Source organism: Crinia signifera, chromosome 6 (assembly GCF_055691185.1).
Source record: "Crinia signifera chromosome 6, ASM5569118v1, whole genome shotgun sequence".
NCBI classification, from domain to species: domain Eukaryota; kingdom Metazoa; phylum Chordata; class Amphibia; order Anura; family Myobatrachidae; genus Crinia; species Crinia signifera.
Window position 1 is genome coordinate 273,811,225 of NC_139222.1, and position 72,089 is coordinate 273,883,313.

A 72,089-nucleotide genomic window follows, 5' to 3' on the forward strand; every position below is an offset into this window, starting at 1 on the left:
GTCTCCCAGCACTATATTACCCCCAGGGGCAGCAGACAGGCCCATCCTGTGTATGTGTCTCCCAGCACTGATTTTACCCCCAGGGGCAGCAGACAGGCCCATCCTGTGTATGTGTCTCCCAGCACTATAATACCCCCAGGGGCAGCAGACAGGCCCATCCTGTGTATGAGTCTCCCAACACTATAATACCCCGAGGGGCATCAGACAGGCCCATCCTGTGTATGTGTCTCCCAGCACTATATTACTCCCAGGGGCAGCAGACAGGCCCATCCTGTGTATGTGTCTCCCAGCACTGATGTTACCCCCAGGGGCAGCAGACAGGCCCATCCTGTGTATGAGTCTCCCAGCACTATAATGCCCCCAGGGGCAGCAGACAGGCCCATCCTGTGTATGTGTCTACCAGCACTGATGTTACCCCCAGGGGCAGCAGACAGGCCCATCCTGTGTATGTGTCTCCCAGCACTATATTACCCCCAGGGGCAGCAGACAGGCCCATCCTGTGTATGTGTCTCCCAGCACTGATTTTACCCCCAGGGGCAGCAGACAGGCCCATCCTGTGTATGTGTCTCCCAGCACTATAATACCCCCAGGGGCAGCAGACAGGCCCATCCTGTGTATGAGTCTCCCAACACTATAATACCCCGAGGGGCATCAGACAGGCCCATCCTGTGTATGTGTCTCCCAGCACTATATTACCCCCAGGGGCAGCAGACAGGCCCATCCTGTGTATGTGTCTCCCAGCACATTGTTACCCCCAGAGGCAGCAGACAGGCCCATCCTGTGTATGTGTCTCCCAGCACATTGTTACCCCCAGAGGCAGCAGACAGACCCATCCTGTGTATGCGTCTCCCAGCACTATATTACCCCGAGGGGCATCAGACAGGCCCATCCTGTGTATGTGTCTCCCAGCACTATATTACCCCCAGGGGCAGCAGACAGGCCCATCCTGTGTATGCGTCTCCCAGCACATTGTTACCCCCAGGGGCAGCAGACAGGCGCATCCTGTGTATGTGTCTCCCAGCACTATATTACCCCCAGGGGCAGCAGACAGGCCCATCCTGTGTATGCGTCTCCCAGCACATTGTTACCCCCAGGGGCAGCAGACAGGCCCATCCTGTGTATGTGTCTCCCAGCACTATATTACCCCCAGGGGCAGCAGACAGGCCCATCCTGTGTATGTGTCTCCCAGCAGTTACCCTCAGCACCAGCAGATAGGCCCATCCTGTGTATGTGTCTCCCAGCACATTGTTACCCCCAGGGGCAGCAGACAGGCCCATCCTGTGTATGTGTCTCCCAGCACATTGTTACCCCCAGAGGCAGCAGACAGGCCCATCCTGTGTATGCGTCTCGCAGCACTATATTACCCCCAGGGGCAGCAGACAGGCCCATCCTGTGTACGTGTCTCCCAGCAGTTACCCTCAGCACCAGCAGATAGGCCCATGGTGCCTCCCAAACCCTGTGTGCAGTAGGAATGACGGGATCTCGCTCCCCCAGGGGTATCCATGCCGTTGCCAGGTAACCTGTGTGTGACTGTGACCACAGCAGAAGCCGAAACCAGAGACCTATTCTAGACGCCCGGCGGCATTGGGGTTAACAGTAAGGTCCCGCCCCGTCACGTGACTCGCGTCCTGCCAGTAGCCGCAGCCCTCGACAGTCCCCGCCCCCTGACGTCACGCCGCAGGCCCGGGCGCAGGCGCAGTCCGTGGTAAACAGACTCCTAAGGGAAGAGAGCCGCTGCCGCCGCCGCCGCTCTGTCTGCCGCCCGGAGCTCCCCTCGCCGCCGCCGGACAGCACCCAGCCGGGAGACGCCAGCCGGGAGAGAGGCCTCCCTCCGGTGCACCTTAGCCGCGCCCCCCGCCCTCATCTCGCGGTCCCGTTGTTCTCCTCGCTGAGGCGACTGGTTCCATCCGGTTCCCCGCGCCTGCGCACTGAGCTGTGGGCAGGAGGCTGACAAGATGGTGCAGAAGGATGGGCAGGCGGCAGCCGTCACCCCGGAGCCTGACACCGAGGTCGGGTCTAAGCTCCTGGGCCCCGAGCTGGTGGCCCCCCTGCCTACCGGAGAGGACACGGACAATGAGACCGAGACTGCCACCCGCCGGAGGTTCCTGTGCGGCGTGGTGGAGGGTAGGTGCCCCTGAGTGTGTGTGTCAGTCTCTGGAGCCGGCCACAGGTTCCCCGTCATATATAGCAGCGCACGAAAGTAGTTCGTGACGTCACGTCTGGTGGATGCTTGACAGCTGCGTCACTGCAAAACGGCAACATATATATGTTTATAGCAGGGATGTGCAACTTCAGGCTGCTGTGGAACTACTAATCCCAGCATGCCTTGCCACAGACATAGCATGCCGGCTTAGACGAAGGCAGGGCATGCTGGTATCTGTAGTTCTACTTCAGTGCCACAAATTGATTACCCCTGTATTATAGAGTCACCCCTGCATGGCTAGTACCCTGCATGTATATGGTTAGAGGAGGAAAGTCGTAATTTCAGGGTTAAGGCCCCCATACACTGATTGGGCCCAATTCCGGTGGATTGGGATGAGTAATAGGGTGAATTTGGCCCAAATAGCATGTGTGTGACACCCAATCCGATGCACGGTTCTGTTGGCATTGGAACGGAGCCGAAGATCATACATGCTGCATATAAATTCTCTGGGTCGGACCCCCTCCTGGCAGCAGGGAATGGGGATCTCATGCGATACATCTGGTGTGTTATAGGGTTCCGACAGTCGGGATCCCGAAGTTATTAGCCAGACGTCGGGATCCCGACTGGCCGGACTCAGACAGCTTGACGAGCGCAACAAAGCCCCATGTGGGCATGGTGGCTCGCTACGCTCGCCACCTATTCTATTCTCCCTCTATGGGGGTCGTGGACCCCAACGAGGGAGAATAGCCGGTGGCCATCGGGAACCCGTCTCTCAGTATTTTAACAGTCCGGATCCCGACGTCGGGTAAATGACTGCCGGGATCCCGTCTGGCACCCGATACATCATGTGCAGTAGTACTGCATGCGATCCTTCTACCTGGGAAGGTCCCGGGTGGTTCTAAGGGGATTGGATACAAATTCTCTTACAAGTCACATGGTGTATGGGGGGGGGGGGGGGGCCTTAACTGTGTGCCCCTCAACCTCTCTATAACCCCCCACTGACAACCAACCCAGCCTGCAGTGCCACTACCCTGCATGTATATGGTTATAGCAGGTATGTAATAAGGGCCGGTTAGTTGTGCCCATTATTATTACATTTTATGTATAATTAGCTACAAAAGGTTGACTGCGCCGAACATATGACACAAATTAGAACAATATAGGATGCACAGAACTCAACATAACAGTAACCGAAAAACTAAAGGCGAGCATAGGTTACAATCAGCAGCACAATTCTCATACCCAATACAGCTTAGATGTAGGGAAGCAAATGAGTTGTCTGTACTACCAGGGACGGGTTGTCTTTGGTAGAGATGAACGATATTAAGGGGTAGATGTTTGAAGCAGTGATAAAGTGGTACTTTATCACCGGCCAATCAGCTCCTGACTGTTAAGTTACAAGCTGGGTTTAAAAAGGAACAGTCAGGAGCTGATTGGCCGGTGATAAAGTACCAGGCACTTCATCACTTCTCCCTTATCACTGCTTCATACATCAACCCCTGAGTGAGAAGAGATGCGTACAGGTTGAGTATCCCTTATCCGAAATGCTCGGGACCGCGAGCATTTCGGATAGGGGAATTTTCCGGTTTTTGGAATATTTTTTCCCAGCCATACTTACCTGTCCCCGGGCGTCCCTCGACGTCACCGGCGCGCGCGCACACTCGCGCAATGCATTCCTGGGACCGCTGGAGACCCTGGAGAAGATGCCGGAGGCCTGCTGTGGACGCCCGGGGACTTGGTAAGTATGAAAAGAGGGTTAGGGGTTAAAAAAAAAAAAAAAAAAAAAAAATTTGAATGATTCCAAAAACCACGGTTTTTGGAATAATTCGGATAAGGGATGTCCGGATACTCAACCTGTATATGGTTATTATCCGTTCTAGCAGGCAGGTACTATGGATTTTATAAGTGGTGCACTGCTCCATCACCCCGTCCATGCCAATAAGCTGCATTTGTGGCTAAAGTAGGTGCGTAATCTTGCCCATATAAGTAACTGTTAAACCCTCACTCTCTCTATAGCGAAATCCATATAAGTCATTTCTGCCCCTCACTATTGTGTCCTTTACTGACCCTTACATGCACATTTATTCCTAGAGCAAGGATGATAGTGCAGACATGTTATACGGCCTGATAAGTATCAGACCTCTGTTAGTGGTATATAATGTCCTGGAAGGCTTGTTCTCTAACCCTCCGTCCTGCTGCAGCAAGCTATGTATATATTATATAGTATGTATTTATCTACCAGCTTTGTGTAATTGTTATGGGAGCGGCGACGGCTGCTGCTACAGTACGATGCATCCAGCTGCTCTCTCGGTATATTCTGAATTGGGCAGACACCGCTCCCTCCCGCTGCTAGAGGAGGCGCAGGGCTCGCTGAGAACTGAAATAACCTCTGTCGTATAAATTGTGCCTCGTACAAAAGGGGCCGGTGTTCTGCATGTGCTAGATAGTCCTCTCGCAGCAGCAAACAGAGCACAAACAATGTAACATGATTCACTGGCGAGAGCAGTGAGAGAACACAGGATGCATCCACATTGGGCTTTCCGCTTATTGCACCGCTTACAGCTCTGGTCGTAGGGTTCGTACGGCTACTAGTTGCAAATGATATAAATGAAGAAAACTGCGGGTGACCAATCACACCTTGCAGAGCAATAAATCACCAATAAATCCGCTTCTTGCTGCAATTTTATAGGCTGTTTAAAAATGACTTTCTCTCCCCTCCCTCCAAAGTTTTATACATACCTCACTGTGTATGACCATGCTGAGCAGACTGAATGGTTTATACCCATCTCGGCTTTTTTGTGTGCACCAGACCTCATTCACACATGGGGCCGGAAGTAATATGGTGCAAATCCGGAGGCTGTGTGGGATGCCGGACGAACTTGAAGCTGCTGTGTGTGTTGTTTTTTTGTAATTAATGGGGCAGTCCTTTACGGATCATAGTTTTTGCCATGTAATTGACTGCCCCTTTGAAAAAATAAATAAAGTAAGCCTCTTATGGTGACATGTCAACATCCCATCCGATATCATCTTTTGGTGGCCAAAGTGCTTTATTTTTTTCCCCAGCACCCGATGTCACCTGACCTCTGCTATTCCACATCGGTGTAGTGCAGCGCTGTGCAGGATCGCTGGCGGACAGTGGGGGGTCAGCAGTGGCAGAACACTGGGCGCCCCACCAGCGCTGCTGCCGCCAATCACATTGCGAGTGATTGCATGTATTTAAAAACCACATGTGATCGCTCATGCAATTCGATAGATATTATGTACAGCACATAATATCTATCGGTGCGACATACAACCGCCTGGCCCGTGCTTTGCGTCAGGTGACCGATTTGACGTGCATACAATTTTACGATTTATCGCACAGATGAAAGGATTGTATGCAATATCGCTCTAGTGTATGGGCACTATAAGTTTGATCACTTAGAAATGAAGCACAAATCGCTCCGTGTGTACACCCCATAGTGGTGGTCCGCGCATCGCCTGCTCAGATCTTTAGCACATGCAGGAAAAAATCTAGATAGGTCGCCTAACATGTGCATAAATAATACTGGTTAGCACAGATCGCTCAGCACACATTGCTGTGTGTATGGGCGATCTAGCCACGGGAAGCTCAAGGGGAATCGCCTACACTAGATCCCTTAGCTCACATTGCTAAGCTGAAATCACCCCATGTGTATGGGGATTAAGGGGCCCAGTGTTCCCGCTAGGCTGTTTTAGCCCCGACTCCTTGCATGGGGAAGCCCAGTGCCGCCTTAGATGGCGCTTCCCCGGCATCACGGAAACTTTGGCAGGGCTGTGCCCGCCCCCTTTAGTGACGGCAGCGGCCGGGCCCGCCCCTTCTCATGATGCAGTGGCCCGGGCACGCCCCTTTTGTGACGTCGGCGGCCCGGGACCGCCCACAATGTGCCGTCGGCAGGCCCGGTACGCCCCCCTTGTGCTGCCACCGTGCAGCGGTGCCCTGCCCGGGAAAATTTCTACAAGGAACACTAGGGCCCCTGAATGATTGTCGGTGAGAGATATATTTTCCTTTGTGCATCTGGCTTCCTGTCCTTAAATCAGGGCTTGACAAATTTCTTTAAAATCTAGGAGCAGGATGAAAAAGTAGGAGCCAGACAAACTAAAAATAGGGACAGTGCGTGCCAAAGCCGCGCACCAAAAATTTACACTGGAATGCCTTTTACAAATGTCACATAACCCATTACATGTTATACCACATGCCATAATGCCCATTATACATTATGCCACACACCGTAATACCTATGACATATTACACCACATTTCTTCTACCATCATATTTTGGAACTTCATAACCTGTGCACCGGTCTAATTTCGCTATCCCCCTTTTCCCAAAAAACATATTACACCATACGCCATAATGCCCATTACATATACCAAACACTGTAATGCCCATCACATATAATACCAAATGTCGTAATGACTATTACATATTATGCGACATATGGGTTCTTCCTTAGTTTGGTGCTGTACGCGGATGCGTTCTTTAGGCAGCCCAAGCAGCCTGTACTGTGAGAGGGGTTGATATGGCAGCCTGCAGAGCCTCTTCTCTCTGACACATATTGTGCTGCAGCCTGCAGAGCCTCTCCTCCCTAACACATATTGTGCTGCAGCCTGCAGAGCCTCTCCTGACACATATTGTGCTGCAGCCTGCAGAGCCCATTCTCTGACGCATATTGTGCTGCAGCCCGCAGAGCTTCTCCTCCTGACCCTGACACACACTGTGCTTAGTACCTGGTCCCCTCAGCAGAAGCTCCCCCTCTCAGGAGTCTCAGCCTCTGGTCATGTGTTGGAGCAAGGCCTCCCTGCCAGTGCCGCGGCTGGGAATGGAGGAGTGTCTGAGATCTCCCCCTGCGCTTAGCACAGAGCAGAGGTGGACAAGGACCTGCAGTGCAGTCTGTGCCGCCGGGTGCACTCTCTCCAGCGGGTAGTGACGGAAAGAGCAGCACAAACAGGCAGGCTTTGGGTGTCTGACAGTGCAGCCGGGTGAGAGTTGCGCCGGAGGAAGGGGCTTCTGGCTGCCTAAGGGGCGGCTATCGGGAGTGGGCAGCTCTGTTGTGCGGCAGTGGGATCGCCTCTGGTGCTCGGCAGTGAGGCGGCTCAGTTCTCCGCAGAGCTTCCAGGGTAGGCACGAGCAGCTAGAGGGCTGGACATCGAAACTAGCTCTCATACCGCCAGATAGATTGAAAGCCCCTCTGTCTGGCTGTTACCACAAGTGCACCCCTCCATGACCAGATTCTGCTTCCTCCCCAAGAAAATCTGGTCGCCAGGAAGCAGAATCTGGTCGCCGTGGCGACCTGGCCCCCGGGGTTTGTCGAGCCCTGCCTTAAATCCAGTTTAAGCGCATAGCCCAAGATGGCTGATAAGGTGGAAATATGCAGCTTTGTCACCTGTTGGAAAACTTTCCTGAATGTTGTGATCACTCCGTAATGTAAGACAACTTGTGTTTGTAGCATTTTTTTTAAAGGGAAATCCTTTATTAAAAGTGTAGAAAATGAATATAGTGTTGGGTAATGGTTTATATTTATAATATTGGCGCAGGAAGCACTTAAATGCCCACAGTGGCCCTTATTCTGGTTCACTCGCAAAGGCAAATTCCTTCTCAAATGGAAAGACTGCACATCGGGGGCAGCGCAACGAAGCCCCTTGCGGGTTTACTGCACTCATCACGCTGCGGGCACAGTGGCTCGCTGCGCTCGCAACCTATTTTATTCTCCCTCTATGGGAGTCATGGACCCCCCACGAGGGAGCATTCAGCATTCCGACATCGGGGTAATGACTGTCGGGGTGCCGTCCGTCACCCGTGTAGGCAGATGCCTCGCTGGTTGCAGAACGTGTCCCCTATACATATGAAACCATTTTCCCAGTGTCCTATTTGAATCATGCACTATAAAACCAATGAACAATTCAGGGAAAAAAGCTAATTACATATCACAGGCAAAACCTTTTCATATCGTCCGGAACTAAAGGTCGTTAGGGTGGATTAAAGGTTTTCGGTGGAAACGGTAATTGGACGTATAATAGATTTTCGCTGAGTATTGCAGGTTTTCACTTTCCTGCTAGCTGAATAGTGTCAAAGCTCATTAATGGCAAATTGCACTTTGGATCTGAAAGCTGCCAGCTATAATGTATTATGTATCGTGCGGAGTAAGGACGTTGTATTTGTCCTAACTGGTAGGTGTGAAGTAAATGACGTGATTTATAGTAGTGTGGCTGGGCAGCTGAAACGTTCTTCGTATCATTGCCAGCTGAAGACCAGTGTTTGGTAATGCCTCATTATTACCTGGCAGACTGGAGTCCTTTAATACCCCGTTCTCACTGCAGGCAAATTCCCGGGTCTAGCATGTCGACCCGGAAATTTGCCTTTTAACACAGGTTTTTTTGCAGTGTGAACGGGTCGCATACCCGGATCTCATACACGGGTAAAACCCTTCTTTTTACCCGTGTTTGAGATCTGGGTATGCAGACACTGGTTGACCCGTTCTCACTGCATTAAAAACCAGTGTTAAAAGGCAAATTACCGGATAGAACTTCTTCACCCGGAAATTTGCCTTGCGGTGAAAACGGGGGTCCGTCCCTGCAGTCCCCGGCATTTTAATGCCGGGCAAAAGCTGTGTATTTCTCACTCGCAGTGACAACACAGTATTACTTGCAGATAAACAGAGTCTCAATAATAGGTCCCTTATTTGTAGTTTAGTGTTATTTTGTGTAACCGGTAGCATCAGTGCCTCACCGCACTCAGGTCTTGTGTTCAATCCCCGCCAGGGCCCTAACTATTGTGTTTGTATGTTCTCCCTTTGCTTATGTGGGTTTATTCCAGTTACAAAGACTTCATCCTAATGGCTCCTGACAAACTTAACCCTAGTGTATGTGGCATTGTATATAGGGGGGTGATTCAGGTTGGTTTTCAAAACCAACTCCTTCTTTAATGGACAAAACCATGCTGCACTGCAGGTGGGGCTGTAACATGTGCAGAGATAATTAGATTTGGGTTAGTTATTTTGTTTCCATGCAGGGTAAATACTGGCTGCTTTATTTTTACACTGCAATATGAATTTCAGTTGGAACACACCCCACCAAAATCCAACTCTCTCTGCACATGTTACATCTGCCCCACCTGCAGTGCACATGGTATTGTCCATTAAAAAAGGAGCTTGCTTTTGCAAATCAAATAAAACCATAAAACAATGGTTGGCTTGATTAGCACTAATTTAAATATACGGTTATCTACGAGTGACCAATACAGTAAGAACGCAAACTTTTTTTTTTTTTTTTCCTCTTCGTGTGACCTGTGTGCTGTACAAGTCTTATTACAGATTTAAAGTAAATGAAGCCAACAAGAACATTTATTTGGGAATTAATTGTTGATGATTGCTGCATATAACACATTCATGGCACATTCAGACTTTTCAGCAGCATAATCAGTACCCAGACCCCACTCAGGATACACGATCACACAGTGCTGCCCGACATTACTAGCCAATGATTAAAGGTTTTTTTTTTTTTAACTACTATGATCAAACCCACTTTTTTGGTTGGTATTCCCGTACAGCTCTATCAGCATCTGTGTCAGACTCCCTATATATAAACAGATGCTCATACATCTTACTTCTGTCTGCACAGGATTCTATGGACGTCCATGGACTATGGAGCAAAGGAAAGAACTCTTTAGAAGGTTAGTAATGTTTCAGGCAAACTGCCTAATGTGTCATTTAGCTGTCTACTATGAGGGTTTATATTAAAGTACACTTGAAAATGACGTCTTGCTAACAATCCGGAGCATATGAAGTCCTTTTCCTTCTTAAGTGGACATTTGGAGTTGTCAAAGCCCCTCCCAGATTAACGTCTAATTTCTGGAACGGGAACTCATGCCATGGACCTTGGAAAACACCAGTGTTCTTGTGAAAGCCCGTCTGAGCATGGCTGTGATTGGTCGAGCATTTGTATTGATATTTCACTTATCGGTACTTATGTGTTATCTGGGCGCCCAATTTTTTCATTGCATGCCACTACTTAAGGCATGCGATGCGATTTATCATTGTAAAGACCCGATTTTTAATTGTATAGTCACCCATGGGTGATTTCATACCCCCACTATCCAACTACGCATGGAGTTGATTTTATATAGTGTGGCGAGCGCGAAGCATGGCGAGGGGACGCAGAATACTTTACATGTATTCTGCATCCCCTCGCGGGGCTCGCCGCGCTTCGGACTCGGTGGCTCGCTGCGCTCGCCACACTATATAAAATCAGCTCCATGCGTAGTTGGATAGTGGGGGTATGAAATCACCCATGGGTGACTGTACAATTAAAAATCGGGTCTTTACAATGAAAAATCGCATCGCATGAATTGTATGCCACTATATTGCATGCGATGAAAAAATCGGGCACCCAGATATTACATAAGTACCCACTTATCCCATACCAAAGCTTCAGTTGGTGTAATGCACAGCATGGTTGGTGTAATGGAAAGCATTACTGCTCACGGCACTGGGGTTTTCTGTGGCTCCTGTTTAAGCATTATGTGTTTTGCAAGTGGAGATACTGCTTAATGCTTTTATGCTTGTCATTGTGCTGTCTTCCATAGGCTTCAGAAGTGGGGTCTGAACACATACCTGTATGCACCAAAAGATGACTACAAGCATAGAATGTTTTGGAGAGAGATGTACTCCGTGGAAGAAGCCGGTAATGACTCCTCTATATCCATTGTGCTCCTTTAGGCTTTCCATGTGTTAGCACCAGTGGGGTCTAAACATGGCAATAGAATACGGTCTCCCTGCTCTATGGGCACGGGTGTGGTATGATTCTCCGACAGTCGGGATCCCGACTGCCTGGTCTCAGACAGCGTGGCCAGCGCAACAAAGCCCCTTGCTATTCTATTCTCCCTCTAAGGGGGTCGTGGACCCCCACGAGGGAAAATAGCCGACGGTCGTCGGGAACTCGGCTGTCGGTGTTTTAACAGTCGGGTTAATGACTGTCAAGACCCCGTCCGGCACCCATGGGCACTGCCTACTGTGGAAGATGCAGTTGTCTGCAATTTAGATTGCACTGAGCCATACTGTCTGACAACAAGCTCATTAAAATGATGGAGGAAAGCATCCATGAGAGATTGTAATATTACCAATATAAAGATGCTAATAACCAAATTATTATTATTATTTTTTTTCCAGATCAGCTCATGACCTTGATCTCTGCTGCTAAAGAGTTTGGAATTGAGTTTGTCTATGCCATATCTCCAGGGCTTGACATAACCTTCTCCAACCAGAAGGAAGTGTCCACACTGAAACGCAAGTTAGACCAGGTATGTGTGTAGCGTCATCGCCTCCAGAAGCACCGTCGCTGCTCTACTTTATCATGTAATATTTACTGTATAGGTTTGTGTGCCTTTAAGGGAAGCTTGTCCAAACTGTGGCCCTCCAGCTGTTGTGAAACTACACATCCCAGCATGCCTTGTCATCGTTTTAGCATTCCCTAATAGCTAAACTGTGGCAAGGCATGATGGGACTTGTAGTTTCACAACAGCTGGAGGGCCATAGTTTCGACATCCCTGCTTTAAGGTATATGGTATGATTTGTTATCACTTGTGATCATTCAGACCTTTGGAAACCATTGCACTGTAACGATATAGCAGTCTAATTAGCTATTAATATTAACATGGAGCAAATACCAATCAAATCAGAAATGTACTTTTCACATTATTAGACTAATCTGGTATTTTTAGTGACTATGGCTTACAGCAGATGTTGCCTGTTTATATCATGCTGTTATAGGATACCTGTTAATTTTAGAATTAGTTGTCCGATCGCCATGGTTGTGGGCTAGTTATAATCTAAGCGGGGAGGCATTGGGTAATTCAGAACTTGAAAAGGATCTAGGAGTCCAAATAGATAACAAATTGGGGTGCAGTGCTCAATATCATTCAGCAACTAACAAGGCAAATAGAAAACTGGCATGTATAAAAATGGAAACTAGGAACTCGAAGGTAGTTATGTCACTGTACAAAGCATTGGTTAGAACACATATAGAATATGGAGTACAATTCTGGGTCCCGCACTATATAAAGGACATCATAGAACTGGAAAATATCCAAAGAAGAGCAACACAGCTAATAAAGGGAATGGAGAATTTAAGCTATGAGGACAGATTGAACAAATTGGGATTGTTTACACTAGAGAAGAGATGATTTAGGGGGGACATGCCTAACATGTACAAATATATCAGGGGACAATATAAGGAAGTGTCCAGTGCACTTTTTAATACAAGGAAGGACTCTAGGACACGTGGGCATGAGTTTAGATTAGAAGAGAAAAGATTTTGTTCCCTTAGAAAGAAAAAATATTTCACGGTCAGGGCAGCTAAGCTATGGAACTCTCTTCCTGGTGAGGTGGTGTCGGCAGACACAATAAATACGTTTAAAATATGGTTAGACAAACATTTATTGAGTAAAAACATCCAGGGGTACAATTAAGAAAAACAATCTGTCTTCAAAAATAAAATATCAGTATTCACTACTTAAGGGTTAAGCTAATAAACCAAGGTTGAACTAGATGGACGCAAGTCCTTTTTTTTTTTCCAGCCTAAACCACTATGTAATTGTTCTCCCAAATCCAAAGACTAACCTTTTCTCATGAGTCCCTATAGGGGACACACATACTTTGCAGACAGAACGTTCTACACCCCCATAGTCCTGATTTATTTTAAATGTGCCTTGTATGTAAATGCTCTATATAGTGAACTCATCATCATTTGTCTCCTAAGGCAGGGGTTCTCAAACTCTGTCCTCAGGACCCCACACATTTCACATTTTCCAGGTCACCCGACAGGTGCACGCATTACTGTCTCACACATTTTAAAGGATCCACAGATGGAGCTAATTATGTCACTTGTGATTCTGTGAGACCTGCAAAACATGCACTGTGGGGGGTCCAGAGACCGAGTTTGAGAACCTGTGTTCTAGGTGCTTATGGCTCCTGGGTATGCGTAGCAGCCAGGCCTGTGGGGAGATGTATGAAGCAGGAAAAAAGGGTGGAGAAGATGCCCATGCTACTTAGAATTTTGTAGGATGTGCTTGATAAATGTCACTAGAGTGCTGTTTGGTTGCCGTAGGCCTCTTCTCCTCTTGCTCACTTCTCCACTCTTCTTGCTGCTTCATACATCTTACCCCCCCCCCCCCCCCCATTTGTATTCCTATTCTGCAACATCTATGATTTGTTTCCCTCATTTTCAGGTCACACAGTTTGGGTGCAAGTCGTTTGCCCTCCTCTTTGACGACATTGACCACAATATGTGCCCAGCAGACAAGGAGGCTTTTAGCTCTTTCGCTCACGCACAAGTGTCAATAACTAATGAGATTTATCAGTACTTAAGTGAACCGGAAACCTTTCTCTTCTGTCCTACAGGTAACTTCCCACAACCAATGTCTCTCCTTCAGTTTGTAGCAATGATAACAGGGTTAGCCTGGTTCATTAGGTTTCACTTGCAGGCACATAGGCATGCCAGGGCTAGCCAGGTCACAGGATACACATAGTCAGGCCAAAGAGACCAGATTTCTGCTTGATCAGCAGCGAGACTTTCCATTTGTAGGATACCCAATAGGCCAGGTCTGACTTGCTTGTAAGCTCTACACCTATTTGACACACAGGTAAAGGGTTATTAGTTTGATTTTCACCACTGACAGTCACTATACAGAGTAACACACAGTCCGGATAGTTACACCCCTGGTGAATTTGTAGTGCAGGAGCCGGAACTACCATGTAAGTAGCATACTACTGTAAGGTGAGCAGTATACTTGCAGCATTGTCCTTCAATGACTCCATATGGGGCTTGCTGAAATATTCGCCACTGGCTGCAGTAGGAGCCTGTGGTTCCGTGCTCTTTGCAGAGAATAAGGGCTGGTAAGTGTGTATTGTGGAGGTTACCATCTGAAACCATATTCATTTCCATGCAGCCAATTGCCTATTCCTAGAACCATGTGACCGAAGCTGATTGGTTGATATTGTCACGGTCTCCTTGGTGTGATATAGCTCCTCCCGTTTGTGTAGTACTAATGGATAATGACCATGATCTTCTGTTTTTTTGTTTTTTTAGAATATTGTGGAACATTTTGTTACCCAAATGTCGCTCAATCCCCCTACCTCCGAACAGTTGGCGAGAAGCTGCTTCCTAACATAGATGTTCTCTGGACAGGTAAGAGGGGGGGTTTGTACCATCCATCGGACATTCCATGGGCCCAGCATGATCGGTCCTTTTTATCACTGCAGCATAGTGTAAGCTTTGGTTAATGATAACAACAATGCTTGGTGACTATTGTCCAGCGTGTACACACATAGCCAGAAGTGGGCAGCAGAAGGTGTCCGTGGTGGGAACCTGGGAGAAGCGGTTCCCAGTGCTGTCGTAGGGGCCTGGCGGTGGGAGTGAGTTACTTGTCCACTGTGCATTGGGGAGTAATCGGTAACCAGCTGAGTGGGAATCCAGAGAGGCTGGAAGGGAATCCCGAACAGTGGTAACTTCGCTTACTCCGGGACTAGTAACCACCCTAGTAGAATACGGTCAGTGTCAAAAATCTGTGATCAACTGATGTAACAAGGTCATGTGATCACAGGCGGGAACTGCAGAATCCTTCATCATAAGAAACCATTAGCTTTTGCTCCTCAAATATAAAGTAGCCATAGGACCAGTCCTAGAATTCCCAGAATACCTCAAAGGGGCAGTTTAAGAAGCATTCCAACTTTTCTTTTAAAATGATGGATATCTGGCTAGGACCAATTAGGTGCTTACGTTCCCCCCACTCTGCTGTCTGTATGCTGTGTCCAAGCATTAGCTGCTGCTACCAAAAACTTAGATCACCAGAAGAGATTCTTATTGAAATTATATGGACTGGGTTCTTATTTTAATCTATTCCTGCTTTCTGGTGTCCACATGTATTTTTGTGACTCGCTTTGCCAATGTTGCCTTCCTGGCTGAGTCTATGAACCAGTACAATCTGATAGCAGACACTTCTTCTTGGTTCTAAAGTGGTAGGTAGACCCTAGAGACACCAGTTTCCTGCATTAGGGCTTGTTGCCCATCACTCTGCCCATGGTGGTCTGCTCAGAGGTCCATCTTACTGATAAATATTCTGACACACAGACTAAGTAAGTACTTTTATTGCTTTTAACGAACTAGCTGTCATTGTCCTGATGGGCAGTGCCTCACCAGTGCCTTATTTGAGCCATCAGGAAAGTTAATGCCTCCTTGTATAAGGTGAACCTCTACACTCCTTAGTTTGTCATCACCTGGTCTAGACAAAGCAGTCAGTTCAACCCAGCGTTCTTCAGGACTTACCTGAGATTCAAATCTCAAATAAAGCTACTACAGGGTTGAAGACCGATATTGTGTTTCTATAAGCTACCGGTTCTTCCACGGTTCTAGAAAATTTGTTCTTGATAGATCAAGAAAGATTTTCCGGTACTTGTTTCCTAGCACGGCCACACCGATTTACATCGGGGTGGTCGTGTCGGAAAAATCGGGTCGATCGCATCGCATGCGATTTGGTCGCATGCGATGCGATCGACGCGACCGACCGATTTTCAACCCGATTTTTTTCATTGAATGAAATGTAAATCTGGTCCCTGGGACCCGATTTTACATTGGATTCAATGTAAAATATTCCCAACCCCCCCCCCCCCCCCCCCCCCAAATTTAACGGCGTAAACCACCACCCCACGATGGACGCCAACCCGAAGCGTGGCGAGCGGCGGCGGTGCGCGTCCTCCGACCTTTTCATTCCCCTACTATCCACATCGGCGTGGAGTTGAGAATAGAATAGTGTGGCGAGCCACCGAGCCCGAAGCGTGGCGAGCGCACGCGTATACCTGTGAAGTTATACGCGTCCCCTCGCGGGGCTCGCCACGCTTCGGGCTCGGTGGCTCGCTGCGCTCGCCGCACTATTCTATTCTCAACTCCACGCCGACGTGGATAGTAGGGGAATGAAAAGGTCGTAGGACGCGCACCACCGCCCCTCGCGGGCACGCTGCGCTCGCCACGCTTCGGGTTGGCGTCTATCGTGGGGTGACGACGGGGACATCTATAATGTGAAATGGGTCATATTGGCCCATTTCACATTTTTCACATTTTCTCACGATTTCAATGTTAAAAAATATTTTAACATTGAAGCCTATGGAAAAATCGGGGGCATCGCGTCGGGACCAATGTTAATGGTCCCGACCGACGCGATGCCCCCGATATTTTACCTTTCCCGACACGATTTCAATGTTAAAATATTTTTTAACATTGAAGCCTATGTAAAAATCGGGGGCATCGCGTCGGTCGCGTCGGGACCAATGTTAATGGTCCCGACCGACGCGATGCCCCCGATATTGTGTCCTAGCCGGCAAAATGGACCTGATTTCAAAGGAAATCGGGTCCATCGTATGGATCGTGTACCTTAACTTAAAGGTACATGATCCATAAGATTGTGGCCGTGCTAGGAAACAAGTACCGATTTTCCTTTCTTGGATGTGGTGTTGTCCTATTTTACTGTCCATCACACACGTTTGATGTGATCACCACTTCAATGGCCATTGGCAGGCCGTGACCAGTATTTGTTGATCCAACCAGATGGTACAGTTTCTAATCTCAGAACTGGCTACCCGAGCTGCCGTTTCAGGAAAGGATCTTAGGAGAGTACAGTAATGTGATTGTTGGAGTCCTATTTAATGGTATGAGATAAGGGGATCTCCATATTGGCAGTTTATAAATGGTCCAACATCCAGGAGGGGTAACAGATGTTTCCATTTCTTTTGTGTCCGCGCTGAGAAGATTCTGCTCTCACTAATGTAATCCAATTTTTTTTTTTTCTTTTTAAACCTCGGCCCAGAAAATCCCCCGCTTAGTAAATCCACACCTTGGTGTACTGAGCATGTATGAAAGCAGCTGCTGGTCCCATACTAAGTATATAATAGAATGTTTTTGATTTTCCGGTTCTGAACCTAGCGCTGTTATGTCAGAGTAAATCTGTCTCTCTTGAAATTTCTCAGGTCCAAAGGTGGTTTCTAAAGACATTCCCGTAGAATCTATTGAAGAGGTCTCCAAACTCCTGAAGAGGTCCCCCGTGATCTGGGACAATATACATGCGAATGATTATGATCAGAAGAGGCTTTTTCTTGGACCCTACAAAGGACGTTCTACAGAGCTCATTCCGCGGCTCCAAGGGGTTTTAACCAATCCCAACTGTGAATTTGAGTCCAATTACGTTGCTATTCACACTCTGGCGACCTGGTATAAATCCAATATGAACGGCGTGAGAAAAGACGTAGTAATGAGTAAGTGTATCCTGCGATTCCATGAATTACTGCTAGCGATCTAGAGAAATATTCGGGGAAACAAGATGGTGCTGGCTTGTCTATGGGAGAGGTGGCTGTTAGGGGTTTGCATTGAGAGGCAGCTTTCTGTATTTTCTGTCTGATAATTTATATGTATCGGAACATTTAAGCGGAAATTCAGTTGCCGGAGAAGCGCGAGAGTTGGTGTTTAAACTGTGACAATGGCAATCCTCGCCCTTATATGTTCACGTGTTCACTACTCTAAGGGGGGTATTCAATATCCCGCAGCCATCTCCCAATGGGGGAGATGGCTGCAGGGCCCTATTCAATGCTGTCTTCCCAGACCGCATTGAACAGGGGGATCTCGGCAGAACAAGCCCGACTTCACAAGCAGACGGGCTCGTTCTGCCGGGAACTGATGAGCTCCTGGCTGCAGCTCGCCTCTTCCCGGTCGCTGCTCGTGGCCCCGCCCCACTTCTCGTCCTGCTGCAGGCAGGATATTGAATTCCGCCTGCAAATTCTCGGCTGAGCAGACCAAGAATGGGATCCAAGATTGAATACCCCCCTATGGGTGGCACACACTTTAGAGCGAGGGCCTGCTGATGCCACTCAGAATCCTTTGGGTAAAGGCCTTGTCAGGCAATTGAATTTCCCTTTTAGGATCCATGAACTAAAATATAATTTTACTAGTATTATTTACCCATCGTTCGCTCTCTCGTTCGCTCTCTCGTTCGCTCTCTCGTTCGCTCTCTCGTTCGCTCTCTCGTTCGCTCTCTCGTTTTCTTTCTCTCTCTCTCTCTCTCTCCCCCCCCCCCCTCCCCTTGTAGATCCGATGCAATATATCGGCCTGCGTGTTACTAGCATAAGCCTATTCTAGTTTGATGTTGAGCAGTGAATTGTAATAAATAAGGAAAGCCTGATCTTCACCAGGTCTGCTTGTCAAATGTTCCCCTTTTTGTTCTCCTCCTTTGCAGCTGACAGCGAGGACAGCACTGTATCTATACAGATTAAATTGGAGAATGAAGGCAGCGATGAAGATATTGAAACCGATGTTCTTTATAGTCCCCAAATGGCTCTCAAATTGGCATTGATGGACTGGCTGCAAGAGTTTGGCATGCCTCTTCAATACAGCAGTAAGTTCATCCTGTATATTGTAATATGGGGGCCATAATGGCTGCATTCTGCACAAAACGTCAGTGTGTGCTGGGAGAAATACTGTACATTCTACATTGTTACACGCTGTTCTGACTGATTGCACTGCACTTGCACTGCATTGCACTGCACTGGAGCCCCAACGCCCCCTCTATAATGTTGGTATGGGGCATAGTACACCAATATGTAATGTCATGCCCTTATTGGCCACTTCTGGGGGGGGGGTTTCTGGCCATGAGGTACCATATTAGAGGCCATAAGGAGTGATGCGGTACCTCCTCTGTCGGTCACCTTCAGGGTCAGGAGAACAATCTGGCAGGTAGATAATGGCACAAAGGTCCATTGTATTAAACAGGTTTATGTAGTTGCCATTCCAGGCTTTTGGAAGGAGGGATCAGGGTTTTTGGGTTTAGGCAGCGGGGTACAAGAGTTAGGCATTAGCGGGGGAGGTTTAGGGTCAGGCAGTGGGGGCAGGATGGGGGGTTAGGCTGCAAGCAGGGAGGGTTAGGTTACTTATGGAGAGCCTGTCACAATTCACCGTATCGGGATGCCAGGTTCGCCACAGGGAAATCGTATGTGTTCTTTTTGAGGAACTTTTTGGATGCATTCATTCTCTATGGGTCAGTTTTGTTGGCAGTTAAGAGGCTTCCCGGTATGGTGTTGATGCAAACCAATGTGTTTTGTTTTTCTTCTCGGTTTTCCAGACCGACAGGTACCGCACAGTGGTGCAAAAACGGGTGTTGTCGGAATGGCATCCTTAATCTCCGCTCCGTCCCTCAGTGCAGCAACCACCGTTACAACCGTTTATCAGCAACCCATCATGAGCCAAGGGGCGCCGTTAAGCCCTGAACCGCCCATGCTGGCAAAAGAGGAGGACAAAAAGCAGCTGGACGAAGAGCCCATGGACATGGTCGTGGAGAAGGTCGAGGATGTCAATAAGAATGTGAACCAAAGCTTAAATGACATTGCCGAAGCCAAAATGTCGGAGGAGCTAAAGCCGATGGACACTGATAAAGAGATTGTAGGCGAAGGCAAGTCCCTGGAGTCCTGTATGCAGGAGGATGCTTGTAACGACATTGCCCCGATGCAGACCGACGAACAGATCAACAAGGACGTGTTCATCCCCGGGCCTAACGAGAAGCCCCTCTACATGGCCGAAGCCGTCACCTTGGAGGATTTACAGTTACTTGTAGATTTGTTTTACTTGCCTTATGAGCACGGACCAAAAGGTGCTCAGATGCTGAAGGAGTTTCAGTGGCTTCGTGCTAACAGCAGTGTCGTGAGCGTCAACTGTGTCGGCAAAGATTCGGAGAAAGTGAGTTCTGACGTTTCCCTGTATGATTGCCTTGTGGATTTTCAAAGGGAATTGTAACTTACAGTATTATACAGGGTCGCTATATAAGAAATATACACTAAACCAAAGCATTGATATACTCCAAATGTGTTTGGCGGGGCGCCGTTTACTTGTGCGCTAGGCAGCAAATATATGCTGGCTAGCGGACAGGACTGAATCGGACCCTTTAATGCTAGAAATTTACAGACCTAAATGACATACCCATGTAAGTGTTTTGACTAACGATAATAGTTTGGTTTACTTTATTTGTTATTAGAACAATTAGTGGTATTATGCACCACTGTATAACCCATCCTGATTGTTTGTTATTGATAACCAGAATACTGTTGGGCCTTGAATATGGGGCAGTTATTATAAATCTTCCAGTTGCCTGCCAAATGCAGAGAAAAGGGACTTTTGTAGTTCTGTTTTTAATCCTTTTCTCAAAGTCAATTAGAGCCACTGGAACCATTGGGGTATATAAGGGGCTAAGGACTTGAAGGATGTAAGAGAGTGCAAGCATCCCCAGGGAATGTTCTGAAGTTGTTTTATCCAAAATTTCACTCTCAAGACCCAGCAATGTGGCGGTATGTGCTCCCAGGTTTACCTGCTCCAGTACAAGCCTGCTGTATGACAGCGGTGATCTGACTAGGAATCACCTGCTTTGTGACAGGCAGACCTCCTTTTACATAGCAGAATCCCGACAGGCTGCATCCTGAACAGAAGTGTACTGGGGCAGGTTAGGGTCAATCTGAAGAAGGTGGGGGGAGGGCAGATTTAGGCGCTATGCGAGGTTAGGCTGCAGTGGTGGGTATGGGGGTTGGTTTAAGCTGCGGGTGGGGGGGGTCTAGGTTTAGTCAGCGTGGTATTCGTTAGGCTGCAAGCAGGGAGGGGTAAGGGGAGAGAGGTAACTTTCTTACGGAGCTCCTGACTGGATTCTCCGTGTGCAGCAATTGGTGGTTTGGCTCATTTCCAATGGACAGGCTTCATTCTCTGCTTAAGAGTAAGCCATTCACGGTGAATATTTCATGCTTAAGTGTGGATTTATTCCAGCTTGGAGAGTGTAGTTCCGACCAATCGGCTCCTGTCAAATTTGCAAACACTGTAACAGTTAGGAGCTGATTGGTTGGAACTTTATCCCCATGCTTTGATAAATTTCAAAGTGCAATGGAATCTGCTGCGCTATATTATAAACTGTAAATAAATAAATCTCCCCTTAATGTGTTAAGGTGCATAATTAGTTCTGTCTCCATGGACTACTGTAGGTTTAGAATAAATCTTATTGTGTTTCTACAGTTTTAGATTGAGTTATTTTTATTCAGGCCGAGGTTACTTTCAATGTGCCTGGAGTTAAAGGTCAAGACGTGCATGTTCAGGATACAGTAGTTTGTTCCTGGTCTTAACTCACAAAGATCTAAAGTCATTTTGGGAAAGATTTCCCACTTGTCCTTCCAGGAAAGTTGTGGCAGGTGTAGGGGTATAATCAGTTTAGTCGAATCCATGATTTGAGCGGTTTTTTTTTTTGTTATTTTTTCTCGACAGGTCAGAATGCTCCAACCTGTCGGAAACCACGTGGATTGGCAAAATAGCCGCCAATCCGCGCGCTTTTATCGGAAACGGGGCAAAATTTGACAGGCTTTGGCCCGTTTCTGATAATCTCAATCCGACTTTAAAAAAGTCGGATTGAGAAGATGAGGCGGGAGGACGGCGCTGGTGAGCAGCAGTGGTGCTGCTGTTGCTCACCCAGCACCATCTTCCTGCTACTGCTCGCCCGGTTCTGATGCTGGGGATGCCCTCCTGCCGGTAGGCGGTAAGTGTGGCTCCCTCCAGCAGTTCCCTGGGATTTCACACACAGGGAGCTGCTGGCAGTGACAGAACAGAGGAACGGCCAAATCAGACAGATGGATTTGGCCACTCGTTGAATAGGGCTTGTCGGAATGGATTGGATAAACAGATGGTGTAATGGTTAGCATTACTGCCTCACAGCGCTGTGGTCATGGGTTCTATTCCCACCATGGCCCTGACTGTGCAGAGTTTGTATATTCTCCCCATGTTTGCGTGGGTTTCCTCCGGGTGCTCCTGTTTCCTCCCACAAGCCAAATATATACTGGTAGGCTATTTGGCTCCCGACAAAATTAACCCTAGAATGTCTGTGTGTGCGTGTACATGTGGTAGGGAATATAGATTGTAAGCTCCACTGGGGCAGGGACTGATGTGAATGTTCAAATATTCTCTGTACAGCGCTGCGGAATATGTGTGCGCTATATAAGAAACTTAATATTTAATAAATAAATGAAACCCCTTTGCCTGGTTTAGTGTAAATACAGATTCCATTTCTATATTTTATATTTAGATTAGATCTCTCCTCCTGTCATTGTAACTATTGTAATCATTTCCCTGAATGACCGCAATGCCTCTCTGTATATTGCAGATAAGCGAGTGGAGGGAGAAAGCAGTTAAGTTTGAAGAAATGTGTGGCATTGTGATGACCATGTTTACCCGACTCTCCAACTGCCCAAACAGGACTATCCTCTATGACCTGTACCCCTACGTCTGGGATATCAAGAGCATCATCTCTATGGTGAAGTCCTTTGTGCAGTGGCTAGGTACGTGACCTCTGACATCCGGCAGATACTCGGCTGCTCCTAAACCCACAGTCGCTTGCTCCGGGGTGAACAAAACTTCCCCAGTACTGGGCCGATAATTGATCATCTTTTATCACTTGGGGTTCGGTGGTGTTCCGAGTCCTAAATATCACAGCAAGATAAAACGTTTTGTTCCCCCTTTGGGCTTGTTCCGCCATGATATGAAATGTGACCTTTAATACTTGTGTTACTGTGGACTGGCGTGAAGGCACCTGGGCTCTGTACGGTGGCAATATTTAGCCGTGGCATTGTCTTGATACACAATGAACCCAGCAGCCTGCTGCTTGCTGTGTGGCCATAACATCATTGCTATTTTAACAGAAAATTTCGAGAACTACAATTGACCTCCAGGAAAACAGAAGGGGGTGTGTGACCCCTCTAGCGCGCGCGCGAGCGAGCTTTGCGCAAGGCTATTCTGGTGCTAAAGGTCCTGTTCAGCAGCCAAATTAGGGGGGCGGGGGTGGGCATTTAGCAGTGTCTCCAATTTCCTATTCCGGAAGTTGAGCAAACTCAATGTCGTGCATTGGTGACGTCTGATGCATCGGTGGTTGTTTGTTTGCAGGTGAATTCCTTGTGCTAGACGACCGGGGGAGTCTGCCGTAGCACCAGCATGGCCTCGGCTATATGCGTAGCCTCCTTTTATTTTCAGGTTCCAAAGTCGTTTAAAGGAGCAGCGTGGAGATAATTTGCTTTCCTAGAAACACAGCAGGCAGTGATGCTGGCGTTCGCTCGAGAACAATTTGAGTCATTCACTTGTAATTCTACTTTTTCTTTTTCGTCCACTAGGGGGCACAGGAGTTCACGCTGGGTATGAGAGGTGAGGTAGCAGAGCGTGCACCAAAGGGTTACAAAAATGTACCCAGCATGCTCCCTGCCTCCCTTCTCCCTCATAACCCGCCCCCTGACCCTGGGTCACCAGTTTTTTCTTTGGTGCCAAGGAGAGAGCAGCACCATTATCGCGGCTGTTAGAACAGCCATGGGTTAGAGCTGCTGCGGCAGGTGCTCTTTTAGTGAATCACCGGCAGCGCAGCTCCATCACTCGGCGGCGGCGACGGCAGCGCTGGCGACTGGGCTGGGGACTTCCGTCGCGGGACCCTCTCTCGGAGGCTCCCGCATGCTGCACTCCGTCCCCGGGCAGGTAAGCGGCGGTTCCCTGCTTGCAGGGAGCCGCGTCTAGCAGCGATCCCCCCCCGTTTGTATGGGAGTCAGCGGGGGGGCAGGCAGTGAGGGTCTGGACTGCTCCACCTTTCCACTAGATCACCAGGGACAATTAGTCAGGCTATGTCCCGGGGGTTGATGCCTGCGGTGGAGGTTAGACAGCCTGGGAACCTACAGCCATACACATTGGAAATGTTGTATATTGGGCCTGGTTAGTACTTGAGTGGGAGACCACATAGGAACACCAGGTGCTGTAGGTTAGTCCCTCCCCCACCCCTGGGGAAGTGCTGAGGCTTGCTCTCTGATTGCCCCAGGTGTCCCAGCTCCTCGTTAAGGTCCTAATCAGCAGCCATTCTGGCACTTGCTGGGTTTAGAGACGGAGGCTGCTGGGATTCTCCCCCACACCCTGCTCCTGGAAGCCTGGTGTGTGTGTAGTATTTCTCCTCTCCTGCTGCGGGCTGGATTGTTGAGCTCTGCTGATGTCTTCTTTCCAATATCATTGGAAGCTGGAAGACAGCCTGGGATCTACAGCTAATGCTGTATATTGGGCCTGGTTAGTACTTGAGTGGGTGACCACATAGGAACACCAGGTGATGGATTGCCCCAGGTGTCCCAGCTCCTCATTAAGGTCCTAATCAGCAGCCATTCTGGCACTTGCTGGGTTTAGAGACAGAGGCTGCTGGGATTCTCCCCCACACCCTGCTCCTGGAGCCTGGTGTGTGTGTGTGTGTGGTATTTCTCCTCTCCTGCTGCTGGCTGGATTGTTGAGTTTTGCGGATGTCTTATTTCCAATATCATTGGAAGCTTGAAGACAGCCTGGGATATACAGCTAATGCTGTATATTGGGCCTGGTAAGTACTTGAGTGGGTGACCACATAGGAACACCAGGTGCTGTAGGAGTACGGAGGGTGTAATGGTTAGCATTACTGCCTCACAGCACTGAGGTCCTGGGTTCGATTCCCACCATGGTCCTAACTGTGCGGAGTTTGTATATTCTCCCCGTACTTGAGTGGGTTTCCTCCGGGTACTCCGATTTCCTCCTACAATCCCCCCCCCCCCCCCCCCCCCCCCAAAAAAAAAAAAAAAAAAAATATATATATATATATATATATATATATATATATATATATATATATATATATATATATATATATATATATATTTTTTTTTGCCCCAGGTGTCCCAGCTCCTCATTAAGGTCCTAATCAGCAGCCATTCTGGGGCACTTGCTGGGTTTAGTGATGGAGGCTGCTGGGATTCTCCCCCACACCCTGCTTCTGGAGCCTGGTGTTTGTGGTATTTATCCTCTCCTGCGGCTGGTACTCTGATGCTGTCTTCCTTCCAATATCATTGGAAGAGATGAAAGTTTGAAACACTGTCACCATTCATAGTATTGGCTTTGCATATACGGTGTCTCCCTTTCAGCTTGCTGAATTGTTGAGTTTATCTGCCCATACCAAATGGCTTTGCTAAAGCTTTGTGGGTAAGGCTGCAAGTGTGTTGCTTGGGTGTCAGTGTTGTAACTGCTGGTGTTTTTTGTCTTTTATCATGGACAGTATGCCTAAGGCGAAACCTGGCAAGGAGACTCCATCTCCGATGCAGCGTACCTGTAGGGTATGTGTGGACATACTCTCTCGGCAGGAGGAGGATATCTGTTCCAGGTGTTTGGCCCTGGAAGCAGATCTTCTGCTGCCTTCACAGCAGGAACCGGCCTGGGCTTCGACCTTGACTCAGGTATTGACATATTGACCGCTTGTCAACTCCTTACCTCCTGCGCCCCTGCCCCCTGTGCCCATGCCCCCTGTGGCAGTGGCCAGCACCAGTGTTGGGGCAGCTCCTGCTTATGTAGCGCCCCCTTGGTGGCAATCCTTTGCACAATCTGTGCAGGGGTTGACGGCTACTCGGACGGGCAGGGATTCCAGGAGGCAGTGTAGGCAGCAGAGTCCCGATGCGGGTTCTCCGCGTTCCGATTCGGATTCCAGCTCAGTGGTGGAATCCGCAGGGGCCGATGACACTTTGTCCTCAGTGGAGGTAGAGTCTCTGATGCAGGAGGTTAAGGCAGTCCTCCAGAGGGAGGATGAGGCTCCTGCCCCTAAAAGTAAAGACCTGCTTTTTAAGCGTCTTAAGAAAGTATCGGCCCAGCTCCCGCCTTCGGCCCTCATGGAGGATTTATTGGAGACTGCGTGGTCTCAACCGTTTAGAAAGTTCCAGCTTTCCAAGCGACTTACTACTTTTTAACCTGTTCCTCCCACAGAGAGGGCTAAGTGGGAAAATCCTCCCCTGGCGGATGATCATGTTGCGCGATTAGCTCGCGCTTCAGTACTGCCCATTTCGGATTCTTCAGCTTTGAAGGACCCCTCTGAGAATTTCCTCAGGACTGCTTTTCACAGGCAGGGGCCATTGGGTGTACCACGCTTGCCGCGTCATGGGTGGCCAAGGCAGTGTCTGAGTGGGCGGGCAGGGTGGAGAGAGGTTTGTCCGACGGCACTAGTCCTTCCTCTAGATTTTCCTCATCCACTAAGGGAGCCAAGCCCTGCACCAAGCAGCCCTGGGCTACCAGACGTCCAGTGGCTAAACAGGTCAGGGAGGTGGTATCCAGGGGCTATGCCCTGACATTCCGGTTCCCCCTCCTCAGTGTTATTTTTGCACGGGTCTTCCAAAGGACCCAGCGAAACAACAAGTGCTACAGATTTCCATCTGCTCTCTTTTGGACTCGAACGTCATTGTTCCAGTTCCTCAGGAGCAGAGGGGTCAGGGGTTCTTCTCCACCCTATTCTTGATTCACAAACTGGATGGTTCTCACCGTCCTATCCTGAATCTGAAGTCGCTCACTATTGTTCTGCGAGTGCCGAAGTTTCGCATGGAGTCCCTGCGTTCGATCATTCTCTCACTGGAGCCAGGGGACTTCATGGCCTCGCTAGATGTACTTCACATCCCCATCCGACAGGAACATGAGCACTTTGAGGTTCGCCCTTCGGGTCGAACACTTCCAGTTCAGGGCGCTACCTTTTGGTCTATCTACGGCTCCCAGGGTGTTCACCAAGGTGATGGCGGTCAGGGCTGCACACCTGCACCGGCTGGGGGTTCGGATGATTCCATACCTGGACGGCCCACTGATTTTGGAAAGTCCCCAGACCTACTACGGAGTCATTTGCAGGTCGTGATTACACTTCTGTTATCTCACGGTTGGAGGATAACCTGGAAGAAATCGTTTCTTACTCCTTCCCAAAGGACACTTCACTTGGGAGCTCGGCTGGGCACTCGGTTGTAGAGAGTATATCTTCCAGAGGATAAGATCCACTCCCTTCAGAGGAAGATTCATTCCCTTATAGGTCACAGAAGGGTCTCAGTACACAAGTGTATGGTGGTGTCTTCGACATGGTAGAGTATACACAGTTTCACTCACGCCCACTTCGGCTTTACACTCTCAGCCAGTGGACAGGAGATCATACTCGTCTAAGGAGTCAATTGATCACACTGCCCCCGAAGGTTCGCCTGTCTCTCACATGGTGGTTAAAGACAGACAACTTGTCTCAGGGCCGCCCGTTTTGGATTCCAACCTGAGTCTTGCTTACCACGGATGCCAGCCTACGGGGCTGGGGAGCGGTTTGCAATTCTCAATCTTTTCAGGGTCGCTGGACGGCTCAGGAGAGTCGCCTTCCGATCAATCTCCTGGAATTGAGAGCAATCCTTCTGGCTCTTCAGAGGTTGGGGTCCCTCATCCGAGGGTACCCTGTAAAGATCCGGTCCGACAGCACCACGCCTGTGGCCTTTATCAACAGGCAGGGCGGGTCATGCAGCAAAGGATCGATAAAAGAAGTCTCCAAGATATTCAGGTGGGCGGAGAAGCAGATTTCTGCAATCTCTGCAGTCTTCATCCCAGGGGTTCTCAATTTTGAGGCAGACTTTTTAAGTCGGCAAGATAGTGTACGCATTCCCCCTGTTTCAACTCCTACTTCGCCTTCTGTGGAAGTTCAGGAAGGAGGGAGGAATGATGATCCTAGTGGCCCCAGATTGGCCCCGTCGAGGTTGGTACGCGGATCTATGGAACCTGTTGGTAGCCTCTCCTCTGAGTCTACCTTTGCGTCCAGACCTAATTTCACAGGGGCCATTCCGACACCCGGATTTGAGTCGCCTGGCTTTGACGGGCTGGCTGTTGAGGTGTCCCTCTTTAGAGGTTTTCCGGGCACTTCAATCGTCTCCTGTCGAGCCTCAGGAGGAGGTGGATCTGAAATCCTGGAAGGTGGCTTCTTGTTGGCTATTTCCTCAGCACGAAGGGGGTCTGACATGAGTGCATTATAATGGAAACCGTCTTTTCTGGTATTTCACCCGGACAGGGCGGTTCTTTGTACCAAACTGGATTTTCATCCAAAGGTGGTGTCTGAGTTTCACCTTAACCAGGAAATAGTGGTGCCTTCTTTTCCAGGTTCTTCTGAAGCTGAAGCTTCTCTTGATGTAGTCCGTGCGTTGCAGATTTATCTTCGCAGGACTAAGTCAACTTGTAAGTCGGGTTCACTGTTTGTGTTTTATGGGGCCAATAAGAGGGGCTGGCCCGCTTCCAAACAGTCCTTGGCGAGATGGCTCAGATCAGTGGTTCGCCAAGCGTATCTTTCCGCACTGATTACTCCCCCGGAGGGGATTACTGCACATTCTACCAGGTCTGTGGGTACATCCTGGGCCGCTAATCGAGGCGCCTCGGCTGAACAGCTCTGTAAGGCAGCTACTTGGTCCTCTTCCCAGACCTTTATCAAGTTTTTATGCATTTGATACTTTTGCATCGGCTAATGCACCGTTTGGTAGACATGTGCTTTCCGCAGTCCAGGAGCGTCCCCCACCCGTGAGGGGACAGCTTTAGGACGTCCCAGCGTGAACTCCTGTGCCCCCTAGTGGACGAAAAAGAAAATAGGATTTATGGTCTTACCTTGATAAATCCCTTTCTTTGAGTCCATAGGGGGCACAGGACGCCCTCCCAGACGCACCTGGTAGCGGGGCTTCCTATGTAGGAAAGTTCCATGGCTTTAGGGCCTGTATGCTATGTGGGTGTGCGTTTGCTCTTCCTTCTTCTCTGGCTCTGCTCCTACCTTGGGCTTGCTAACGAAACTGGTGACCCAGGGTCAGGGGGCGGGTTATGAGGGAGAAGGGAGGCAGGGAGCATGCTGGGTACATTTTTGTAACCCTTTGGTGCACGCTCTGCTACCTCACCTCTCATACCCAGCGTGAACTCCTGTGCCCCCTATGGACTCAAAGAAAGGGATTTATCAAGGTAAGACCATAAATCCTATTTTTTTCAAATTTGTTACAAAATCCTAAATTTAATGCTGATTGCAAGGTCTCTGTTTTAGGCCTCTCGGAACCTTTGCTTCAATTTAAAGTACACGAGCACAAAGCGCAGTCTGATCACTTGGTTGATTGGACGAACGGAGCATTACACCGATGTGAATGTGCGCCGTGAGGTGTACGTAATAAGATATATTGAAGCACCTCTACCTCTTAGTCCTTCACGATTTACCAGGAACAGTTGCTTAAGAGCCCTAGTTGCTTTCAGGCCTTACGACAGGAAGTGTGTCCTATTCTTCTGCTTACTAATGATTGTATTGTGTCTTCCTCATTGTGCACAGATGGGAGAAACCTGAGCACAACTGTCTGCCACTATTGGACGGAGAGAGCAAGATGCATACTGCGCTCTGCAGCGATATAATGACCGCCTTAGATAGGCAGTGTAGAGCACTCTGTGCTATTTTATTCAATCTGAAGTCACATTTTTCAGCCCTCGCCCTTCTCTTACCGCACAGAGCTTTAGACTCGCCTCGCGGTTTATTTGGCGTGTACCAATGGATTTATTATTCCGGCACGCTGGAACCATTAAATTCCCGTGGCTGCCTTTGCTCAGTTCTAGCACCGGTTCCCAGTGAGTTAATAGGCTGCATTCTCTTAGGTCGGTTTAATTTTTGCATTATTTTCATGGAGTATGATGCTTGGCCACCCAAAAGTAGAAGAAGCGATTGCATAACTGTATCCTTCGTAGAGTTCTGGGTAGCCGTATTCTACATGGCTGCTACTTAAAGACACACCTCACATATGGGTAGATGTATGAAGCAGTGATAAGGGAGGAGAAGTGAGCCAGAGGAGAAGTGGCCCATGTCAACCAATCAGCTGCTCTGTTTAATGTTATATTATGCAAATTATAGATATTACTTCAGTTCTGATTGGTTGCCATGGGACACTTCTCCTCTGGCTCACTTCTCCCTGATCACTGCTTCATACATCTACCCCTAGTGTTATTTTACATTTTCTGACACTGTGCAGAATAGAGAGGGGGTGTTAGGATGCAGTAGAACAGGCCTAGCCAACCTGTGGCTCTCCAGATGTTGTCAAACTACAAATCCCATCATGCCTTGCCAGAGTTTTGTTATAAGGGAGTGTTAAAACTGTGGAAAGGCATGCTGGGACTTGTAGTTTTACAACATCTGGAGATCCACAGGTTGGCCTGTCCTGCAGTAGAACGTCAAACTTGAAGTGTAAAGATAAACGTATCACAGCAGTTTGTCCATGTTCTGTAAGGAAATAAAGACCCGATTAGTTATGGTAATATTCTGTATGGGCGGTGGCAATAACATTTTATTAACAAATCCATTTAGAAATGGCATTTGCTGGGGTTTAATGTGTTCATCACTTAGTAAATCTTTGGGCATACGGTAGTAGTTTTACTGCTCAGAGGAACTCCGATAATAGACTAACTCAGTGGTTCCCAAACTGTGTGCCATAGCTCCCTGTGGTGCCTCGGGACACTTGCAGGGGTGCCTCGGGTTGGCGGTCCAGGACCAATTCAAATTATGGTAAATTTTAATAGATAAAACCAGTAATTGAGGCTGTAAATTATAATATGTGGATAAACAGAAGTGAAACGTGTCCATGACCACAGAACAGCCTAACTCAATTTACTTCATTTAATATTTTTTTATGTAATTTTTAAACAAGCGACTATTGCCCATGGGGCGCCATGAAAAAAAAAAATCCTGATTCGAAAAAAGTTTGGGAACCACTGGACTAACCTTACATTAAACTAATATTAAATAAGTAAAGATGGGGCCTACTTCTGTGCCAGTAGTGTATATCATCGACCAGGAGCAGGCGGTCATTGACTGTATAACAGTCTTCCAGCATGTAAGGAGCACCATCCTGATCATGTTGGCAACGCTGACACTATCACCAGTCCGTTCTTTCCACATTATCCTTGCCCTCTGCACACCACCGATTGGGGCACAACTATAAACTGGTGCAATTGCAGCATAGCATGTACTGCCCCACTAGGCAATGCGAATAGCCCATTCCAGCCATGGGAACATCCTATTGATACAAACAATATTTTTATTTTTTCTATTTCCCAGATTCATGGGCTTTTTTTTTTTTTTTTTTTTTCGGGCAATACAGAAGCCTGGAAATGTGACTTCAGAGTAATAATCTTAGGGCTGTAATAATGCTGTCTTACTAAAAATAAAATCCAGCAGCTAGACGCGCGCCAGGCCCTAGGCAATGACCTCTTCTGACCCGATGTTTTGTTGAAATGAGCTGCGTTACTTTTCGCTTTTGCAAGGGGTGGCATAACCTTATCAGTTCTTACAGGCACAGAATTATTACAGCCTTGAAGCCAGTGTTAAACCCAGCAAAGTTAGAGAGCCTTTTCCTAAGTATTCTGCTGGAAATGTAGACTCTCGCCAAAACCCCCTTCGTGTAACGATCTCCGCTTGGATCTGATTTCAACAGGGTGTCGTAGTCAATCTTCAGCACAGTTCTTAAGTGGAGACCAAGAGCCCTGGGCCTTTAGAGGAGGTCTAGCAGGAGAGTTCCAGGTATCAATATCAATTCAAAACTGAATGACTTTTTATTTTTTTTTTGCACTTTATTTTCAACCAATCGTTTCTGTGCATCTGAGGAAATGAAAGGCTTGGTCTGCTGAAGGCTGTAACTGATGTTTCTTCCATTTCTTTTAGATACTCAACAATTCCTGTTTTTCAGGTGGAGGAGACGCTGCGCATCCAAGCGCCGGCGTTGCGCAGAGTTGCGACTCACATTGGTTTTCTTTTGCAGGTCGCGCAGCGTCTGCCCTGCGCGCCGCCGTCGCACGCGCAGGCTTGGCTATAACCCGAAATTCCATGACCAAAGGGGGAAGTGGCAGAGGCCAAAGAACTATGCACGTGATATAGTGAATAGTTGAGTCCATTACAAGAGACTGTTGGGGGGGGGGGGGAGATAAAGACCAAATTTGCTCATGGACTTTCATGCGCTACCTTTTTTCCTCCCTCACAGGTGCTCCGTTGCGCGCCGCGTCATGCCACGTTGCTCTGTCGGGTGACACGCGCCTCCTCTTATCACAGTTAGTCCCTCTCCAGACCAAACCTCTCCGCGTGTCATTGGCAGTACCGCTTTTCCTCCGCCTGTAAAGGTTAAATTGGTAGAACCGCTTTGATAATGTTGAATGCTAATTGAAATTGTTTCATTCTTAAATGTAGCGTTCTATGTGCCCTTTTTTTATTTTATTTTGCTGACCAATGCCGCCGGTGGCATGTGTGTTTTATTTAGTTTTTGCGTCATTCATCCAGTTCCTGCTTTGTTTCCTCTTCTGATTTCTATCCCTTTTATTTTTCACAGCGTTTGCTCCCAATTGAGGGGGCAAATGACCTGTTTTTTCAGCCTCCTCCTCTGACGCCTTCGTCAAAAGCCTACGCGATCCGACCGTATTTTCCAAAGGATGAGGTGAGTCTAAATGAGTCGGTAGGACTATATAACATAAATGGGATAGGGTGCTGGTACAATAAATGGATGCAAGGGGTCGCCATATGGAAAGAGCACAATGAAAAATTAGCTAGGATCTGCAATCTAGGAATGGTCCAGTGGTTCCCAAACTGTTAGCAAGGGGTGGCATGAACCACTAGCATGGGGTGGCATGAACCACTAGCAAGGGTGCCATGAACAATTCAAAATGATGGTCTATGTAACTGCCAACCAAACATTTCTGAATAAGGAACCGTTGGACTAAAAAAAAAGTTCTGATTCTCTATTGGGCTGTCATCAAAAAAGTTTGGGAACCACTTGGAAAGTCTCACAACTGTCCCTTTATGTGTCCAATGACAACGGGCTTGACTTTGGCAGACAATAACTCTCCAGCCTTGTTTGGGGAGGTGCTCCTAGTTGAAGGAGGTAGTGGTCCGTCCCCCCCCCCCCCCCCCCCCCCCAAAAAAAAAAAATCTTCTGATTGCATTTATAATGCATCAGGAAATTGCTTGTGGGCTCAACAAAAATAGAGTTTTAATTGTATGAAATTGTATTAGAGATTTTATTATACACGGGACTGTGTACGGATCGCAATGTATTACAGCAGTGGTTTCCAAACTCAGGGGTAGATGTCTGAAGCAGTGATCAGGGAGACGTGAGCCTGAGGAAAAGTGGCCCATGGCAGCCAATCGGCATTGTAGTAACCTCTATCATTTGCATAATATAACATTAGACAGAGCAGCTGATTGGTTGCCATGGGCCACTCCTCCTCTGACTCACTCCTCCCTTATCACTGCTTCTAACATTCCAGTATCATCGCTCAGCAGTTATGGTTAAATCCCAATGACTGAGATATTAATTCACTTGTGGCTGATATACTGTACTTCAAACCTGGACTGCTAGTTAGTGCTCCTTAGGACAGAGTTTGGGGGTATTACAGCATCCTAAATGACATCGCTAAATATTTATTATACAAGTCAGGTGATAATTATGGATTATTGCACATCGACCAGGCAGATTCAGGAATACCTAAAGTGTCCATAATGTCAGACCCTGCAGCGTTGCTTCTTGCATGCGATGAAATATTTAATGCAGGGATGATCAATTCGTATTGTGTTTTTGATTTAATGAAATGCTGACATGACGCAGTGCTGTATATTGAGGTGGGATCCCGTACAATGACGTGAAGGGGTAGGTAAGGCTGTTCCCGCTCACTAACACATCTGTTGTGTTTTATAGGCATCAGTCTACAAGATATGTAGAGAAATGTATGATGATGAAATGGACGATTTGCCCTTTGAAAGTCAGCCAGACTTAATAGGAGACAAGTAAGTACAGAACGTGCACAGTGTCCATCCTCGGGGTCCAGTTCTAAGCTAAATCTTTCCTCCTCGCACGTTAAGGGGATGCAGACTGTGGGTCATGACTGCAGGGCGCTGCTTAATATTTGGGCTTCTCAGGAGTCCAGCAGTCAGACAGGCAATGGGCCTTATGTCCGAGGCGTAGGCAGGGCTGTGATTCCAGTGGATGCGGCAATCATTTTGAATCAGAACCAACCTGGTTTTTTGACTTTTTTTTTTTTTTATTTTTATATTATTGCTGCTTTAAAAACTCTCCAGAATTATACTCGTGCCTGCAGCTTGCCTGTTATGATATTTGTCCCATTGTTATCTTGCCCCTGGACACCTGAGAAAAGGATCTATCGGCATTGACGTTTGATCAAATTCATCTCCCTCCCCCCTCCATTACTCCACTGATTACTTGGACCATGGCCCGGGCATTGTTAATTTCCCATGTTTAACTACATAGGTACAGCTGTGTCACGGTTACAGCTGGGAGCAGTGCGCCTGCAAGCTCCTGCAATGCCATTCATTTTAATGGGAGCCACGCGCACCTGCTTCCTAATGCAATGCGGGCCACACTACAGCAAGCGGCTATACACACATATGACCGGCTTAGTGCCGTGCCTCTCATAGCCATAACTATGGAACATAGAGGCCTTACTGACCTGGTACTCTGGATGATGCGGTATTCATGTTTGCTTGGATGTACAGAATAACAGTGTCAGGAACAGTGTCGGGAAAATCCGGTGCAAGAAACCGAGGTTTCTACTGAAGCCGCACCATGGCCCTGGTCTATATTTTTCACTGGAAGAACAAGTCTAAAGGCCCTGGCTCTGACCTTACGGTGCCTGCCAGCTCTCCCGCCTAACTGAGGGGGAACGGTTTGTCACCATTACCATTTATTGGAGCAGATACAGAACTCATCCGGGAACGCCTTGTCTACATTTCACTCTGCTCCTTTTCTTGTCTTCACGGGCGTATAAGGAGGACAAGGTTCTGCTTCCAAGGGTGTAACTCACTGCATCGCCCTCCAGCTTTCTGAAGACAGATTTTAATGAGATGGGTGGTTTGTATTTCCCACCATGCAGGAACTATGCAGCCTGTTGGTCGCACTGTCTGACCTAACGAGCTGCTGAAAATGCGAGTCTAAAAGACCATGGGCTTGGAGAAGATTACAGTTCGTCATTCCATGGGGGTCACGCGCTGTAATCACTGGGTATCGGGTGTGAGCAGAATCGGGCACCAAATCAGTTTCATTGGTGGTAATGCATACATGGTAATGGGATGGGCCTGCAAGGAGGCGCAAACAGAAATCTACCTGAACTGCGGATCACGGGTGATAGTTCCAGGAACCTATCCCAGATTCTATTGTTTATTGTCTGATAGTAGGTTATTTTACTGTGCGAGGAAAAGGGGTCGTGTTCAAATATTCCCTGGAATTCAAGCCCAAGGTTACCACCCTTTTCCCGGCGTGGAAAGTTACCGCTGCCAATTGAATTCGGCCCTTGATGATCTGTTCCCAAACTGTTGTTTTATTTAGCTCAAACGTCTCCTTATTTCCCCATCCAGACTCGTTGGCGGGCTTCTGTCCCACAGCCTCGACTACTGCTTCGTATTGGAAGACGAGGATGGGATTTGTGGCTACGCCGTGGGCACTGTAGATGTGACACCGTACCTCACCAAATGCAAACATTCCTGGATTCCCTTCATGCAGGAGAAATACACCAAGCCCAAAGCCGATAAAGAGCTTTCTGCAGCTGAGGTACTAATCCCATTGTCCTGCTCATGCTGATTACGTCCTATCCAGCACAAGACTGTAGAGCAGGCATGGCCAAACTGTGGCCCTCCAGCTCTTGTGAAACTACACATCCCAGCATGCCTTGCTATAGTTTTAGCATTCCCTAATAGCAAAACTGTGGCAAGACGTGTAGTTTCACAACAGCTGGAGGGCCATAGTTTCGCCATGCCTGCTGTAGAGAAAGCCATTGTTTCTATGCTGTCAAAGCAATATGCGCACAACTGGAAATTTGTTTCTGTAATATTTGAGCCCTTTCACCCAGGAAATACATTAAATACACGGGTCCTTTTTCTGTGTGAAAGGTCACACCCGTGTCCTAAATCCCGTGTCTCCGACCCTGGAATTGACCAGGGTCGAGGACACTGGATTTATGACCCGTGTTGACCCTTTCACACAGAAGAAATACCCGTGTTATTCGACAAATTACCGGGTAGAAATTTTCAACCCAGTAATTTGTTCTTCTGTGTGAAGGGGGGGTCCGGCTGCTCCCAGCAAAATGACACGGCATTTGAAATGCCGTGTATTTGACGGAATTTTCAGACTTTTCTGTCTGAAAGGGGTATTATTCAGTTCCGTAGGATTCAGTTCCAGGTTATTATTTTTTAGTAACCTGAATCTTCCAGACCTAGTGGCCCTGCTTTCCCTTGAGTAATGCGTTATACCTGTGGTACTGTTCAGTTTCTGACTTGTGGTGGTATTTTTCTTTTTCTCCCTTAGAAAATAATGCTCAGTTTTCACGAGGAGCAGGAGATCTTACCGGATACATTCCTAGCTAATTTTCCTTCTTTAATAAAAGTGGACATTCACAAGAAAGTCACGGACCCAAGTGTAGCCAAAGGGATGATGGCGTGTCTCCTGTCTTCTCTTAAAGCCAATGGTAAGTATTTCAGAGGCCATTTTTAGGTCATCGGCCAATCGGAATTCTCTTGCACAGTGCAATTAAATCTGTGCTCCACCCACATCCGGATATATATGATATCGCAGGGTCAGAGACCAATGCCAACATCCCGATAAGGAGAATCCGGGCAGGGGCACCATAAATGTTCTACCCCCTCCCCGCTGGTGGCTAATCGTAACTCCATTAGCCTGTCACTTAAACCTAACGCCCCACCGCGCAGCCTAACCATAACATCCCCCACTAGTGCCCTAAATTTAACCTTAACCCACCCCTCAGGCTCTCTGATCCAGATGCTGGCTGTCTGTATTCTGGGGTTCGTATCATGATCTTTTCATGGTGCAGGCGCTGGTCTTCTGGCCGCAGTCAGGGTGCCCGCGTTGGTATCTTGACCGCATCCCCCACATTAACTTGTATACTTCTATAGCTCCTTCACTGCTTTTAAGGTAGGCGTTCTCCGCTTCAGTCTTCAAGTACCACCAACACGTCAGGATTTCTGGACTTTTTTTTTTTAATTCTTGCACGGGCAACTGTTTTGTTGCTTCTACAAGTAGAAATTCAGAAAACTTGTTGGGGGGTACTTGAGGGACTGGAATCGGGAATCATCGCTTTAAGGCAAGGGTGGCCCAACCAGTCCTCAAGATCTACCAACGGTCACCGTTTTCCAGGTTACCTAGCTGGTGCACAGGTGTAGTCATTACTAACTGTCACATTTTAAAACCTGCTGCATTCATTCCTACTATAGATCCACAGGTTGCCTGGAAAACATGCACCATTGGTAGATCTTTAGGACAGGTTTGCTCACCCCTGCTTTAAGGTTACAGGTGTACCTCCCATTTTTTTTTTTCAATATCCAAAAATATTTTAATGGGTGGGGTGTGTGTCTAATTTTACTACTACAGGTGTAGGGCTTTATTCAGTTTCCCAACATTCCTTGGGGGACCCCTGACAGTGCATGTTTTATGGATCTCCTCGTTATCACAATTGAAATAATTGGCTCCGCCTTTCAATCCTTTACAATGGATCAGCCAGTAATGCATACACATGTGCACCAGCTGGGATATCTGAAAAAACAGCACTGTGTGGGTTGCCTGAGGACTGGAGTTAGGTAAACAGTGGCTTAATCATTAGCAGAGCATAGCACATAGTTCAGTCTGCCTCTGTCTCCCGCTATATATATGTGTGTGTGTGTGTGTGTGTGTGTGTGTGTGTGTGTGTGTAGATAGATATGTACATTATCGCTTTCTCTCTGCTTCTGTCCCAGGCTCGCGTGGCGCCTTCTGCGAAGTGAGACCAGACGACAAGAGAATCCTGGATTTTTACAGCAAGCTAGGCTGCTTTGAAATTGCCAAAATGGAAGGATTTCCTAAGGATATTGTTATACTCGGAAGAACCCTATGAAGACATTTTCTACGAGACAAAAAAGCCGCCAGAAACGGTTTCCGATATTTCCTATGGCGTAAGGCCGCAGGTGTACCGGCAGGTTGCCGGACACTTGCTATGCATATTGTACTACAACATTTAAGATCAGACAAAATACTGAAACAAACAAACCCAAAAGTTTTTTTTTTTTTTTTTTTTTTTTTTTTAAGGCTCCTTTCCGATGCTATTGGTCGTTTGCATGGGCTCTTATGGCGGAGAAGCGTGCTCCACGTTATATAGAACGATACGCGCTTGATTTTTTTTTTAATGATGTAGATTTGGTTTAAGTAACTGGTGTCCCATCGCCTTCTCATGCACTAAGCATTCAGTAATGTTTTCAGATCTGTTAACGCTCATTCATGAGTTTTTGTTTCCCATGAGGGGGGAGGGGGTGGCCCGGGGGAATCTCCACATGGCCAATTTAGAAGCCAGAGAAGGAGAATACGCATAGCACTTCCTAGGGGTCGTTAAGGCTCATTCATGTACTAAGGTGCCCAGGAGGGCTGCCACGCGACAAGAGGAGTCAGTCTTTCTGTAAATGTTTCTATATGTACAGTTCATGTTTATCATGTTTTTGTATACTCTGTTTAGTTCAGCAAGCATGCATGCTTCAAATAATGGCTTTCAAAAATATTCAAGTGAGGAGAAAAACAAAATCCAATGCTTTTTTATACCGCTCATCATGTTACGGTAACAGCTGACGGTCTTCATATTTCATTTTGGTTACCTGATTCCTACCCCCCTCGTCCTCACGTGCAGCCTGGTAATTTCCCCGCTAACATTTTTTATTTCTTTTTTCCTTTTGCATGTGCCAAAGACTTTTGGTTGTAACTGTGAATTTCTGATGCCAGCAAGAAAACCATTTTTGTTTGCTTTGTACTTTTTTACGTATGCACTACAATACACAGTGGAAGTTTGCCTTCTGCGGCTGTCCAGATGACGGAACCACACTGACCACAATGCCCAGCTGGGAAGCCCTACCCCCCCATAAGCCTGATCTAGAGTACTTGGTAATCCCTCCTACCTAGTATATGTGCTGGTTATTTGGTATTGTTTTTCTAAAGCTATCCCTCGAACAATGGAATAAAAAAAAAAAAATAGACCAAAGCACAATACAGTATATTACGGCCAACCGCATGTTCGTCGAGTTTATTTTTGGCCTCCCTATGTTTTGCAGTCCGTAGGAGAAAATCCGTTCTGGGCTGCATAATCGGTGCTCTATATTTTGAGTTCCTATTTCGTTTTGGCAGGTGACCTAGAATGAATGTTTTGTACTGTTCATGCTGCCGCTACACTGGGTTTCTCTGTACATTTTGCATGATGCTGGCTGGCAAATCGTGCATCGTTTGGTATGGTGTATATACATACCCCTGGACATCTTTGGACTTTGTATCCAAAGGCCATTTATGTCATCGTACGTTTAGGAATGCCGTGTTGTCCATATCCTTCAACATGAAACCAATCTCGCACAAATCCGAAGCAAAAAAAGATCTGCAGTTTGTTACACCGTATATAACCTGGCTGTACGGTTAAGTATGACGGTTTATTTTAGTTTTGTGGTTTTCTCCCTGCTCTCTCCTCCTAAGAGACGTAGCCCAGCTCCCTTTAAAAGGACCATTACACTTGAATTCCGAATCCTTACAGTCACATAAAACGTGTATAACATTTCCCGCGACACAACTTGTCGCCAGACAGAAGAGCCTGTAGCGCTGGTCTCTCGTTACGATGTACACACCAGTCTCCGCGCAACCGCAGCCTAAACCTCATCCGTTCTAGAGAGGAATATTGTTTTTGTGACTATTATTAATTCTAATGCCTGATCCTAGTCCAGCTTTGTTGAATAGATCTTTTATTTTTAGAAATCTTGGGGCAGGATGTAATCCATTTCGAGTTTGGCAGACGTGCCGGATTCAGGACCAACTCTGACCGTTTTTAAATTGTAATGATTTACAAGGCGAAACCAGACCATTTTGTAAAATGATTGTTCCTTTAAAAAAAAAAAAAAAGTCAGTTCGGCCCTCCTCCCGTATTTCTGCCAAAACTCAGACTTGGTTAGATCCCGGCCCGGGTTTATCGTCCAGGTGGTTTCATGTTGAGGTTTCAGCAGATAAAATACAATTCCTCTGGGGCAGTGTAAAATACAATTCCTCTGGGACAGTGTTGGGGGGCGGGAGTTAGCCTATGCGCATCCTGATTGGTCCATGTTATTATGCCTCCCAAGTTTATGACAAATAGGCAGTTTTATTCATGATTAAGGAACTGGCAACTCCAGCGCTAAGACGTTGCATTGTGACATATGTGAGCACTTTACACAGTACAGTCTAGAAATGTATAAATGGGAGTCTTGTAGGGTTACTAAGCAAGCCTAATTCACTACAGCTTTCAGCCAGTAAAGTATCAAGGGTAGTGTCCTCTCTGTAAGGTGGGATCAGGTGTAGTGGTCCTTTTACAGTGACGTTCTGGTGAACACAGATTACACTTCTGATTTATTTGGCAGTATATGATTTGGGAGGAGCAGAATGTGGTGTAACTATTGCTATAGCAACCATGATCCTTTGGGTACAAAAACTGAAATTGGTCTCTTTCAAAAAAGCTAGTTAGCCTTTATTCCTGTAATGTATGAGTTACATTGATGGCTCTCTACAAAGTTTGCTAGTTATAACTGTCACAGGCTTTCCTGCTATTGCACTCACGTTGGGAGTGAGCGGGTAACAGAACAGTTCTTTCTTTTGGCATTTTGCGTTGAAACGCATTTTGCGTTGAAACGCTCTTATTTGAAGTGTTAAATCTGGTGCACATCAGACCCTCTAGCCAATCGGCAGGCTGCATTCTAGGTGCATTTCTCTGACTGTCTCGCTAGGTTCAACTATACAAAATTTATTCTGATGTTAAAATAAGTTGCACACTTTTTGTAGACTGTAAGTTTTTTTTTTTTTTCCTTTTTGTTTTTGTTTTTTTTAATAAAACCTAGTAAAAAAACAAAATCATTGTCTGTTCATTTGCTGTGTTGTTTTTTTAATTTATTTATATATATATATATATATATATATATATATATATATATATATATATATATATATATATATATATATATATATATATATATATATATATATATATACACAGAGTGCGCTGACAACAATTACACAATAATGGTAAACAATGATGAAATTTTAATAAAAATTCAATATATTTAATGGTATTTCATAATCCATAATTTGAACTTCCAGAGAATGTCGTTGGTCCAACGCGTTTCGTCACCGAAATGACTTCATCAGGGGCGAAGGAAGGCATTTATAACCGAACCAATTTGTGCATAGATCATCGTAAAAGAAACAACCTCATAAAAATTGTGAATGCAAGAACGGTCCCAAATGAATCAATGATAAATGGGGGCAATCGCCAAGAACAATTGATTAAAAATTGAGCTCAATGTAGCAAATCAGATCCATATCAAGCAATCACAACTGGTTTGAAAAATAGCAGAATAGATCCATATCCGAAATCCAGTACTGACTTTGAAAGTATTGGCCCCCAATATAGTAGTAATCAGTAACGGGGTTCAGGCATATATAGAATAACTGGAACCGGATGTGCTCTCCAGGGATCCAAAAACAGAATGACAAAAAGAGAGAGAACGACAGACAGAACCCTGGCGTCCGTGTTCCACATAGATCTTGGTGAGGTGAAGTGAACTAATCTGCCTGCACAGAGGAGGTGTCCTGCGGACAAGGATATTAAACGATCGTCATTTACTAGTGCAGAAAATCCCCAATGTTGTAATGTGGCCGTCCATGTACCGAAAGCAAATATGCTAATCTGCGTTTCGACCATTCCTGTTATTGCAGGTGGAAATATTTTTGGATGATCTAAAAATACAGAAACTGGGAAACCCTGGCATACAAAGTGTTACGAGCACAAATGTACAATAGTTAATTTCAAGTGTAAAGGCCCCCATACACCTGAAAGACATTGCACCCAATCATGCAATCTTGAGGGATTGTATGATGAATTGTGCACATAATTCAATGCAATGGTGCAATGCTGACCCCAGGGGAGTTGGAGAATTGCTCCTCTGATCTGACCTGCTGCACGTCAGATCATTTGGGGGAGAAGTGCATGCAATCTGTCATTAGATGGCTTACACAGGTCACCTTACAGATATACAGATAGTGGTAGATGCTCAAATTATTTCAGTAATATCACTCAGGTGCATGCAAGGGAGGGGTTAATACGTCACCTTACAGATACACAGGTGCAGTAATTACTCACTGGCACAATTGAAAAGATCACAAGTGGAGCTAATTATTTCACCTGTGATTCTGTGAGGAGACCTGGAAAATGTTCACTGTGTGGGATCCCTGAGGACTGAGGTTGAGAACCACTGGTCAACACCGTAAGGTCGACATGGGTTTAGGTAGACAGTCAAAAGGTCGACATTGGGTTTTTAACTTTTTTTCAGTGCACCGCATTGCTTTGGGCATGGTGCCTCGCTGCACTCGGCACAGTATTTTATATTCTCGCCCTAGTGGATGGTAGGACATGAAATACTGCGTGTCGGCTCAAAATCAGTAAAAAACCCCATTTCGACCTAGACATTGTCGGCCTAATGCTTGTATAAGACCAAAAACCTGTCGACCAAATGACCGTATCTCTTCCCTGACTAGCAGAGAAGAGAGCTGCAGCTTCCGGGCGGCCCGCGGCAGTGAAGACGCTGGGAGTCACAGAAGGTTCCAAGCGGCAGACGGGCGGGCGGCTGGAGAGAGCGGTGGACGTCCTTTTGCACAATTCTGTCACTACTCTGAAAACCGTTCTCAGAGGATTGCTGCATTCGGGCTATGTAATAATGACCTAACACTGCTCCCTGCCCACAGCCAGGGCTACAGCACACGCCCACCATTATACACCACAGCTAACTGGTGTAGGTGAGCAGCGGGTCTGACCGCCACCCCCCTGCCCGCGAGAGGTTCTGCTCGCTGCTCCCGCAAGCGGGTCTGCCCGCACACACACACCCCCACGGCCGGGTCTGCCCGCATCACCCCCCCCCCAGCGGGTCTTCCCAAACACACCCCCTCCCCCCTGGGGCTGGTCTGCACACACCCCCGCGAGCACCCGCACCCCCGAGCGGGTCTGCCCGCACCCCCCCCATCAGCGGCTGTGCATGCACCCCCCTGCTGAATGAGCGGGTCTGGCCGCACCCACCCACCTCGCCGGAGCAACGGCTATGCCCACATCCCCCACCCCCCGCTGGATCAGCAGGTCTGAGCGCACAACCCACACACACACCCCCCCCCACCGGGGTGCGGCCGTAGCCCCTTACGACGGTGTGAAGAGCGCCCTGAGGGCGCAATGAATCACCTAGTTATAATATCAATATTAAGGAAAAATCTGTTTAGTTTTGTTACCCAGGGTGGTGCCACGGCCTTCAGAAATGTGTGTGTGTATCTCTTATATATTTGGCTACATCTGTCACTCAAAGTGTGTCTGGAGATATAACCCTGGGTGGAGCCTCTGACTCACATGACTGACTCACATGACAGAACCAGCCCAGTGAGCCCACAGACAGTGCCAGACACCCTCTGCCTCTCCATGTTACACAGCAAAGACACAGCTACTCACCAGATACACCAGGTGAGCGCCCCACACCTCCATACCTCCCAACATGACCCTCTCCAGGAGGGACAGAATGCTCTGTTTGTGGACTTCCATCTTAATTTATGATTGTCATCACCTGTTTTAAACAGGGTAATTGATAAGAAAGGTGTTTAAGCACAGGTGATGGTAATCCATAAATTAAGAAGAAAGTCCAGAAACAGAGCAATGTGTCCCTCCTGGAGGGGATCATGTTGGGTATGCACCTCCCTCCCCCCCCCCCCCCCCCCATTCACGGCATCCCCACGATTAAATGGCACATGCAAAACACTGACATGGCTATGGTCGACAATGAAAAAGGTTGACAAGATTGATTTTTCACTTTTTCAATGTTTTCATATTCATTCTCATGTGTCGACATGGACACCAATGAAGTGCCACACTTATGTCAACATTTACATGTGTTGACCTTTCTGTGTTGATTTTTTCTTGTGGCGATTCGCGGCACCCCCTGCGACCCCCGTCCCGCGATTCGCGGCCCCACCCCAGGACACACCCCCCCTCCTGCGATTCGGGGCACCCCGCGACCCCCCCTCCCACGATTCGCGCCAACCCCCCGGGCCCCCCTCCCGCGGTTCACGGTGCCCCCCACGACCCCCCTACCACGATTCCCCACCCCTGACCCCCCTCCTGTCATTGCGGCAACCCCCCGCCCCCGCGACCCACCCTCCCGCGATTCACTGCAACCCCCAGCGCCCCCCTCCCACGATTCGCGGCACCCACACACACACCCTCCCCCGCAATTCACGGCATCCACCCTTGACCCCTCCTCCCGTGATTCGTGGACACCCCTCACCTCCTCCCTCCCCCCCCCCACCCCCGTGCGCGATTCACGGCAACCCCAGGATTAAATGGCACATGCAAAACACTGGCACGGCTATGGTCGACAATGAAAAAGGTTGACATGAATTTTTGAAGATTTATTTTTCTTTTTTTGAATGTTTTCATATTCATTCTCATGTGTCGACATGGACATCGATGAAGTGCCACACTTATGTCAACATTTACATGTGTTGAACTTTCTGTGTTGATTTTTTCTTGTAGCAATTTTTTTTCAGTGACAACTATGAACTATGTGCACGTCAACCTAGACATCATCAACCAATTCTTTGTATAATATATAACACCTGTTCTGTTTTACTGTAGGTGTTTTAAGTCAGACCTTTTACTGATACTATTACTGTTTATGTAAATGCTTCTGAATGACAGCAACATCCTACCATCCTTCTACAAGAATATATAACCAACTAGGTGATTCATCGCGCCCCGTGCCCCCCCCCCTTCCGCAATTCACGGACCCCCCCGCGCACCCCCACTCCCGCGATTCGCAAACCCCCCTCGCGCAATTCACACCCCCTCCCACGCTTTGCGGACCCCCGCCCTCTCCCGCGATTCACTGACACCTGCGCCCCCTCCCTTGATTCACGGTACCCCCCGCACCCCTCCCGCAATTCACGGCACCCCTAAGCCCCTCTTTAGTCCCCCGTATTCTCACACACCCCTATCACTACCCAGCTTCCTGCTCTCCTGAACCGTAAATTCCACCACTGGGGAGTCGCTGACACCGTTTTGCCCACATGCCCCTATCATGCCTCATAGCCCAGCCTCCTGCTCTCATGCACCCGAACTCCCACCCAGTAGGAGGAGACACTGACTAAGGGCCACCATCCTGTACTCCTGTACTGCCACGCTGGACCCTCACCCACTGGCAGAAGCTGCACAGTATCTCCCACCCTCCTCTATAGTCCCCCTTATGCCCACACACCCCTATCACTACCCAGCCTCCTGTTTTCCTGTGTCATGACCTCCGCCAGTGGGGAGCCGCTGACTCAGAAACACCCTACTATACTATTGCACACACACACCTAAACAACATGCACACACAGCCCTCCCCACACCCACAAATGTCACTGTACCATCCACACTATCAATGTACATCTTACTCTGTAACCGCTTTTTAATTAAACAAAACAATACACACCCCTTCCGCATCATATGCTCTCTATTTAACACATTTCACCTATAACTCAAGTTGCAATACAGGCCATCTTTCATACAATTCTAACCATATTTCTCACAATACAAACGTTCAAAATTAAGGGGGCGCAGCCCCTTACGACGGTGTGAAGAGCGCCCGTAGGGCGCGTTGAATCACCTACTATATATACACACACCATGGTAACAAAACTATATAGATTTTTCTTTTTAATACTGATATTGTGATGATTTACTTAAAGGAAAAATAAGAGCAGAGAACTGTTCAAAAGAACCGACTCTTTCCCGCAAACTGAACCGTCTACAGCCGTTCACGGAAAAGAGCCGAGTTGCCCATCTCTTGCCCAGCTGCAGCAGAGAGCGGCCGGCCGGCCGGCAGTATTCGCAGGCGCCGGCAGGGGGCAGTGTGAGGCAGGTCACCCCCTGTGTGTAGTGTACTCCTCCCCTTCCTCCCCGGAGCAGGTAGAGGACGCAGCGCTGAACCCACGTGTGTACTGTAGCTGCTGATCCCCCACATCCACCATGACCTCCTTTCTTTCTACCCAAGCGGAGGATGGGCTGGGCGGCCAGGTGGAGAGCTACGTGTTCGGTGAGGCCGGGGGTATATACATGGGGTAGTATATACACATGGTGCGGTGTTATATGCTGGGGGTAATGTGTGCCTGGGGTGCTATGTACGTGGGGTGGTGCGGCTGGCAGCTAGGGCGATGGGGGGGGTCACATGGAGCTAGTGCCTTTATTAGGGATCACTCCATTGTAACCAGCAAAGATTGCAGTAGTGGATAATCTGCAGCTTTGGGACTACAAGTACCAGCATGCCCCCCCATTCTGGTAGCAAGCTTGTCTTTTAAAGCCCATTGCCAAGATATTGAACGCTAAAAAAATAGAAATGACAGAATGATATATGGCGCTATGCTGCCCTGATGTTACAACTCATTGCCAAGATATAGCTGTACAGAACACTGTTACCGGGGATAACTAATCCTCAGACCTGGGGAACACAGTAATACATATTAATGACCAGTGGTTTGGATGCCGGCGGGCAGAATACCGGCACCAGCATCCCAAAGGAGGTACTACCGACAGGGGTCAGGTACATATAGTTATATTCACCCTGCTCCCTTACAGCAGAACTGTGGGTTGAATAATAGCACGACCTTACATAATGTGCTAGGTAATGACGGCCTCTGCCTGTGGCTCATAGGATCAGGGTAGACAGTGGGCAATGTCTTCATGACCATAACTGCTGGTCATATGCACAGTAACATTGTGCAAGAAGACGTGTAGCTTTCTGAAATAAGCTCCAGAATCTGTGTGTGTGTGTGGCGGGTTCCTTCAGTTGTGCCATAAATTGACCATGTGGTATTCAGCCACTTACATGTTCTACTTCTGCCTAACGCAGGTTGTGAGCTGTCATCGAAGACCACCTATTACACCTTCAAGGTCGATGAAGAGGATGAATATGATCACAGCTTATCCCTGTGCACGGTGAGCCCCTGTGTCTTTTGTCCTTACAACTGGTAATGTGCGAAGAATTATACAAATAAGTCGTAATTAGGGCCAGATGTAGGAGCACCCTCGGGTCACCTCCTACACCTGGGAGCTTTGTGCTGCTGGGACTTCCAGACTCCTCCATGGACCCAGAAGGGGAAGCCCTTCTGGAACCGGTCAGCACACCAGGAGGCTGCCTGAACAGCCGGTTGGCGGGTCATACAGTAAGAAGCCCATAGGCTTCTATAGGGTAACACCAGAAAAATCTACATTTAAAAAGCTAGAGAACGGCCACAGTATTCGTTTGATACATCCTGGCCTCTGTATTTAGGTTTCGCTGTAATGATCAGAATATACTAAATGTGTGTTTTTTATGGTCCCCACAGATTAGTCTCGGAGAAGGCGCTAAAGATGAGTACAACGTTGTGGAAGTCACCGCCCGGAATCACACGGATGAGGATACCACTGTGCCCATTGCTACCCTCAAACTTTCATGTCAGACCATGGTAATTACAGAGCAGCTGTTATGTGGGAATGTGTGCCATTCAATGTTATGTTTATCTCTTATATATTTAGCCAGATCCGTCACTCAAAAGCAGTGTAGGTTATGGTGGGCGGGGTTCCACGGGTGATTGACAGGCCCATCCACCGTTATCCACAATGCAGAACCTGCATTACAAGTTCTACACATCCTATGTCCTACACAAAGCTCCTGCCCCTTACTCTCCCACCACTCCCCATGTCTGGCCAAATACCACCCAAACCCCGCCCCACGGCTGAACACCACCCCTTCCACCCAAGCACACTGACTGTGACCCAGGAGCTCCGTACACAGGAGGACAGCGTGCACTTTTGCAACCAGGCTGCAGTGGCTCATCTGTACTCTCTCCTCCTGCCAGCTCCTTCCTCCCTGGCCAGACATCCACAGTGAGTACTTCTGTACTCAGGGTACAGCCCTGCTGAAGGTGTCATGGCACCCCCCACATGGGGGGGGGGGGGGGGTTGCCCGCGATTTTCGGGAGGGGGGGTCGCGGGTGGGGGAGGGGTGCCCGCGAATCGGGGGGTTGTGTGTCACGGGTGGGGGGAGGGGTGCCCGCAAATTTCAGGAGGGGTGTCCGCGAATTGAGGGGGTGGGGGGAGGGGTGCCCACAAATTTCGGAAGGGGGGTGGGGGGGAGGGGTGCCCGTGAATTGGGGGGGGGGGGGTGGTCGCGGGTGGGGGGAGGGGTGCCTGCGAATTTCGGGAGGGAGGTCACGGGTAGGGGGTGGGGTGCCCGCGAATTGTGGGGGAGGGGTGCCCGCAAATTTCAGGAGGGGGGGGGGGTCACGGGTGTTGGGGAGGGGTGCTCGTGAATTGGGGTGTGTGTGTCGCTGGGGGGGGAGGGGTACCCGCAAATTTCGGGAGGAGGGGTCTCGGGTGGGGGGAGGGGTGCCCACAAAAGGGATTCTCTCTCTGCGATCCCTCTCTCTCTCTGCGATCCCTATCTCAATTACACTAGATCTCACACTCACATATATTTCTACTTCTAATGGGGCGTAGCCCCTCACGACGGTGTGAAAAGCGCCCGGAGGGCGCGATGAATCACCTAGTACTTTATATGTGTTATGTGTACACTGTCATTTTGTCTGCAGAGTTTTGCTTTCTTTTTGCCGATGATAATAAACCTGACTATTGAGCCCTCTGTCTGGTCCGCTGCTCCGGACCCTACACAAAACATAGGCGCAGATGTGTCAAACGGCCCGCTGAGCATAACTCGCTAGTTTATACATCTGCCCCATTATCTGATATACACTGAGTGGCGGAAACACGTTTTCACGTTGCTCTGTTTAAAGCCATTGATTGCTGTTGACAAAGGACGTTACTACGGTTACCCCACCAAAACATGGCAGCGGCTGTACCCAGAATGCCTAGGGAGAGCAAGCTTCGTGCATATGTTGGAAATGTAGACAAGCTGCTTTATATAAAAATAACTTTAGGAGATATCCAGTAATTGATGGTAATGCTACACGGCTAAAGCTACTGAAGGTAAAACTGGGAGAGTGGCATGTATGTCAGCCAATTATAGGAAAGCGCAGTTGGCCTAAACTGGCAAGTTAGTGAGCAGCGCGTTTCTTTACCACAAGATTTCTAGCAAAATGCTCCGTACTGCTTTACGTCTGGTCATGATTGGAAACCAAATTTAGGTTGGCATGCATTGAGTTGATCACTGAAGGTTGACAATTCAAAGGTCGACAGTCAATAGGTTAAAATTAGGTTTTTTTTTGTACCGAATGTCGACCATTGACATGGACACCGCTAAAAAATGTGAGAAACTCTATTGACCTTTTGACTCGACCTCTCAACACTGTTGACCTATTCAGGCGTTGCCCTAGTGACCGTATCCCTGGGAGAACTACCAGTTGCCTTTTAAACCAGATTGTATCTGAAGGTCTCCTACTGTCCCAGCATGCTTTAAATTCTGGTAACACCACAACAGGCCAGTCCCAAGGTTGTCTCTGATAATGGGGATTAATATTTATAAGCCCGCTGTATCTACAGATGTAATCTTACTAAGCTTGGCATTTGTTATTGTTCATTAGGTTAATGTGGATAACTTTGAGATCCGGCCTCCAGTTACGTTCCGGCTGAAGTTTGGCTCCGGACCTGTTCTACTGTCCGGACAAGTTATAGTCGGTAAGTCTTATCTTACTAACTGAGCGATGTCAAAGGGTTCCGATCGTTACGCTGACTATTGCATTTTACTCTTCAAACTTGAAACATGTCTTCTGCCTGAATGTTTCTGTTAAAGACTCATCCACTGTCCGCAGTCCGTTTCAGATGTTGCTTTAGAACAGTGTATGGCTATCCTTAAAACCTGAACTGTTAGTCTGCCTTGATGGCGCAAGTTGGAAAATACTGCTGTATAAGATCAGTTCTTCAGAACTGTAGAAGATTCCAGCAGCAGTGTAGTTCAGAGTCTTCAACAGGAGATTTCAGACTAAGTCCATTTGATGGGCTGCAATACAATACATAGAATAATACAGTAGGGGAGTAGCAGAGGATTAAGTCCGGCAGCGCTGGATCACTTAATCCTATTAAAGGGTTAGATGAGGATGGCGCTATCTGTATACGTGCGATAATATTACGCTAATTCTATTTAGCAAGTTGTCTGTTTCTTTCATTAGAGAAAGCAGAACATTGCAAAGGCTAAGCCTTTGGTTATTGTCGTCGTCTCCTAGGTTACAGCAGTGTTATGTTCAAATCTAAAATCTGCCGTGCTTTGTGGATTGAGCTTTTTGTCCTGTCAGATCATATTGCCATATCCTATTGCTGGGGATTTCAGCTACACTATCTGCTCCTTGATCAGTGGCATTAGCTCAGCACTGTGGGATAATGTCACACTGCACCCCCTGGTTTCCACTCATTGGGCCTGATTCTGTACTGATTGGTCCCCAGCGCGAATACGATGGCGCGTCTCTGCACATACGGCGACATCACCATTGCCAAGGTGTTCATAGGGGAGCGGGGAGTGCAGGGGAACGCCCAGTGGTTTATGGGTGTTCCCATGTCAATACGGGCAGGCTGATGCTTGCCGGAATCGAGATGACTTAACTGCCCACCCCCCTCTTCGGCTCACACCAAAGGAAATAAGTTGGTTCTGACTGAGTTTTTAAATCCGATGGCGAGACAAATCAGTCGATGGACGATGACCAGTTTGGCTGTGGGGTGGGTGAGAGTTCGGAGGTGGGGGTGTGGGGGGGTTAGGGTTGCTCCTACTAGGTAGTGGGAGAGGTGTAAGTAATTACAATTGCCTCTGTGTGGAGATTCCGGGGGCGGTCTTTTGAACGCTGCTATTTCGACCGCCGGAATATCGTATCTATCCCACGTACGATTAAAATACTTTTTTATATTTATTTGCCACAAAATTTTGTTTACTTAATTTGTTTTATCTGCTGTTTCTCGTCTCTGGTTGTGGAGTTGTCGCATCCTTATCGAGGCCTCATTATACTGCTCACAGCTGTAACAAATGAAATGTTGGGTTTATTGTGTTGGACTCCCTCAGTGCACGTTACTGTTAACGCTGCCGAGCAGGGCCCTCCGCCCTCGTTCTCTTTTCTTTGCGTTACTTATACTGTCATCTACTCTGTACTCCCTAAAGGGTCACCTTGCCCTTGCTTGCTGCTGCTTATGACTGCTGATGCAGCACCGTTGTTACCATATTGTGTCCTTGTCCTGTTAAGGCCCGTATACACGGGGCAATTTCAGCCCTATTTGTAAGTGATCTGACTAGATTGCTCAGTGTGTTTGCCCCCCCTCCCCCAAATGACGACTGTGTGGTCCCATGGCATTGCCTGACTAGACTTTGACTGGATCAACTCAGATCGCCAGTGTTCTCACCAGGGAACGCTGGTCAGCACAGATCGCTCGGTACACACTGCTGGTGCGTCGCATGTGTGTCAGTGATGTGTGCTGAACGATCTTGGCTAAACTAGATCACTCAGAATGGGGCTGAGGTTGCCCTGTGTGTATGGGCCTTAAGTCACTTTTCTTGTTTTGCTCCTGTACTTGAAAGGCAACACAGAACATCTGTGGCACCATTATAAATGATGACCAATCGTACAGTAATTCTACCGCTGTAACAATTGGGGAAATTGTTGACTTTCAGGTCTGTCAGTGTTGTAGGCAGGGTCTATATTTCTTAAACAGGTTTGTTATTATATATTCTTGTGGCCTATATTTTATAATGGGTACAGATGTGGGATTCGATATGCCTTTTGATTAGATTTCTACTAGTCTTGCCTGGCAAGAATATTTTTTCTTTTCGATTTCCACTAAACCTGAACGAATGTGGAAAAACCACTTGATACCCGTTTGATTCCATTTTAATTTGATTTTGCTTCTAGTGGAAATATCACCATGTGGAACTAATATTATTATTTTTTTTTTCCTGTCCTTGATAATTGCCCCCCCCCCCCCCCCCCCCCATATTATGAAGTAATATAAAAAAAATTGGAACATTTGTGGAGTAATTGCGCTTTTGGTTTAAATATGGGACTGGTCAGTAAGAAATCACGCCAGTAAATTTTGGTTGGATTTTGTTTACATTTTTAGCACCCCAGGACTTGGAGTCTGAAGAGGAGGAGGAGGATGAGGAAGAAGATGAGGAGGAGGAGGATGATGATGAGGAAGATTTAGTTCCCATTAAACCAGTCAACAAAAAAATGAGAAACTGATCCAGCAAATTTACAGATCTTCTAAAACGCAGTGCAATCGGGCCTACATGTAACTTACAATGTGTGTGTGTCTCCTGCACGTTCTATGTAGGTACGGTGCCTGCAGGATCCGGACACAATGGTCTAGATCAGTGGTTCCCAACCCTGGTCTTAAGTACCCCCAACAGTGCACGTTTTCTACGTCACCCAGCAGGTGCACTCATTATTCAGGCACATTTTAAAAGATCCACAGGTGGAGCTAATTATGTTACCTGTGATTCTGTGTGGAGACCTGCAAAACATGCACTGTTGGGGGTACTTGAGGACCAGGGTTGGGAACCACTGGTCTAGATTGTTGGTGTATAGATAATGGGGCAGGTGTTCTGGTGCCTTTTTGTATTGATAAAACTTATTTTTATACTTGAAATTTGAAGTTACTGATGTACTTTTTGTATATTAGAAATTTTACAATGTGTTTTGTACAGAGCAGCTGCTATCCTTTTTGTTTGTATGTAGCTGCGGGAAAATACACAATACATTTCATGAAGGAGGTCTGGTGTGTTATTTTTCAAGCTCTAGAGAATGGACCAATGTTCTATATTATAAAACTGTCTGCTGATTAAAAAAAAATGATAACTGGGCTGACCTGACCACTCCCCTTGTATCAGTGATGTCACTTCCTCAGAGTTCTGGCACAACACACTTCTGCAGTGTCCAAGCACTTCTCTTACACAACACACGCCACCTCATGAGGAAACAAAGGGCCTCATTCAGAGTTTTACACAGCACCCGGTCAATGTACTTAGAAATCCGATTGCTGTGGGTCTGCTCACTGATTTTTCGCAGAGGTTTCCTGCTGCATGGGAATATCTGTGGAACTGTATTGGACAACCATGGCAGAAATAAGAAATCGTGGCTAGAATCCACTGGTGGGAAGCATTCCATGAGGCAATTCCGTGGCTGGCATCCTCTGATGGTGTCCGTGAGAGGTAATCCAGTGGTTCATATCATGTGAAAATAATATATTGTGTAGTAATTCCGTCAGTTGTTGGAACACTTCACAGTAATGTGATCCCTCCTTTACCTACACCAGTGATGGCTAACCTTGACGCTCCAGCTGTTGTTGAACTACACATCCCAGCATGCCATCTATTTGGCCATGCTAAAACTGATTCTGGGATGTGTAGTTCAGCAACAGCTGGGTTAGCCATCACTGACCTACACAATAGTGTGAGTTATAATGAATGTGTGTAAACTCCAGGTACAAAACAGACACAGAAATATATATATATATATATATATATATATATATATATATATATATATATATATATATATATATATATATATATATATATATATATATATATATATATATATATATATATATATATATATATATCACATACAGCAGACCGGCACACTCACTGGCTCAGACGCTAGATTTCTCCTTTGCTGGGTGCCCCCACTGGAATCATGGAATAAACAGTAGTTTGGAGGTGCGGCACTCCCCGCAAATTAACAGGACATGAAATGGTTTAAAGGCAACGTTTCAATGTCTTTATTGCGACATTTTCATCAGGCTAACATAATACATGACAGGAACATACCTTTATTCACCTCTGTGCAGTTAGGACAGCGTGACTCCCCGCCTCCCACACAGTGGGCGCTTAGGGATGATGTCATCCTGCTGGTGGATCGTGCTACCATCACCATGGGAACACTAGACAACAAAACGATTACAAACAGAACAATGATATGCAGGCTCATGCTGGGTACTTGCTCTAATCGCTATTATAAACATTGTCACTTGTGCATCGTTTCACATAATAAGCAAATAGGGAAAACAATTACTCTGACTTTTTGTAAGTAATAAAGCGCATGAACAATAGCAAAATTGGACCAGCAGCATTAATGAATAGTATAGCGCTAAGTATATTAACATTGTGCGCATTGGACAAATATGTCTTAAAGTAAAAAGGGAGGAATTTCATAATGTTAAGAAAATCATTATTATAGCTTCCTGGCAAGACAGCTGATGCCCAGGTGCTCATTTAACCCCTTTGGGGCCAGGGTATCAAGGCGGTGGATCCACCTGGTTTCACATTTCAATAGTAACAAACCACGGTTTCCACCTCTCAGGTTCAAAGGAACATGATCAATCATTCGGTACCTTAAAGAAGGCAACGAATGTTTGAACGCCACAAAATGTTTAGGGACAGGTTGATCACATTTGCCTCCTGCGAGAGCTTGTCTAATAGTGGATCTATGAGTTGTTATGCGCTCTTTAAAGGTTCTTTCCCTTTTGCCTATGTATGAAATTCCTCCCTTTTTACTTTAAGACATATTTGTCCAATGCGCACAATGTTAATATACTTAGCGCTATACTATTCATTAATGCTGCTGGTCCAATTTTGCTATTGTTCATGCGCTTTATTACTTACAAAAAGTCAGAGTAATTGTTTTCCCTATTTGCTTATTATGTGAAACGATGCACAAGTGACAATGTTTATAATAGCGATTAGAGCAAGTACCCAGCATGAGCCTGCATATCATTGTTCTGTTTGTAATCGTTTTGTTGTCTAGTGTTCCCATGGTGATGGTAGCACGATCCACCAGCAGGATGACGTCATCCCTAAGCGCCCACTGTGTGGGAGGCGGGGAGTCACGCTGTCCTAACTGCACAGAGGTGAATAAAGGTATGTTCCTGTCATGTATTATGTTAGCCTGATGAAAATGTCGCAATAAAGACATTGAAACGTTGCCTTTAAACCATTTCATGTCCTGTTAATTTGCGGGGAGTGCCGCACCTCCAAACTACTGTTTATATATATATATATTTTTTTTATCGGTCTCTGAGCCGATTTGAGCATTTTGCTTGTGATACACACACCCCTTATGGCATCCATAGTGGCTCTTATTAATGCTGAAAAGATGTGTCCTCAAATCCAGCGCCAATAATCACACTGTGCGAGAGGTCTAGAGATCAGGTCTTCTGAGATCCAGGTTTGTTATAGCCGGTAGGTTGACGTTCGTAGATCTGAAGAGGACATGGGTCGATGTTTGTTATACATTGCATAAGGCACATGTTACTGACTTGGAGGGGGATTGGAGACATGTAATATTTATGAGTCCAGCTGGGTTTCTATGTAGCTGCAGTGAGGACGGGTTTAGGCTTGGATCTGTTGACATGTCCTCAGCTAATAGAAGCAGGGGATATATACTTGTAGGAAGTTTGAATGATTTTTATGGTGATAGGTTGTTGATATTACTGTTAAAGTATTAAGCAAAAAGCTTGTGAGTGTTGGTAAGGCCATGTACTAAGCCTTCAAGAGCGATAAAGTACCAGCCAACCAGCTCCTAACTGTCTTAACATGACAGAAGCTGATTCGCTGGTACTTTCTTCACTTTATCACTCTCCAAATCTTGTTAAATATTCCCCTTAGCCGCACAAGTGTCACGTACACGGGGGTGTTCTGTAGACATAGCTGCATGTTTGTACAATTGCCAGGTTTTATGCAAAGCTGTCCTCTGCGGTGTGAGAACTACTGTGACTATTGTGAGGGCCAGGATGAAACGGTCCTCCACTAATACTACCTAGAGCAGGGGTGGCCTAACCTGTCCTCAAGATCTACCAACAGGTCATGTATATCAGGCCACCTGTAGATCTATCGTAGGAATGAATGCAGCAGGTTTGAAAATGTGGCAGTTAGTAATGACTACAGCTGTGCACCAGCTAGGGAGTCTGGGAAATGTGACAGTTAGTAATGACTACAGCTGTGCACCAGCTAGGGAGTCTGGGAAATGTGACAGTTAGTAATGTCTACAGCTCTGCACCAGCTAGGGAGTCTGGGAAATGTGACCGTTAGTAATGACTACAGCTGTGCACCAGCTAGGGTGTCTGGGAAATGTGACCGTTAGTAATGACTACAGTTGTGCACCAGCTAGGGAGTCTGGGAAATGTGACAGTTAGTAATGACTACAGCTGTGCACCAGCTAGCTAGGGAGTCTGGGAAATGTGACGGTTAGTAATGACTACAGCTGTGCTCCAGCTAGGGAGTCTGGGAAATGTGAGTTAGTGAGGACTCCAGCTGTGCACCAGGTAGGTGGTCTGGGAAATGTGACAGTTAGTAATGACTACAGCTGTGCACCAGCGAGGGAGTCTGGGAAATGTGACAGTTACTAGTGACTACGGCTGTGCACCAGCTAGGGGAGTCTGTGAAATAATGACTACACCTGTGCACCAGCTAGGTCATTTGGAAAATGTGGACCGTGGGTAGACCTCGAGGACTGGCTTGGCCACCCCTTGGCTAGAGCACTGCTCTAATGATAACTGTATATGTAAAATGTTTTTTTTTTTTTTAGTAAACATAACATTCGTGCAGGTAAAACACATGTGAAGTAAATAGGATCCAGGTGACTAGCAGACAATGTCGACTCTAGGTCGAAAGTGGGCATATGTTTTTCACAATTTTTGGTGCCTGGTGAGGCCACCTACTGAAGCATGGAGAGTGATGGAACTACACTAACTGGGTGTTTACATGTTTAAGTGTTGACATGGACACAAAAAAAATGGTAAAACACTACTGTTTCATGTGCCAACCTTTTGCCAATCTAACTTTTGATGTCGACTTTTTGGCTGACTACATTGTCTGTAAAGGCACCAATACATTAGGACGATTGCACAGCTGTTTGGTCACTTTTAAACTGATTCTGGCAAGAAATCAGACGAAAAGTGACCAAATCACGTTTGATGCTCGGTCCTGTAAGTATCGCATCGGAGCCTGAAGATCCCACGTGCTACACGATAGATTTATCGTGTTGCCAAGCCTTTCCGCGGGCCTGGCTGGGATTTAACAATATAAAAAGAAAAAGTCGGGCGCAATATAGGTGTGACATAATACCCCTTTCACACTTGCAAAAATATCCTGGGTTTTTGCACATGAATGCGCATCAACTCGGGATTTAGCTCAGTGTGAAAGGGTCTTGTCACTTGCATTCCGGGATTTCTACCCAGGTCCTGACCTGGGTAGATTCCGGAATCGACACGGGATGTGGTGAGTGTGAATGGGTATTCGGGGTCAGTGTGACCCAGATCCTGTTCACTGCAGTGAAAATGCGCCGCTGCGAGGTGCTGACATCTCCCAGCGCCGCCCCGGCCAAGCCTCCAGATGACGCTTCCCGCCCAACTTCATTCCGGGTTAGGTGGCCAGTGTGAAAGTACTTGCAAGCCAGGTCGTACCCGGAACTTAGAACCCGGCTGCAAGTGTGAAAGGGGTATTAATCAGATCACCAGAAAATTGGAAATACAGCTCTCAATAGTAACAGAGTTAATTACTTACTGAATATGTGTTTTTTTTTTTTTAAATAATAAATATACTTCTTAAATAAGAATTAAAACTGGCGGGATAGCTTACAGTTTATTGTATGCAGTTCCGCCACCTGGGAATTATGCGGGCGGTTCAAGAGGGATTGTGGGTAACTAATCCCTTCGGAGAAGCCGTTGAACTCTACACTGTGGACCGACGTTCGGAGTGAATTAAGTCTCTGCTGATTGGCTATATTTTATTGCTGGCATGCTTCCAAATAGACGCATCTTAATTTAATTAATTACCTGGGAAATATTTGTGGTCAAGGAGTTAAAATCAAATCAAAATAACCGGTACTCTTTACCTAGAAGGGCGCCCGTCGCGGGCATCGCGGGTACATTTATGTATGGCCGCGACGCGATGCCCGCGATTTCCCATTGAAACCAATGTTAAACATGGAAATCGTGTCGGTCGCGTCGCGGCCGGCCATAAATGTACCCGCGATGCCCGCGACGCTCCCGATTTCCCATAGGAATCAATGTTAAAAGGCGCGATGGACCCGATTTTACTGTTAAATGCCTCAATCCACCCGATTTGGCCATAGGAATCAATGTTAAATGGGCCACAGAGCCCATTAACCCTTAAATGTCCCGCCCAATTTTTAACGCCACCCCACGATCCACGCGAACCCGAAGCGTGGCGAGCGCAGCGAGCCCGCGAGGGGCGGCGGTACGCGTCCTCCGACCTTTTCATGCCCTACTATCCACTAGGGCGTGGTGTGAGAATATAATAGAGTGGCGAGCGCAGCGAGCCACCGAGCCCGAAGCGTGGCGAGCGCAGCGAGGGGACGCGGATACCTTCACAGGTAGACGCCGGACACCTGTGAAGCCCGCGAGGGGACGCGTCTACCTGTGAAGGTATCCGCGTCCCCTCGCGGGGCTTGCTGCGCTCGACACGCTTCGGGCTCGCTGCGCTCGCCACACTATTATATTCTCACACCACGCCCTAGTGGATAGTAGGGCATGAAAAGGTCGGAGGACGCGTACCGCCGCCCCTCGCGGGCTCGCTGCGCTCGCCACGCTTCGGGTTCGCGTGGATCGTGGGGTGGCGTTAAAAATTGGGGGGGACATTGAAGGGTTAATGGGCTCTTTGGCCCATTTAACATTGATTTCTATGGCCAAATCGGGTCCATTGAGGCATTTAACAGTCAAATCGCGGTCAATCAGCCTTTTTAACATTGATTCCTATGGGAAAATCGCGGTCATCGCGGCCATCCCGATTTACCCGCGATGACCGCGATTTTTACCCCCGATCACCGCGATTTCAATCGCTGGCGCCCTTCTAGGTAAAGAGTACCAAATAACCTTTGAGATTTAAAATTGATGTACGGTGGGATTGCCATTGTAGTATTCATCTTTCTGGGAATTCTAAATCTGCCTTATGTGTATATGGGATAAATCAGTATTGTTTATCATCATGACACTATAGCGTCAGCTTGGTACAGCAGAGCCACACCCAAAGGTGCTGTGTCATAGTTATGGCAATGTATATTGTGTAACCCACCACAAGTCTCTGTGGGAACTGATGTGTAGCTCAGAATATTACTGGAGTGCATGTTTCCTTTATAGAATGAGATAACATACCTGCCGAAATTAGAGTGTAGGCTGATTGGGACCAGGGGTGTGGCCACATCCTGCTGGGGCGTGTCTGTATAATGGATGGGCTGTATCCATGTCAGAGGCTTGCCTGGTGCTGAGAAGCGGTGACCAAACCTATTTCCACCCTTTACTCCCCTCCTACCACCCTTTCTATACCACATGCAACAGTGACTGGTACATGCATCACCCTTATTGCTATGCAGAGCAGAATGAAGGTATCGCACCTCCCTACTCCCGGTCCCTCCTTACTACATTGAGGATCCTTTGACATCATTTAGCATTGCAGATGTTTCCACTTGCTCCTCAGAATGAAATCCTACAATGTCTCTTATTTGTATGATCCTCAGGGAACCGACGTGTCCGGGAGGAACCGGGCCTACCAGAGCCTACAGCTTTGCCGGAGTATTTGCAGGCGTCACGGAATGAGATCAGCAGCATCCAGCGGACCCTGGACAGCCTGTTCAACCTTCTAGAGGGAACCTTGTAATATTGTATTGTCTTGTGTTGTATTGTTTGTTTAATGTGTAAGTTGTTTTATAAACCAGTGCCTTATTTTGTGTTTAGCGAAGGGGCTGATACTGCAGCGTCCGTGATGTATACATATACTTCTAATATTATATTACCTTTTATACTACAGAGATAAGAGTCTGTTATGGAGGATACTGGGGGTTGGACTGGCCTACAATGGTCCATGGGAAAGTACCTGGTGGCCCCCACATCCTGATGGCCCATCTCCTGCTCTAGGGTTCCGGTCCCAGACTGTGCACTTACATTATACACAGTGACCTGTCACATTGCGCTGCACTGGGCCATGGTGCCTTTTATACAGTGTATTGCTGGTATTAATCTGGATTAATATCATGCAAGCGCTAGCAGAATTTACTATATAATGCCGTGGTTCCCAAACTTTTTGGGAACCTTTTGGGTCTCCATGACTTTTTCAAGGCGCCCTTATGCCAAAAGAATTAATATGGGTAACTAGGTGGCCTGTGCGAAGATTTCACATGCAAATAAAATACAATTCATTTTATAGTGAGGTTGGTGGTTTGTAGTAGGATGAAAGAACTGATTAATAGCCAGCATGGTGGATATTAATAACGGGTGAGATACTGACACGCAGGGCAATGCAACGCTATCGCCCCTACACACGTAGCGATGCCCCTTGCATCTCTCTGTCTCTACCCCTGCACCTCTCCATCCCTTTGTTACCGCTGCATCTCTCCTTCCCGTCATCCCTGCACCTCTCCATCCCCAGCTACATATCACTATTCCTCGTAATATTAAAATATAAAGCATAAAAAAATCCAAAAACCTGCCCATTTTCTATCCTAGACAGCAGGTGGGCGGCAAGGCGGGGGCCATGACGAGCAGCAGTCAATGGTCGGGCGGCAGGGCAATGGGCAGGGTGGGTGGCAGGGCCATGGCCGGGAGGCGATGGGTCATGTCTCCTTCCCTGCAGCCTGCGCGCCAAGCACTCCCATATGGCACTTGCAGAAGCCAGCCGTCACAGCTTGCGCTGGCTCTGCAGTGCTGCTGGCCAGCTGAAAGTGGTTGGGAGCAGTGCTGCCCATCGGATTGCTGACAGATGGCTGGAGGGGGTGCTTTCAGAGAGGGGGGCCTAGGGCTACACCCCAGCCATATAACTCCCTACTATGCAGCACCTTCCAGCCCCCCCCCCCCCTTCCAGCTTCACCCTTTCCATATAAAAATCACTTATAGTACCATCCCTCTCTTTCTCTCTCTTTCTCTTCCTCTCCCCCCCCCCCCCAGCTCTCTACTATGCAACAGTGTCTCACTGTCAAGAGACACTTCCCTGCTGTGTACACAGCCACCACCATCTAACCCCAGGCACAGGTAAGTGCCATAAGCCACCTGCCCATCCCTCCCCCGCTGCGGCTGGATGACTGACTCATCCCGCACTTATGCCCCGCCCCCTCCCATTGCTCACACTCCTGGCGCTCACTCTTCACACCAGCCCGGTGTCCACTACCCACCTCCCTTCCCGACGCTCACTACACGCCCGGTGCTAATTACAAAGGGGGCTGCAACTAGGGATACTGGCACCGCGGCTCCCCTCTCACTGCGCTGCAGCACCCATGGGAGCCGCGGTGCACTGTTCGGGAACCACTGATATAATGGGTTGCAGAAGATGCAGTCTATAATGGGTAGTGAAGCTTCTGTTGTGATTGGCCTCACCCCTATAAAGGCTGGCCACACCCCTAAGTATGGGGTTCTACCCCTGCTCTCCCATCCACCTCCCCTCCCAGTGGGTTCTTTATTCGTACACTACAATTTAGAGTTCTGTTTGAACACTCCGCAACCAAATCTAACTCTCTCTGCACATGTTACATCTGCCCCACCTGCAGTGCACATGGTTTTGTCTATTAGAGAGTGAATTTGCCTTTGCATTTAAACCAGAATAACACCCAATGTAAGGGGTGAAGCTGAGTGAAGAGGGTGCTGGAGAGAAGGAAAGGGTGTTAGCTGATCTCTGTCCTGACACAGCCTATACTACCTGTAGGGGGCAGCTGCACTGCCACCTAGTATTTACACTGGTGCCTCTGAAAAGTTTGGGGGTGCGGCGAGCTTCCCACAATTCAAGCATCGTGGCCATTCATTACAAAGATAACAGGTGATTTAACAGATATCTTCTGTGTACCTGTCAGTTCCTATGCATCATATTGCAATGTCTCTCAACTTCACTTTCTCCAACTGCTCCTCCCCCCTCCCATCCCATACCTATCCTGACCACTCGCCCCCGCACCCCCACCCTCCCAATGACCCCCCCCTCGCTTCTGCAATCCCAAAAACCTTATCCACATAAATACACAACCCACCCCCCCTCTTTCCTGTGCACTATGGAACGCCAGATCCATCTGCAACAAACTCCCTGCCATCCATGACCTATTCATCTCTAGAGCATTCCACCTCCTTGCTATCACCGAGACCTGGCTCTCCACCTCTGATTCTGTCTCTCCAGCTGCTCTCTCCCACGGTGGCCTCTCTTTCTCTCACACTCCCAGGCCTGACGGTCGCCAAGGTGGCGGTGTGGGTTTTCTCCTCTCAGCCTCATGCACCTACAGTGTTATTCACCCTGAACCCTCTCTCCTTTTCTCCTCCTTTGAGTCTCACTCTATCCGTCTATACTACCCCTACCACCTCAGTGTCGCTGCAATCTACCGCCCCCCTGGCCCTATCTCCCAATTTCTTGACAACTTTGCCGCCTGGCTTCCACACTTCCTCTCCTCTGACCTGCCATCTGTCATTCTTGGTGACTTTAACATCCCCTTGGATAACCCCGCTGATCCTGGCACCTCCAAACTCCTCTCTCTCTGCTCCTCTCTTGGCCTATCTCAGTGGACTACCTCTCCCACCCACATCCAAGGACACTCCCTCGATCTCGTCTTCTCTCGCTCTTGTTCCCTTACTGACTACACTATCTCAGCTTTTCCTCTTTCTGACCATCACCTCATCTCCTTCTCCCTCACTGCTTCCCCCTCTCCCACCCCCCCTCCCAAGCGCATTGTCTCACGGCATAACGTCAACACACTTGATCTTGCTGCCTTCTCAAACACGCTGTGTCCTCTTCTCGCCCCAATCGCCCTCATGTCCTGCCCGAACCTCGCTGCCTCCCTCTATAATGACACCCTATCTTCGGCATTGGACTCTGCCTGCCCTCCCTCCTCTATCCCCCTTCGATGCTCCAACCCCCAACCGTGGCACTCACCTATCACCCGATTCCTTAAAAAGTGCTCTCGCACTGCTGAGCGCTTCTGGAAGAAATCACGCTCCCTTGCGGATTATCTCCATTTCAAATTCATTCTTTCCTCCTTCAGCTCTGCCCTTGCTCTGGCCAAGGAATCCTACTTTAAGTCCCTCATCCTTTCCCAATCATCCAATCCCCGCAGGCTCTTCGCCACCTTCAACTCCTTGCTCTCCCCCCCTCCTCCAGCTCTTCCGTCCTCCATCGTAGCCGCTGATTTTGCTACCTACTTTTCAACCAAAATCTCCTCTCTCAGGACTGCCATCACTGCTGCCATGACCTCACCTTCTCCCTCCTCCCCTCCTACATCTCCACTCCCCTCCTTCCAACCCCTGTCCTCATTTTACCCCACCACTGCTGCTGAAGTCCACTCTATCCTTCAATCCGCTTCTCCCTCCACCTGCCCGCTTGATCCTATCCCCTCCAATATTATCCGTCGTCTCAGTCCATCAGTCTGCTCTCACCTGGCTCACCTCTTTAATCTTTCCCTATCCTCTGGGATCTTCCCTTCCTCCTTCAAACACGCTCTTGTCTCCCCAATTCTCAAAAAAACAAATCTGGACACCAACTCTCCATCCAACTACAGCCCCATCTCCCTCCTCCCTTTTGCCTCCAAACTCCTAGAACGTCTGACCTATAATCGTCTCCTAAGCCACCTTACTGCTAACTCCATTCTAGACCCCCTCCAATCCGGGTTCCGCCCTTTACATTCCACTGAAACTGCCCTGACCAAAGTCACTAACGATCTACTATCGGCTAAATCCAAAGGCCTCTTCTCTATCCTCATCCAGCTTGATCTGTCGGCTGCCTTTGACACTGTTGACCACCCTCTCCTGCTCAACACCCTCCGCTCCTTTGGCATCACTGGCACGGTCTTCTCCCGGTTCACCTCATACCTCTCCGATCGCTCCTTCTCCGTCTCCACTCCGAGCTCCTCCTCTCCTACTACCCCCCAGCCAGTCGGTGTTCCCCAAGGGTCAGTCCTTGGCCCTCTCCTCTTCTCCCTCTACACCACCTCTCTGGGCACCCTCATCAGCTCCTATGGTTTTCATTACCACCTTTATGCTGATGATACCCTAATCTATCTCTCCTCCCCCGACTTATCCCCATCACTTCTGTCCAAGGTCTCCGAATGCCTCACGGCCATCTCAGCCTGGATGACCCAACGCTTCCTGAAACTAAACATGGCTAAAACTGAACTTCTAATCTTCCATCCCCCGAACATCCCCTCTTCTCCCACTATCTCCATCAGCATTGGTGAAACCGAGATCACGTCCACCGACCAAACGCGCTGCCTCGGTGTCATCATTGACTCCTCCCTCTCTTTCACCCCCCACATTCGTGCTCTCTCACAGTCTTGCCGCTTTCACCTACGCAACATCTCACGCATCAGACCATTCCTCTCCACTGACGCGACCAAAATTCTCATTCACTCTCTTGTCATCTCCCGCCTTGACTACTGCAACACCCTTCTCTCTGGGCTACCTCTCACCCGCCTCGCACCTCTCCAATCCATTCTTAACGCTGCTGCTAGGCTCATCTTCCTCTCCCGCCGCTCTACCTCCGCCTCCCCCCTCTGTTTATCTCTTCACTGGCTCCCCATTCCTTTCCGAGTTCTCTTTAAACTCCTCACCACCACCTACAAGGCTCTCTCCTCCTCCACAGCTCCCTACCTCTCTTCACTGATCTCTATCCACACTCCCTCCCGTCCTCTTCGCTCCATCGCTGACCGCCGACTGACCTCTCACCTAATCACCTCCTCCCACTCCCGTGTCCAAGATTTCTCTCGCGCTGCCCCCCTGCACTGGAACAACCTCCCGCCACCCATCAGGCTATCTGATTCCCTTACCTCCTTCAAGCGCTCCCTCAAAACCCACTTTTTTCGACTAGCCTATCCCTCCTCCTAACCTCTTTTGATCCTCCTATCCTGCCTCCGTTCCCCTCCGTTCCTACTTATCCTATTGTATTTCGTGCGTCCACCCACCTATTTTTAGTATGTTAACTCTTATGAGCAGGGCCCTCCTTCCTCACGTACTCACCCTACCTCACTACCTCACCTGTGCTCCTGTCCTGTTCTTCCCTTCCTCTACTTCATCTTCGGTCTCCTTGACTATTTTGACACTTTGTGTCGCCTTATAAATAAACGTACTACTACTACTACTACTACTACCACACACTAGAACAAAGACCTAAATTCAATAAGCTTTAATAGCTGTCATTTTGCTTAATGACCACAAGATGGCAGTGCTATTTCAATTGCATTAAGTGAAGAAGAAATCTATATAACTAGTTAAAAGGATGTCAAAATGAAGTCTTCTGCAAGCTCCTACCTTCAGTCTCTGTTTTCACTACTCACCTCATATCCAGCAAGTTTTAAACAGATCAGTGTCCCTGCAAAAATAGCTTTCATTTTCTGTTATGACATCTTTTAGCACACATTAATATTAATTTGTCGGAATGTATTGTTGAATGTTTGATTGCTGCTCACCCAACTGGCGCCGGGACCGGGTAAGCAAAGGTGGTGAGGCGGTGGTACCCAGGCCAATGCCAGGAGAGCTGCTCTCTCCTGGCCCATCGGGGCAAGAGGCTGCGGGAGATTGGCGCAGGATAAGCTGATGTTGCTCACCCGGTGCTGTCCTCCCTGCCTCAATCCAACATTTTTTGAAGTTGGATTGAGATTGCCATCAAAAGCAGGTGGAGCCGCGGCTATTGCGCTAATCCTGGTTTCTGACAGGTAGGAGCATTCCGACAAGACTGCAGTTTCGACTCTTATTGAATATATACCAGAGTCATTTGGTCCATTGAGCGCCCTCTTTTGGTTAATGGCGATACTGAAGAAAATTTGTGGTAACAAATTGAAACGTTAACTCTCGCTCACCCTAAAACATTATTTTCCTCCCTCTGACACGGTCTCTCTCCCTCATTCTTCCAACATTTCTCTCTTAAGCCCCGTACACACGGGGGAGATATATTGCTCAGTTTCTCCTTTTCATCAGAGACCAGAGATGGTCGCTGATGAAAGGGAACCTCTGCCGGGCGGTGCCGCAGAGGTAATCAGCTGGTCGAAAGGAGCAAGCTCCTGCGACCAGCGATTAGAATGGGGCTGAAAACGGGAGCGCGCACCTGGAGATTTATCGCCGGGGCACACTCCCATCACTGGCAATATGGTCGCCTGCGACCATATTTCCAGCGATTTCAGCCCCTATAGCCCCCGTGTGTACACAGCTTTACTTTCTTTCCCTAACAATCTCTCACAATCATTTTGTCTCTCACACACTCTCTCCCTATAAGTATGTGGAGTGCCGAACATTCCCTCTCCTCTCCTCTCCTCTCCTCTCCTCTCCTCATAAAATAAATAAACTGATGCAATCCTGCGAGTGCCACTGACTTCCATTCACTAAAACCTTTGCCAGGACTATTAAGCCGAAAGACACCCAATTTAAGAAGCACTCAGGGCTTAAAGTGGTGGAGAGGTGGTGGAATGCAGTTCCTCTGCCACCTACTTCCCGTCACTAGGTGGAGCCTAGTAACATTATAAAGGGATAATGGTTTTCTCTTGGTCACACCCCAAATTCAAATGACACCACACAGTAGCACAATCTTATGTACATTACACTGCATGTAGTGCCTCTGATTTATGTTACACCACATAATAGTGCCCCTTACTTACATTATGACACACAGTAGTTCCTTCATACACATTTCGACACACAGTATTGCCGTTATTCACGTTACGACACATAGGGGTGCCCCGTAATTACAGGATATATCACTCACTTGTGCCCTTATTAATGTTACGACACTCAGCAGTTCCCCTAAACTGTAGTACCCCCTTATACATGTTATGCCAGTGGTTCCCAAACTGTGTGCCGTGGCTCCCAGGGGTGCCTCGGGACACTTGCAGGGGTGCCCCAGGTTGGTGGTCCAGGACCAATTTAAATTATTTATGATCAATTATTTATGGACAAAACCAGTGCTGTTGGCTACCAATTTTAAAATATATGTACAAACAGAAGCAAATCCTGCCCTTTGCCACATAACAGAACCTAAGAAGCACATATAAACACAATCTACTTAATTTTATATATTTTTTTGGGGACCTAGGGGTGCCGTGGAAAAATTCTGATACTCTAGGGTGCCATGATTCGAAAAAGATTGGGAACCTCTGTGTTATGCAGTAGTGTTCAATTGCCCCTTATACACATCTCTGCCTCTGTCACTCCCGCAGCTTTTCCACCTCTCTCTCTGTCCCTCTAGCCCTCTCTCACATTGGGGGTTATTCTAGTTCACTCTTTCTGACAAATTCCTTCTTATATGGTCAAATCCATGTGCACTGCAGTTGGGGCAGATGTAAATTGTGCAGAGAGTATTAGATTTGGGTGGGGTTTTACTTCAAAGTGAGATCTATATTGCAGTGTAAAAATAAAGCAGCCAGTATTTACCCTGCACAGAAACAAAATAACTCACCCAAATCTAACTCTCTCTGCCCATGTTACATCTGCCCCCCTGCAGTGCACATGGTTTTGTCCATCTAAGAAGGAATTTGTCAGAAAGAGTGAACTAGAATAAGGCCCATTGTCATCACCATCAGAGGTGGAACTGCCATTGGTGCAGCAGGTGCATTGCTGCCCATCCCAGCAGCTTGTACCCAATTCACCCACTGGTGAGGGGCCCAAATTATAAGTTTGCATCTGGGACCACCATCATCACATACGTCGTGCCAGAAAAGAAAGCCATTGGGCCCTTAGGAGGAGACAAATGCTGTCTGTCAATCACAGTGTGTGTGAGTACTAGGAGGGTCAGGCCACAGATCTAGGAGAACAACAGAGCCTCCAGGACCTGAGGAAGGGGGAGGTGGCTGAGGAAGTGGGAGGTGGCTGAGGAAGGGGGAGGTGGCTGTAGGTCATCTTTGACACTAGCACCACCTGAATCATCTAATGACATGGGTGGTGCGGCCGGCTTTTCTGTTGGAATTACTGTGCAGGGCCAAGGTGGAGGTGGAACTAAATCCAACTCCCATTACTTGTAGTGGAACTCAGTTCCCCCCACTTTTGCCCCTGGAAGAGCCCCCATGTTGAGTTCACATGACATCACCACAGGTGTGACATGCTCTTCCCGGAATCAGAGGCGTAGCTTGGGTGGCGCCGGCGGAGCTTGTGCTTTCGGGTGCCTACGGGCTGCAGGGCACCCCCCAGTGGGATGCTGGGCCGGGTCTCACTTGTACATTCCCCAAGCTGGGCAGCGCTGTGGTCCCTGGATCCCCAAGCCTTCCTGTCACCCTGCAGCTTCCCCTCACAGATTGGTGAGTGCCCTAGGATCGCTGTAACCACCAACCCCCTGTGTGTGTAACCCCCTTACTTTGTATATGACCCCCTCTACCCCACCTCATCACCGGTGTTTGACCCCCCTGTACCCCCTTCACCTGTGTGTGACACCTTGTCCCCCACTACCCCCTTCCTCTGTGCCTGTGACCCTGATCAACTCCCTATCCATGTGTACATGTGAGACACCATGCCCCCATCCCTGCCCTTCTACCCCCTAACCCCCAGAGTGTAACCCCTGTACTCCTCCCTCAATGTCTGTGGCACCCTCTACCCCCATCTAATATGGAACTCCTATGTTAGTCAATTTCCCCAATGCCTATTATGGCCACAAGGTGGCAGCAGATAGTAATTAGCAGTCTATTCTCTATGCATGTTCATAAGTCTGAGGACGGAGCCCTTTATCACTGTATATTTGCAGCTATTTCCCTGAAAGGTTACCTGCAAATATTATGTATACGCTGAATGTACGAAGGAGGGAAAGATCCCTCCGTTCCCACCAGCAGCTGCATGCCCATAGCTTTCTATGGGTTATATAATGCTGCCTGATTTACCAATATCACTGTGCTCATACATGCTGCCTCTCCGCTGGTCTCGCTGCAGCCGTGGGATTGGCCACACCTCCCAACTGTCTGACCCCAACAGTTCATGTTTTCCAGGTCACCCGGCAGTTGCACTCATTATTCACTGACACATTCTAAAAGATCCACAGGGGGAGCTAATTATTTCTGTGTGGAGACCTGTTGCGGGGGTCCTGAGGACCGAGGTTGAGAACCACTGGAGTACAGCAAGACAGTCCTCCCTGTTAATTGTAGCCTGTCCCGCTGTCCCCCCCATGGGTCGCAGTGTCCCGCGGGAAGGGGGAACAGTGGGTGGGAATCAGTGATCACTGAATAGATTCCATGCACACATTCAGTGTGGATAAATAACGCGAATGGGGGTTGTGGTGCTAGGCCACGCCTCCTCCACCAGAGGCTCCTCTACCGGAGCCTCTGCCCCCCCCCCCCCCCCCATACCCCTGTTGCCTCCCCTGCACCCCTGGCAGCTACAGGGAGGGGAGGTATGGAGCCAGGGTCATCTCTACCCTTAGGCAGCTACACAGGGGCTCCGGAATCTGGGGGGGGGGGAGCTGCAAGTTTCAATCCTCGTTTTGTTTTTTTCACAGCCGTGGATGCTATATGGAATGAAGAGGACGCAATTTACACTGGAGGCAGCTGGGAAACTCGGCGGCAAATTACGAATCACTTCACCATCAAATAACACGAATAAGGAGAATACGGCAGCTTTGTAAACTACATTAGCTGTATTCTCAGTTCACATTTTCGGCCTATTCCGGGCGATCTCGGTCCTATTTATGGTTTATATCACCGGTTTTAAACAGGTAAATTGATAAGAAAGGTGTTTCACCACAGGTGAAGGTAATAACAAGGGTTAAAAGGGAAGTCCAGGAATAGAACATTCTGTCTCTCCTGGAGAGGGTCATGTTGGGAGGGAATGGGATCATTCGTCAGACTGCATTTAGGTCTACAGTCATTAGGTCGACCCCACTAGGTCGACTGGCAGGAAGGTCGACCTGACTTAAGGTCGACATGGGCCAAGGTCGACATGACTTAAGGTCGAATTTGCATAAAGGTCGGCATGAGGAAGGTCGACTGGTCATAAGGTCGACATGGGTTTTTCACTGTTTTTTGATCCGAATGTCGACACAGTCGACATGGACACAGTTGGCAATGAGAATCGGACCCTCGCATCGCTCGCTTCGCTCGCGATGCTTCGGGCACAGTGCCTCGCTGCGCTCGGCACACTATTTTATTCTCCCACCACGCCCTAGTGGATGGTAGGGCATGAAATACCGCCTGTCGGCACATGTCGGCTCAAAAAACAGTGAAAAACCCATGTCGACCTTATGACCAGTCGACCTTCCTCATGTCGACCTTTATGCAAATTCGACCTTAAGTCATGTCGACCTTAAGTCAGGTCGACCTTCCTGCCAGTCGACCTAGTGGGGTCGACCTAATGACTGTAGACCTAAATGCAGTCTGACGAATGACCGCATCCCGTTGGGAGGTACGCTATTGGTGCAATTGGCTATTGGTGTAAGGCTTGGGCAGATTGCCACCTATCACATCGATCCTCACACTTTAATTTTGAAGGTGCGATGAGAATTGTGTTATTGAAGCATTGCAGGTGAGCTTTAATTACAATAATTGGAAGGTGTGTGTTTGATAGATAAGAGGGTTAAAGCACAGTTCATGTTTGATGACAAAAGGCTGCGCCACGAAACACGTGTAGGGTTATCATGCCATAAAAACACGTTTGTTGAAAAAGCCTTGGATATTTTTAATACATTTGGGTGAAAAGAAATAGGTAGTGTGATATGGATAATGACTGTCTATAACTGTTTAATGAACTATAGCTACTATACAAACATTTCCTACCATCTAGACACTGTCAAAATAAGAGGCGGGAAATATCCACCAAGGGACTGATGCAGGTACGAGTGTTGATTTCACTACAACCTTGAGTGATTGCCAGATGACAGTCATCTTTTTATTAGGTACAAAATGAATAATGGATTTACCAATTTTCTGTAGGATCAACTAAACAATCCAATATTATTGATCCATTGGTGCAAAGTACAAAGTGAAATTTTATCAGGACTGTGACTACTTAACGCCATTAATCTCAAAGTATGAAAGTTTGGTATTCGAATAAATGTTTTAACTACAGAAAATTGACAAAAATGTAGCATTTTATTAGAGTTGGAGTTATATTTATACATTTTTTGTATAGGGAAATATTGCAATGGAATCTACTGCAAGTGTTGAAACAATACTCCACCCCCTATGTTCCTTGTATAGTCAACATGGACAAATACTACAATGATTTCACACCCGTTTCTTGTATTTTAATATACGTATTATTATTTTTTATATACTTGCTTTATATAGGTTTTGAATAAGAGGTACCCCCGATGACGTCTCGGTAAAGCCGTTCCACCGGGGCCCGGCAGAGCTGTTGGCACCCCTGATACCTCCCAACTTTTGGTTTTGTGAAATTGGGACTTATAACACCTTCGTTGTAGTCGTCCGGGGAAATGGGCAGAGCTACTGACAGTACAGGTGTGGCCTCGTAAAGAGGGGGCATGCCTTAGTGCCACTACCCCTGTTTTCATCACTTTGGGGGTGTGCCTTGCGCTCCCTGAGCAGCTGGGCACCCCCACCTGCTCTCTCCCTGCACTGAAGAGATGGCCTGCTCATTCATACAGGATCTCTTCAGTGATTACGGTCTCCAATTAGCGGTACTGTCCCACTGTAATCGGGACAGTTGGGAGGTAGGCACTTAAGAGGTTAATGAAGTATGTTTCACCTATTAGTGACGTACCTACAATCACCAATAATTTGCATGATCAAGGTGCCCCCTGTGTGGGATGTATAAACAGTGAAGTATAGTACCTAAAGACGGGAGGATGTGGCTGTGCGCTTGTTGACACTGGGTGAAAGTATATATTTTACCTCTAGGTACAGTACCTGCTTGTTTTACAAGTGTTTCATTAGCTTTGGATGTATTTGCTTGTTAAAATGGTGAAATAGAGACAGCACAAAACAACAGCAGCTAAACTGAATACATGGTGTCACCGAACACAATAAACATTGCAAAAATATCATCGGTTACGTCCAGCGCGAGCGCACGTCAGTCTGCACAAATATTTCACTATGTATAGAAAACC

At 47.7% G+C, this 72,089-nt stretch overlaps 2 protein-coding genes across 3 annotated transcripts; both read left to right on the forward strand.

Annotated features, from left to right (window-relative positions):
* Positions 1-1,674: 1,674 nt before the first annotated feature.
* On the forward strand, positions 1,675-40,930 carry OGA (O-GlcNAcase). Its single transcript, XM_083149652.1, has 16 exons — positions 1,675-2,124; positions 9,782-9,833; positions 10,746-10,843; positions 11,329-11,459; positions 13,386-13,557; positions 14,246-14,344; positions 17,176-17,460; positions 18,435-18,593; positions 19,317-19,927; positions 22,377-22,551; positions 31,513-31,598; positions 32,398-32,502; positions 33,760-33,848; positions 35,433-35,625; positions 36,379-36,538; positions 37,821-40,930. Exons 1-16 carry the CDS (start codon positions 1,956-1,958, stop codon positions 37,955-37,957), a joined length of 2,721 nt encoding a protein of 906 aa, XP_083005778.1. The 5' UTR covers positions 1,675-1,955; the 3' UTR covers positions 37,958-40,930.
* A 5,097-nt stretch (positions 40,931-46,027) lies between these two features.
* NPM3 (nucleophosmin/nucleoplasmin 3) lies at positions 46,028-60,350 on the forward strand. 2 transcript variants are annotated; one of them, XM_083149654.1, is made up of 5 exons: positions 46,028-46,214; positions 47,028-47,113; positions 47,503-47,622; positions 49,696-49,789; positions 59,623-60,350. In XM_083149654.1, the coding sequence occupies exons 1-5, from the start codon at positions 46,148-46,150 to the stop codon at positions 59,760-59,762; spliced, it is 507 nt and encodes a 168-aa protein (XP_083005780.1). In that variant the 5' UTR covers positions 46,028-46,147; the 3' UTR covers positions 59,763-60,350. The 2 variants fall into 2 exon arrangements, with proteins under 2 accessions (XP_083005780.1, XP_083005781.1); XM_083149655.1 differs by lacking the exon at positions 59,623-60,350 and adding an exon at positions 52,208-52,855 and having other exon boundaries at positions 46,043-46,214.
* The last annotated feature ends 11,739 nt before the right edge of the window (positions 60,351-72,089 follow it).

Bases quoted from the DNA above. Each gene is read 5' to 3' on its own strand.
- NPM3 (XM_083149654.1), top strand. From the start codon at position 46,148: ATGACCTCCTTTCTTTCTACCCAAGCGGAGGATGGGCTGGGCGGCCAG. The intron at 47,623-49,695 runs GTAATTACAGAG...ATTGTTCATTAG, and splicing joins AACTTTCATGTCAGACCATG to GTTAATGTGGATAACTTTGA. The intron at 49,790-59,622 runs GTAAGTCTTATC...TATGATCCTCAG, and splicing joins GTCCGGACAAGTTATAGTCG to GGAACCGACGTGTCCGGGAG.
- OGA (XM_083149652.1), top strand. From the start codon at position 1,956: ATGGTGCAGAAGGATGGGCAGGCGGCAGCCGTCACCCCGGAGCCTGAC. The intron at 14,345-17,175 runs GTAAGAGGGGGG...GAAATTTCTCAG, and splicing joins CATAGATGTTCTCTGGACAG to GTCCAAAGGTGGTTTCTAAA. The intron at 35,626-36,378 runs GTACTAATCCCA...TTTCTCCCTTAG, and splicing joins AAGAGCTTTCTGCAGCTGAG to AAAATAATGCTCAGTTTTCA.